We start from the raw sequence: 72089 nt of genomic DNA, 5'->3' as shown, positions 1-72089 counted from the left end.
AGATAAAATCTTACTCGATTCAGGAAAAAACTTCCAGCTCGCTGAAATATGTTCATTTGCTGAAAACCATCAAAACCACGAAAAGTTCTTGTATTTGAAGATAAAATCTTTTTGCTTTGAAGAAGAAAGATCTAGCTGACTGAAATAAGTTCATTGGATGAAAACCAACAAAAATTGACAAGAACCACGAAAAGTTCTTGTATTTTAAGATAAAATCTTACTCTATTAAGGAAAAAACTTCCAGCTCGCTGAAATATGTTCATTTGCTGAAAACCAACAAAACCACGAAAAGTTCTTGTATTTGAAGATAAAATCTTTTTGCTTTGAAGAAGAAAGATCCAGCTGACTGAAATGAGTTCATTAGATGAAAACCAACAAAAATTGACAAGAACCACGAAAAGTTCTTGTATTTTAAGATAAAATCTTACTCTATTAAGGAAAAAACTTCCAGCTCGCTGAAATCTGTTCATTTGCTGAAAACCAACATAACCACCAAAAGTTCTTGTATTTGAAGATAAAATCTTTTTGCTTTGAAGAAGAAAGATCTAGCTGACTGAAATAAGTTCATTGGATGAAAACAACAAATATTGACAAGAACCACGAAAAGTTCTTGTATTTTAAGATAAAATCTTACGCTATTAAAGAAAAAACTCCCAGCTCGCTGAAATATGTTCATTTGCTGAAAACCAACAAAACCACGAAAAGTTCTTGTATTTGAAGATAAAATCTTTTTTCTTTGAAGAAGAAAGATCTAGCTGACTGAAATAAGTTCATTCGATGAAAACCAACAAAAATTGACAAGAACCACGAAAAGTTCTTGTATTTTAAGATAAAATCTTACTCTATTGAGGAAAAAACTTCCAACTCTCTGAAATATGTTCATTTGCTGAAAACCATCAAAACCACGAAAAGTTCTTGTATTTGAAGATAAAATCTTTTTGCTTTGAAGAAGAAAGATCTAGCTGACTGAAATAAGTTCATTGGATGAAAACCAACAAAAATTGACAAGAACCACGAAAAGTTCTTGTATTTTAAGATAAAATCTTACTCTATTAAGGAAAAAACTTCCAGCTCGCTGAAATCTGTTCATTTGCTGAAAACCATCAAAACCACGAAAAGTTCTTGTATTTGAAGATAAAATCTTTTTGCTTTGAAGAAGAAAGATCCAGCTGACTGAAATAAGTTCATTAGATGAAAACCAACAAAAATTGACAAGCACCACGAAAAGTTCTTGTATTTTAAGATAAAATCTTACTCTATTAAGGAAAAAACTTCCAGTTCGCTGAATCATGTTCATTTGCTGAAAACCATCAAAACCACGAAAATTTCTTGTATTTGAAGATAAAATCTTTTTGCTTTGAAGAAGAAAGATCTCGCTGACTGAAATAAGTTCATTAGATGAAAACCAACAAAAATTGACAAGAACCACGAAAAGTTCTTGTATTTTAAGATAAAATCTTACTCTATTAAGGAAAAAACTTCCAGCTCGCTGAAATATGTTCATTTGCTGAAAACCAACAAAACCACCAAAAGTTCTTGTATTTGAAGATAAAATCTTTTTGCTTTGACGGAGAAAGATCCAGCTGACTGAAATAAGTTCATTCGATGAAAACCAACAAAAATTGACAATAACCACGAAAAGTTCTTGTATTTTAAGATAAAATCTTAGGCTATTAAAGAAAAAACTTCCAGCTCGCTGAAATATGTTCATTTGCTGAAAACCATCAAAACCTCGAAAAGTTCTTGTATTTGAAGATAAAATCTTTTTGCTTTGAAGAAGAAAGATCTAGCTGACTGAAATAAGTTCATTAGATGAAAACCAACAAAAATTGACAAGAACCACGAAAAGTTCTTGTATTTTAAGATAAAATCTTACGCTATTAAAGAAAAAACTCCCAGCTCGCTGAAATATGTTCATTTGCTGAAAACCAACAAAACCACGAAAGGTTCTTGTATTTGAAGATAAAATCTTTTTTCTTTGAAGAAGAAAGTTCTAGCTGACTGAAATAAGTTCATTAGATGAAAACCAACAAAAATTGACAAGAACCACGAAAAGTTCTTGTATTTTAAGATAAAATCTTACTCTATTAAGGAAAAAACTTCCAACTCTCTGAAATATATTCATTTGCTGAAAACCATCAAAACCACGAAAAGTTCTTGCATTTGAAGATAAAGTCTTTTTGCTTTGAAGAAGAAAGATCTAGCTGACTGAAATAAGTTCATTGGATGAAAACCAACAAAAATTGACAAGAACCACGAAAAGTTCTTGTATTTTAAGATAAAATCTTACTCTGTTGAAGAAAAAACTCCCAGCACGCTGAAATATGTTCATTTGCTGAAAAACAACAAAACCGCGAAAAGTTCTTGTATTTGAAGATAAAATCTTTTTGCTTTGAAGAAGAAAGATCTAGCTGACTGAAATAAGTTCATTAGATGAAAACCAACAAAAATTGACAAGAACCACGAAAGGTTCTTGTATTTTAAGATAAAATCTTAGGCTATTAAAGAAAAAACTTCCAGCTCGCTGAAATATGTTCATTTGCTGAAAACCAACAAAACCACGAAAAGTTCTTGTATTTGAAGATAAAATCTTTTTGCTTTGAAGAAGAAAGATCTAGCTGACTGAAATAAGTTCATGAGATGAAAACCAACAAAAATTGACAAGAACCACGAAAAGTTCTTGTATTTTAAGATAAAATCTTACGCTATTAAAGAAAAAACTCCCAGCTCGCTGAAATATGTTCATTTGCTGAAAACCAACAAAACCACGAAAGGTTCTTGTATTTGAAGATAAAATCTTTTTTCTTTGAAGAAGAAAGATCTAGCTGACTGAAATAAGTTCATTAGATGAAAACCAACAAAAATTGACAAGAACCACGAAAAGTTCTTGTATTTTAAGATAAAATCTTACTCTATTAAGGAAAAAACTTCCAACTCTCTGAAATATGTTCATTTGCTGAAAACCATCAAAACCACGAAAAGTTCTTGCATTTGAAGATAAAGTCTTTTTGCTTTGAAGAAGAAAGATCTAGCTGACTGAAATAAGTTCATTAGATGAAAACCAACAAAAATTGACAAGAACCACGAAAAGTTCTTGTATTTTAAGATAATATCTTACTCTGTTGAAGAAAAAACTCCCAGCACGCTGAAATATGTTCATTTGCTGAAAAACAACAAAACCGCGAAAAGTTCTTGTATTTGAAGATAAAATCTTTTTGCTTTGAAGAAGAAAGATCTAGCTGACTGAAATAAGTTCATTGGATGAAAACCAACAAAAATTGACAAGAACCACGAAAAGTTCTTGTATTTTAAGATAAAATCTTACGCTATTAAAGAAAAAACTCCCAGCTCGCTGAAATATGTTCATTTGCTGAAAACCAACAAAACCACGAAAGGTTCTTGTATTTGAAGATAAAATCTTTTTTCTTTGAAGAAGAAAGATCTAGCTGACTGAAATAAGTTCATTAGATGAAAACCAACAAAAATTGACAAGAACCACGAAAAGTTCTTGTATTTTAAGATAAAATCTTACTCTATGAAGGAAAAAACTTCCAACTCTCTGAAATATGTTCATTTGCTGAAAACCATCAAAACCACGAAAAGTTCTTGCATTTGAAGATAAAGTCTTTTTGCTTTGAAGAAGAAAGATCTAGCTGACTGAAATAAGTTCATTAGATGAAAACCAACAAAAATTGACAAGAACCACGAAAAGTTCTTGTATTTTAAGATAAAATCTTACTCTGTTGAAGAAAAAACTCCCAGCACGCTGAAATATGTTCATTTGCTGAAAAACAACAAAACCGCGAAAAGTTCTTGTATTTGAAGATAAAATCTTTTTGCTTTGAAGAAGAAAGATCTAGCTGACTGAAATAAGTTCATTAGATGAAAACCAACAAAAATTGACAAGAACCACGAAAAGTTCTTGTATTTTAAGATAAAATCTTAGGCTATTAAAGAAAAAACTTCCAGCTCGCTGAAATATGTTCATTTGCTGAAAACCATCAAAACCACGAAAAGTTCTTGTATTTGAAGATAAAATCTTTTTGCTTTGAAGAAGAAAGATCGAGCTGACTGAAATAAGTTCATTAGATGAAAACCAACAAAAATTGACAAGAACCACGAAAAGTTCTTGTATTTTAAGATAAAATCTTACGCTATTAAAGAAAAAACTCCCAGCTCGCTGAAATATGTTCATTTGCTGAAAACCAACAAAACCACGAAAAGTTCTTGCATTTGAAGATAAAATCTTTTTTCTTTGAAGAAGAAAGATCTAGCTGACTGAAATAAGTTCATCAGATGAAAACCAACAAAAATTGACAAGAACCACGAAAAGTTCTTGTATTTTAAGATAAAATCTTTTTGCTTTGAAGAAGAAAGATCTAGCTGACTGAAATAAGTTCATTGGATGAAAACCAACAAAAATTGACAAGAACCACGAAAAGTTCTTGTATTTTAAGATAAAATCTTACTCTATTAAGGAAAAAACTTCCAGCTCGCTGAAATCTGTTCATTTGCTGAAAACCATGAAAACCACGAAAAGTTCTTGTATTTGAAGATAAAATCTTTTTGCTTTGAAGAAGAAAGATCCAGCTGACTGAAATAAGTTCATTAGATGAAAACCAACAAAAATTGACAAGAACCACGAAAAGTTCTTGTATTTTAAGATAAAATCTTACTCTATTAAGGAAAAAACTTCCAGTTCGCTGAATTATGTTCATTTGCTGAAAACCATCAAAACCACGAAAATTTCTTGTATTTGAAGATAAAATCTTTTTGCTTTAAAGAAGAAAGATCTAGCTGACTGAAATAAGTTCATGAGATGAAAACCAACAAAAATTGACAAGAACCACGAAAAGTTCTTGTATTTTAAGATAAAATCTTACTCTATTAAGGAAAAAACTTCCAGCTCGCTGAAATATGTTCATTTGCTGAAAACCAACAAAACCACCAAAAGTTCTTGTATTTGAAGATAAAATCTTTTTGCTTTGACGGAGAAAGATCCAGCTGACTGAAATAAGTTCATTCGATGAAAACCAACAAAAATTGACAATAACCACGAAAAGTTCTTGTATTTTAAGATAAAATCTTAGGCTATTAAAGAAAAAACTTCCAGCTCGCTGAAATATGTTCATTTGCTGAAAACCATCAAAACCTCGAAAAGTTCTTGTATTTGAAGATAAAATCTTTTTGCTTTGAAGAAGAAAGATCTAGCTGACTGAAATAAGTTCATGAGATGAAAACCAACAAAAATTGACAAGAACCACGAAAAGTTCTTGTATTTTAAGATAAAATCTTACTCTATTAAGGAAAAAACTTCCAGCTCGCTGAAATATGTTCATTTGCTGAAAACCAACAAAACCACCAAAAGTTCTTGTATTTGAAGATAAAATCTTTTTGCTTTGACGGAGAAAGATCCAGCTGACTGAAATAAGTTCATTCGATGAAAACCAACAAAAATTGACAATAACCACGAAAAGTTCTTGTATTTTAAGATAAAATCTTAGGCTATTAAAGAAAAAACTTCCAGCTCGCTGAAATATGTTCATTTGCTGAAAACCATCAAAACCTCGAAAAGTTCTTGTATTTGAAGATAAAATCTTTTTGCTTTGAAGAAGAAAGATCTAGCTGACTGAAATAAGTTCATTAGATGAAAACCAACAAAAATTGACAAGAACCACGAAAAGTTCTTGTATTTTAAGATAAAATCTTACGCTATTAAAGAAAAAACTCCCAGCTCGCTGAAATATGTTCATTTGCTGAAAACCAACAAAACCACGAAAGGTTCTTGTATTTGAAGATAAAATCTTTTTTCTTTGAAGAAGAAAGATCTAGCTGACTGAAATAAGTTCATTAGATGAAAACCAACAAAAATTGACAAGAACCACGAAAAGTTCTTGTATTTTAAGATAAAATCTTACTCTATTAAGGAAAAAACTTCCAACTCTCTGAAATATGTTCATTTGCTGAAAACCATCAAAACCACGAAAAGTTCTTGCATTTGAAGATAAAGTCTTTTTGCTTTGAAGAAGAAAGATCTAGCTGACTGAAATAAGTTCATTAGATGAAAACCAACAAAAATTGACAAGAACCACGAAAAGTTCTTGTATTTTAAGATAATATCTTACTCTGTTGAAGAAAAAACTCCCAGCACGCTGAAATATGTTCATTTGCTGAAAAACAACAAAACCGCGAAAAGTTCTTGTATTTGAAGATAAAATCTTTTTGCTTTGAAGAAGAAAGATCTAGCTGACTGAAATAAGTTCATTAGATGAAAACCAACAAAAATTGACAAGAACCACGAAAAGTTCTTGTATTTTAAGATAAAATCTTACGCTATTAAAGAAAAAACTCCCAGCTCGCTGAAATATGTTCATTTGCTGAAAACCAACAAAACCACGAAAGGTTCTTGTATTTGAAGATAAAATCTTTTTTCTTTGAAGAAGAAAGATCTAGCTGACTGAAATAAGTTCATTAGATGAAAACCAACAAAAATTGACAAGAACCACGAAAAGTTCTTGTATTTTAAGATAAAATCTTACTCTATTAAGGAAAAAACTTCCAACTCTCTGAAATATGTTCATTTGCTGAAAACCATCAAAACCACGAAAAGTTCTTGCATTTGAAGATAAAGTCTTTTTGCTTTGAAGAAGAAAGATCTAGCTGACTGAAATAAGTTCATTAGATGAAAACCAACAAAAATTGACAAGAACCACGAAAAGTTCTTGTATTTTAAGATAAAATCTTCCTCTGTTGAAGAAAAAACTCCCAGCACGCTGAAATATGTTCATTTGCTGAAAAACAACAAAACCGCGAAAAGTTCTTGTATTTGAAGATAAAATCTTTTTGCTTTGAAGAAGAAAGATCTAGCTGACTGAAATAAGTTCATTAGATGAAAACCAACAAAAATTGACAAGAACCACGAAAAGTTCTTGTATTTTAAGATAAAATCTTAGGCTATTAAAGAAAAAACTTCCAGCTCGCTGAAATATGTTCATTTGCTGAAAACCATCAAAACCACGAAAAGTTCTTGTATTTGAAGATAAAATCTTTTTGCTTTGAAGAAGAAAGATCGAGCTGACTGAAATAAGTTCATGAGATGAAAACCAACAAAAATTGACAAGAACCACGAAAAGTTCTTGTATTTTAAGATAAAATCTTACGCTATTAAAGAAAAAACTCCCAGCTCGCTGAAATATGTTCATTTGCTGAAAACCAACAAAACCACGAAAAGTTCTTGCATTTGAAGATAAAATCTTTTTTCTTTGAAGAAGAAAGATCTAGCTGACTGAAATAAGTTCATCAGATGAAAACCAACAAAAATTGACAAGAACCACGAAAAGTTCTTGTATTTTAAGATAAAATCTTTTTGCTTTGAAGAAGAAAGATCTAGCTGACTGAAATAAGTTCATTGGATGAAAACCAACAAAAATTGACAAGAACCACGAAAAGTTCTTGTATTTTAAGATAAAATCTTACTCTATTAAGGAAAAAACTTCCAGCTCGCTGAAATCTGTTCATTTGCTGAAAACCATGAAAACCACGAAAAGTTCTTGTATTTGAAGATAAAATCTTTTTGCTTTGAAGAAGAAAGATCCAGCTGACTGAAATAAGTTCATTAGATGAAAACCAACAAAAATTGACAAGAACCACGAAAAGTTCTTGTATTTTAAGATAAAATCTTACTCTATTAAGGAAAAAACTTCCAGCTCGCTGAAATCTGTTCATTTGCTGAAAACCAACAAAACCACCAAAAGTTCTTTTATTTGAAGATAAAATGTTTTTGCTTTGACGAAGAAAGATCTAGCTGACTGAAATAAGTTCATTCGATGAAAACCAACAAAAATTGACAATAACCACGAAAAGTTCTTGTATTTTAAGATAAAATCTTAGGCTATTAAAGAAAAAACTTCCAGCTCGCTGAAATATGTTCATTTGCTGAAAACCATGAAAACCTCGAAAAGTTCTTGTATTTGAAGATAAAATCTTTTTGCTTTGAAGAAGAAAGATCTAGCTGACTGAAATAAGTTCATTAGATGAAAACCAACAAAAATTGACAAGAACCACGAAAAGTTCTTGTATTTTAAGATAAAATCTTACGCTATTAAAGAAAAAACTCCCAGCTCGCTGAAATATGTTCATTTGCTGAAAACCAACAAAACCACGAAAGGTTCTTGTATTTGAAGATAAAATCTTTTTTCTTTGAAGAAGAAAGATCTAGCTGACTGAAATAAGTTCATTAGATGAAAACCAACAAAAATTGACAAGAACCACGAAAAGTTCTTGTATTTTAAGATAAAATCTTACTCTATTAAGGAAAAAACTTCCAACTCTCTGAAATATGTTCATTTGCTGAAAACCATCAAAACCACGAAAAGTTCTTGCATTTGAAGATAAAGTCTTTTTGCTTTGAAGAAGAAAGATCTAGCTGACTGAAATAAGTTCATTAGATGAAAACCAACAAAAATTGACAAGAACCACGAAAAGTTCTTGTATTTTAAGATAAAATCTTCCTCTGTTGAAGAAAAAACTCCCAGCACGCTGAAATATGTTCATTTGCTGAAAAACAACAAAACCGCGAAAAGTTCTTGTATTTGAAGATAAAATCTTTTTGCTTTGAAGAAGAAAGATCTAGCTGACTGAAATAAGTTCATTAGATGAAAACCAACAAAAATTGACAAGAACCACGAAAAGTTCTTGTATTTTAAGATAAAATCTTAGGCTATTAAAGAAAAAACTTCCAGCTCGCTGAAATATGTTCATTTGCTGAAAACCATCAAAACCACGAAAAGTTCTTGTATTTGAAGATAAAATCTTTTTGCTTTGAAGAAGAAAGATCGAGCTGACTGAAATAAGTTCATTAGATGAAAACCAACAAAAATTGACAAGAACCACGAAAAGTTCTTGTATTTTAAGATAAAATCTTACGCTATTAAAGAAAAAACTCCCAGCTCGCTGAAATATGTTCATTTGCTGAAAACCAACAAAACCACGAAAAGTTCTTGCATTTGAAGATAAAATCTTTTTTCATTGAAGAAGAAAGATCTAGCTGACTGAAATAAGTTCATCAGATGAAAACCAACAAAAATTGACAATAACCACGAAAAGTTCTTGTATTTTAAGATAAAATCTTTTTGCTTTGAAGAAGAAAGATCTAGCTGACTGAAATAAGTTCATTGGATGAAAACCAACAAAAATTGACAAGAACCACGAAAAGTTCTTGTATTTTAAGATAAAATCTTACTCTATTAAGGAAAAAACTTCCAGCTCGCTGAAATCTGTTCATTTGCTGAAAACCATGAAAACCACGAAAAGTTCTTGTATTTGAAGATAAAATCTTTTTGCTTTGAAGAAGAAAGATCCAGCTGACTGAAATAAGTTCATTAGATGAAAACCAACAAAAATTGACAAGAACCACGAAAAGTTCTTGTATTTTAAGATAAAATCTTACTCTATTAAGGAAAAAACTTCCAGTTCGCTGAATTATGTTCATTTGCTGAAAACCATCAAAACCACGAAAATTTCTTGTATTTGAAGATAAAATCTTTTTGCTTTAAAGAAGAAAGATCTCGCTGACTGAAATAAGTTCATGAGATGAAAACCAACAAAATTTGACAAGAACCACGAAAAGTTCTTGTATTTTAAGATAAAATCTTACTCTATTAAGGAAAAAACTTCCAGCTCGCTGAAATATGTTCATTTGCTGAAAACCAACAAAACCACCAAAAGTTCTTGTATTTGAAGATAAAATCTTTTTGCTTTGACGGAGAAAGATCCAGCTGACTGAAATAAGTTCATTCGATGAAAACCAACAAAAATTGACAATAACCACGAAAAGTTCTTGTATTTTAAGATAAAATCTTAGGCTATTAAAGAAAAAACTTCCAGCTCGCTGAAATATGTTCATTTGCTGAAAACCATCAAAACCTCGAAAAGTTCTTGTATTTGAAGATAAAATCTTTTTGCTTTGAAGAAGAAAGATCTAGCTGACTGAAATAAGTTCATTAGATGAAAACCAACAAAAATTGACAAGAACCACGAAAAGTTCTTGTATTTTAAGATAAAATCTTACGCTATTAAAGAAAAAACTCCCAGCTCGCTGAAATATGTTCATTTGCTGAAAACCAACAAAACCACGAAAGGTTCTTGTATTTGAAGATAAAATCTTTTTTCTTTGAAGAAGAAAGATCTAGCTGACTGAAATAAGTTCATTAGATGAAAACCAACAAAAATTGACAAGAACCACGAAAAGTTCTTGTATTTTAAGATAAAATCTTACTCTATTAAGGAAAAAACTTCCAACTCTCTGAAATATGTTCATTTGCTGAAAACCATCAAAACCACGAAAAGTTCTTGCATTTGAAGATAAAGTCTTTTTGCTTTGAAGAAGAAAGATCTAGCTGACTGAAATAAGTTCATTAGATGAAAACCAACAAAAATTGACAAGAACCACGAAAAGTTCTTGTATTTTAAGATAAAATCTTACTCTGTTGAAGAAAAAACTCCCAGCACGCTGAAATATGTTCATTTGCTGAAAAACAACAAAACCGCGAAAAGTTCTTGTATTTGAAGATAAAATCTTTTTGCTTTGAAGAAGAAAGATCTAGCTGACTGAAATAAGTTCATTAGATGAAAACCAACAAAAATTGACAAGAACCACGAAAAGTTCTTGTATTTTAAGATAAAATCTTAGGCTATTAAAGAAAAAACTTCCAGCTCGCTGAAATATGTTCATTTGCTGAAAACCATCAAAACCACGAAAAGTTCTTGTATTTGAAGATAAAATCTTTTTGCTTTGAAGAAGAAAGATCGAGCTGACTGAAATAAGTTCATTCGATGAAAACCAACAAAAATTGACAAGAACCACGAAAAGTTCTTGTATTTTAAGATAAAATCTTACGCTATTAAAGAAAAAACTCCCAGCTCGCTGAAATATGTTCATTTGCTGAAAACCAACAAAACCACGAAAAGTTCTTGAATTTGAAGATAAAATCTTTTTTCTTTGAAGAAGAAAGATCTAGCTGACTGAAATAAGTTCATTAGATGAAAACCAACAAAAATTGACAAGAACCACGCAAAGTTCTTGTATTTTAAGATAAAATCTTGCTCGATTCAGGAAAAAACTTCCAGCTCGCTGAAATATGTTCATTTGCTGAAAACCATCAAAACCACGAAAAGTTCTTGTATTTGAAGATAAAATCTTTTTGCTTTGAAGAAGAAAGATCGAGCTGACTGAAATAAGTTCATTGGATGAAAACCAACAAAAATTGACAAGAACCACGAAAAGTTCTTGTATTTTAAGATAAAATCTTACTCTATTAAGGAAAAAACTTCCAGCTCGCTGAAATATGTTCATTTGCTGAAAACCATCAAAACCACGAAAAGTTCTTGTATTTGAAGATAAAATCTTTTTGCTTTGAAGAAGAAAGATCCAGCTGACTGAAATAAGTTCATGAGATGAAAACCAACAAAAATTGACAAGAACCACGAAAAGTTCTTGTATTTTAAGATAAAATCTTACTCTATTAAGGAAAAAACTTCCAGTTCGCTGAATTATGTTCATTTGCTGAAAACCATCAAAACCACGAAAATTTCTTGTATTTGAAGATAAAATCTTTTTGCTTTGAAGAAGAAAGATCTAGCTGACTGAAATAAGTTCATTAGATGAAAACCAACAAAAATTGACAAGAACCACGAAAAGTTCTTGTATTTTAAGATAAAATCTTACTCTATTAAGGAAAAAACTTCCAGCTCGCTGAAATCTGTTCATTTGCTGAAAACCAACAAAACCACCAAAAGTTCTTGTATTTGAAGATAAAATCTTTTTGCTTTGACGGAGAAAGATCCAGCTGACTGAAATAAGTTCATTCGATGAAAACCAACAAAAATTGACAATAACCACGAAAAGTTCTTGTATTTTAAGATAAAATCTTCCGCTGTTCAAGAAAAAACTCCCAGCTCGCTGAAATATGTTCATTTGCTGAAAACCAACAAAACCACGAAAAGTTCTTGTATTTGAAGATAAAATCTTTTTGCTTTGAAGAAGAAAGATCTAGCTGACTGAAATAAGTTCATTGGATGAAAACAACAAATATTGACAAGAACCACGAAAAGTTCTTGTATTTTAAGATAAAATCTTACTCCATTGAGGAAAAAACTTCCAACTCTCTGAAATATGTTCATTTGCTGAAAACCATCAAAACCACGAAAAGTTCTTGTATTTGAAGATAAAATCTTTTTGCTTTGAAGAAGAAAGATCTAGCTGACTGAAATAAGTTCATTGGATGAAAACCAACAAAAATTGACAAGAACCACGAAAAGTTCTTGTATTTTAAGATAAAATCTTACTCTATTAAGGAAAAAACTTCCAGCTCGCTGAAATATGTTCATTTGCTGAAAACCATCAAAACCACGAAAAGTTCTTGTATTTGAAGATAAAATCTTTTTGCTTTGAAGAAGAAAGATCCAGCTGACTGAAATAAGTTCATTAGATGAAAACCAACAAAAATTGACAAGAACCACGAAAAGTTCTTGTATTTTAAGATAAAATCTTACTCTATTAAGGAAAAAACTTCCAGTTCGCTGAATTATGTTCATTTGCTGAAAACCATCAAAACCACGAAAATTTCTTGTATTTGAAGATAAAATCTTTTTGCTTTAAAGAAGAAAGATCTAGCTGACTGAAATAAGTTCATGAGATGAAAACCAACAAAAATTGACAAGAACCATGAAAAGTTCTTGTATTTTAAGATAAAATCTTACTCTATTCAGGAAAAAACTTCCAGCTCGCTGAAATATGTTCATTTGCTGAAAACCATCAAAACCACGAAAAGTTCTTGTATTTGAAGTTAAAATCTTTTTGCTTTGAAGAAGAAAGATCTAGCTGACTGAAATAAGTTCATTAGATGAAAACCAACAAAAATTGACAAGAACCACGAAAAGTTCTTGTATTTTAAGATAAAATCTTACGCTGTTAAAGAAAAAACTCCCAGCTCGCTGAAATATGTTCATTTGCTGAAAACCAACAAAACCACGAAAAGTTCTTGTATTTGAAGATAAAATCTTTTTGCTTTGAAGAAGAAAGATCTAGCTGACTGAAATAAGTTCATTAGATGAAAACCAACAAAAATTGACAAGAACCACGAAAAGTTCTTGTATTTTAAGATAAAATCTTACGCTATTAAAGAAAAAACTCCCAGCTCGCTGAAATATGTTCATTTGCTGAAAACCAACAAAACCACGAAAAGTTCTTGTATTTGAAGATAAAATCTTTTTTCTTTGAAGAAGAAAGATCTAGCTGACTGAAATAAGTTCATTGGATGAAAACCAACAAAAATTGACAAGAACCACGAACAGTTCTTGTATTTTAAGATAAAATCTTACTCTATTAAGGAAAAAACTTCCAACTCTCTGAAATATGTTCATTTGCTGAAAACCATCAAAACCACGAAAAGTTCTTGTATTTGAAGATAAAGCCTTTTTGCTTTGAAGAAGAAAGATCTAGCTGACTGAAATAAGTTCATTAGATGAAAACCAACAAAAATTGACAAGAACCACGAAAAGTTCTTGTATTTTAAGATAAAATCTTACTCTGTTAAAGAAAAAACTCCCAGCTCGCTGAAATATGTTCATTTGCTGAAAAACAACAAAACCACGAAAAGTTCTTGTATTTGAAGATAAAATCTTTTTGCTTTGAAGAAGAAAGATCTAGCTGACTGAAATAAGTTCATTAGATGAAAACCAACAAAAATTGACAAGAACCACGAAAAGTTCTTGTATTTTAAGATAAAATCTTAGGCTATTAAAGAAAAAACTTCCAGCTCGCTGAAATCTGTTCATTTGCTGAAAACCATCAAAACCACGAAACGTTCTTGTATTTGAAGATAAAATCTTTTTGCTTTGAAGAAGAAAGATCTAGCTGACTGAAATAAGTTCATTAGATGAAAACCAACAATAATTGACAAGAACCACGAAAAGTTCTTGTATTTTAAGATGAAATCTTACGCTATTAAAGAAAAAACTCCCAGCTCGCTGAAATATGTTCATTTGCTTAAAACCAACAAAACCACGAAAAGTTCTTGTATTTGAAGATAAAATCTTTTTTCTTTGAAGAAGAAAGATCGAGCTGACTGAAATAAGTTAATTCGATGAAAACCAACAAAAATTGACAAGAACCACGAAAAGTTCTTGTATTTTAAGATAAAATCTTACTCTGTTAAAGAGAAAACTCCCAGCTCGCTGAAATATGTTCATTTGCTGAAAACCAACAAAACCACGAAAAGTTCTTGTATTTGAAGATAAAATCTTTTTTCTTTGAAGAAGAAAGATCTAGCTGACTGAAATAAGTTCATTGGATGAAAACCAACAAAAATTCACAAGAACCACGAAAAGTTCTTGTATTTTAAGATAAAATCTTACTCTATTGAGGAAAAAACTTCCAGCTCGCTGAAATATGTTCATTTCTTGAAAACCATCAAAACCACGAAAAGTTCTTGAATTTGAAGATAAAATCTTTTTGCTTTGAAGAAGAAAGATCTAGCTGACTGAAATAAGTTCATTAGATGAAAACCAAAAAAAATTGACAAAAACCACGAAAAGTTCTTGTATTGTAAGATAAAATCTTACTCTATTAAGGAAAAAACTTCCAGCTCGCTGAAATCTGTTCATTTGCTGAAAACCATCAAAACCACGAAACGTTCTTGTATTTGAAGATAAAATCTTTTTGCTTTGAAGAAGAAAGATCTAGCTGACTGAAATAAGTTCATTAGATGAAAACCAACAATAATTGACAAGAACCACGAAAAGTTCTTGTATTTTAAGATGAAATCTTACGCTATTAAAGAAAAAACTCCCAGCTCGCTGAAATATGTTCATTTGCTTAAAACCAACAAAACCACGAAAAGTTCTTGCATTTGAAGATAAAATCTTTTTTCTTTGAAGAAGAAAGATCTAGCTGACTGAAATAAGTTCATTAGATGAAAACCAACAATAATTGACAAGAACCACGAAAAGTTCTTGTATTTTAAGATGAAATCTTACGCTATTAAAGAAAAAACTCCCAGCTCGCTGAAATATGTTCATTTGCTGAAAACCAACAAAACCACGAAAAGTTCTTGTATTTGAAGATAAAATCTTTTTTCTTTGAAGAAGAAAGATCTAGCTGACTGAAATAAGTTCATTAGATGAAAACCAACAAAAATTCACAAGAACCACGAAAAGTTCTTGTATTTTAAGATAAAATCTTACTCTATTGAGGAAAAAACTTCCAGCTCGCTGAAATATGTTCATTTCTTGAAAACCATCAAAACCACGAAAAGTTCTTGAATTTGAAGATAAAATCTTTTTGCTTTGAAGAAGAAAGATCTAGCTGACTGAAATAAGTTCATTAGATGAAAACCAAAAAAAATTGACAAAAACCACGAAAAGTTCTTGTATTTTAAGATAAAATCTTACTCTATTAAGGAAAAAACTTCCAGCTCGCTGCAATCTGTTCATTTGCTGAAAACCATCAAAACCACGAAACGTTCTTGTATTTGAAGATAAAATCTTTTTGCTTTGAAGAAGAAAGATCCAGCTGACTGAAATAAGTTCATTAGATGAAAACTAACAAAAATTGACAAGAACCACGAAAAGTTCTTGTATTTTAAGATAAAATCTTACTCTATTAAGGAAAAAACTTCCAGCTCGCTGAAATCTGTTCATTTGCTGAAAACCAACAAAACCACCAAAAGTTCTTGTATTTGAAGATAAAATGTTTTTGCTTTGACGAAGAAAGATCTAGCTGACTGAAATAAGTTCATCAGATGAAAACCAACAAAAATTGACAAGAACCACGAAAAGTTCTTGTATATTAAGATAAAATCTTAGGCTATTAAAGAAAAAACTTCCAGCTCGCTGAAATCTGTTCATTTGCTGAAAACCAACAAAACCACCAAAACTTCTTGTATTTGAAGATAAAATGTTTTTGCTTTGACGAAGAAAGATCTAGCTGACTGAAATAAGTTCATTAGATGAAAACCAACAAAAATTGACAATAACCACGAAAAGTTCTTGTATTTTAAGATAAAATCTTAGGCTATTAAAGAAAAAACTTCCAGCTCGCTGAAATATGTTCATTTGCTGAAAACCATCAAAACCACGAAAAGTTCTTGTATTTGAAGATAAAATCTTTTTGCTTTGAAGAAGAAAGATCTAGCTGACTGAAATAAGTTCATTAGATGAAAACCAACAAAAATTGACAAGAACCACGAAAAGTTCTTGTATTTTAAGATAAAATCTTACTCTATTAAGGAAAAAACTTCCAGCTCGCTGAAATATGTTCATTTGCTGAAAACCATCAAAACCACGAAAAGTTCATGTATTTGAAGATAAAATCTTTTTTCTTTGAAGAAGAAAGATCTAGCTGACTGAAATAAGTTCATGAGATGAAAACCAACAAAAATTGACAAGAACCACGAAAAGTTCTTGTATTTTAAGATAAAATCTTACTCTATTAAGGAAAAAACTTCCAGCTCGCTGAAATATGTTCATTTGCTGAAAACCATCAAAACCACGAAAAGTTCTTGTATTTGAAGATAAAATCTTTTTGCTTTGAAGAAGAAAGATCTCGCTGACTGAAATAAGTTCATTAGATGAAAACCAAAAAAAATTGACAAAAACCACGAAAAGTTCTTGTATTTTAAGATAAAATCTTACTCTATTAAGGAAAAAACTTCCAGCTCGCTGAAATCTGTTCATTTGCTGAAAACCATCAAAACCACGAAAAGTTCTTGTATTTGAAGATAAAATCTTTTTGCTTTGAAGAAGAAAGATCCAGCTGACTGAAGTAAGTTCATTGGATGAAAACCAACAAAAATTGACAAGAACCACGAAAAGTTCTTGTATTTTAAGATAAAATCTTACTCTATTAAAGAAAAAACTTCCAGCTCGCTGAAATCTGTTCATTTGCTGAAAACCATCAAAACCACGAAACGTTCTTGTATTTGAAGATAAAATCTTTTTGCTTTGAAGAAGAAAGATCTAGCTGACTGAAATAAGTTCATTCGATGAAAACTAACAAAAATTGACAAGAACCACGAAAAGTTCTTGTATTTTAAGATAAAATCTTACGCTATTAAGGAAAAAACTTCCAGCTCGCTGAAATCTGTTCATTTGCTGAAAACCAACAAAACCACCAAAAGTTCTTGTATTTGAAGATAAAATGTTTTTGCTTTGACGAAGAAAGATCTAGCTGACTGAAATAAGTTCATTAGATGAATAAGTTCATTAGATGAAAAGTTCTTGTATTTTAAGATAAAATCTTACGCTATTAAGGAAAAAACTTCCAGCTCGCTGAAATCTGTTCATTTGCTGAAAACCAACAAAACCACCAAAAGTTCTTGTATTTGAAGATAAAATGTTTTTGCTTTGAAGAAGAAAGATCTAGCTGACTGAAATAAGTTCATTAGATGAAAACCAACAAAAATTGACAAGAACCACGAAAAGTTCTTGTATTTTAAGATAAAATCTTAGGCTATTAAAGAAAAAACTTCCAGCTCGCTGAAATCTGTTCATTTGCTGAAAACCATCAAAACCACGAAAAGTTCTTGTATTTGAAGATAAAATCTTTTTTCTTTGAAGAAGAAAGATCTAGCTGACTGAAATAAGTTCATGAGATGAAAACCAACAAAAATTGACAAGAACCACGAAAAGTTCTTGTATTTTAAGATAAAATCTTACTCTATTAAGGAAAAAACTTCCAGCTCGCTGAAATATGTTCATTTGCTGAAAACCATCAAAACCACGAAAAGTTCTTGTATTTGAAGATAAAATCTTTTTGCTTTGAAGAAGAAAGATCTAGCTGACTGAAATAAGTTCATTAGATGAAAACCAACAAAAATTGACAAGAACCACGAAAAGTTCTTGTATTTTAAGATAAAATCTTGCTCTGTTGAAGAAAAAACTCCCAGCTCGCTGAAATATGTTCATTTGCTGAAAAACAACAAAACCGCGAAAAGTTCTTGTATTTGAAGATAAAATCTTTTTGCTTTGAAGAAGAAAGATCTAACTGACTGAAATAAATTCATTGGATGAAAACCAACAAAAATTGACAAGAACCACGAAAAGTTCTTGTATTTTAAGATAAAATCTTACGCTATTAAAGAAAAAACTCCCAGCTCGCTGAAATATGTTCATTTGCTGAAAACCAACAAAACCACGAAAAGTTCTTGTATTTGAAGATAAAATCTTTTTTCTTTGAAGAAGAAAGATCCAGCTGACTGAAATCAGTTCATTAGATGAAAACCAACAAAAATTGACAAGAACCACGAAAAGTTCTTGTATTTTAAGATAAAATCTTACTCTATTAAGGAAAAACTTCCAGCTCGCTGAAATATGTTCATTTGCTGAAAACCATCAAAACCACGAAAAGTTCTTGTATTTGAAGATAAAGCCTTTTTGCTTTCAAGAAGAAAGATCTAGCTGACTGAAATAAGTTCATTAGATGAAAACCAACAAAAATTGACAAGAACCACAGAAAGTTCTTGTATTTTAAGATAAAATCTTACTTTATTAAGGAAAAAACTTCCAGCTCGCTGAAATATGTTCATTTGCTGAAAACCATCAAAACCACGAAAAGTTCTTGTATTTGAAGATAAAATCTTTTTGCTTTGAAGAAGAAAGATCTAGCTGACTGAATTTAGTTCATTGGATGAAAACCAACAAAAATTGACAAGAACCACGAAAAGTTCTTGTATTTTAAGATAAAATCTTACTCTATTAAGGAAAAAACTTCCAGCTCGCTGAAATATGTTCATTTGCTGAAAACCATCAAAACCACGAAAAGTTCTTGTATTTGAAGATAAAATCTTTTTGCTTTGAAGAAGAAAGATCCAGCTGACTGAAATAAGTTCATTAGATGAAAACCAACAAAAATTGACAAGAACCACGAAAACTTCTTGTATTTTAAGATAAAATCTTACTCTATTAAGGAAAAAACTTCCAGCTCGCTGAAATCTGTTCATTTGCTGAAAACCAACAAAACCACCAAAAGTTCTTGTATTTGAAGATAAAATCTTTTTGCTTTGACGGAGAAAGATCTAGCTGACTGAAATAAGTTCATTCGATGAAAACCAACAAAAATTGACAATAACCACGAAAAGTTCTTGTATTTTAAGATAAAATCTTAGGCTATTAAAGAAAAAACTTCCAGCTCGCTGAAATATGTTCATTTGCTGAAAACCATCAAAACCTCGAAAAGTTCTTGTATTTGAAGATAAAATCTTTTTGCTTTGAAGAAGAAAGATCTAGCTGACTGAAATAAGTTCATTGGATGAAAACCAACAAAAATTGACAAGAACCATGAAAAGTTCTTGTATTTTAAGATAAAATCTTACTCTATTCAGGAAAAAACTTCCAGCTCGCTGAAATATGTTCATTTGCTGAAAACCATCAAAACCACGAAAAGTTCTTGTATTTGAAGATAAAATCTTTTTGCTTTGAAGAAGAAAGATCTAGCTGACTGAAATAAGTTCATTAGATGAAAACCAACAAAAATTGACAAGAACCACGAAAAGTTCTTGTATTTTAAGATAAAATCTTACGCTGTTAAAGAAAAAACTCCCAGCTCGCTGAAATATGTTCATTTGCTGAAAACCAACAAAACCACGAAAAGTTCTTGTATTTGAAGATAAAATCTTTTTGCTTTGAAGAAGAAAGATCTAGCTGACTGAAATAAGTTCATTGGATGAAAACCAACAAAAATTGACAAGAACCACGAAAAGTTCTTGTATTTTAAGATAAAATCTTAGGCTATTAAAGAAAAAACTTCCAGCTCGCTGAAATCTGTTCATTTGCTGAAAACCATCAAAACCACGAAAAGTTCTTGTATTTGAAGATAAAATCTTTTTTCTTTGAAGAAGAAAGATCTAGCTGACTGAAATAAGTTCATGAGATGAAAACCAACAAAAATTGACAAGAACCACGAAAAGTTCTTGTATTTTAAGATAAAATCTTACTCTATTAAGGAAAAAACTTCCAGCTCGCTGAAATATGTTCATTTGCTGAAAACCATCAAAACCACGAAAAGTTCTTGTATTTGAAGATAAAATCTTTTTGCTTTGAAGAAGAAAGATCTAGCTGACTGAAATAAGTTCATTAGATGAAAACCAACAAAAATTGACAAGAACCACGAAAAGTTCTTGTATTTTAAGATAAAATCTTGCTCTGTTGAAGAAAAAACTCCCAGCTCGCTGAAATATGTTCATTTGCTGAAAAACAACAAAACCGCGAAAAGTTCTTGTATTTGAAGATAAAATCTTTTTGCTTTGAAGAAGAAAGATCTAGCTGACTGAAATAAATTCATTGGATGAAAACCAACAAAAATTGACAAGAACCACGAAAAGTTCTTGTATTTTAAGATAAAATCTTACGCAATTAAAGAAAAAACTCCCAGCTCGCTGAAATATGTTCATTTGCTGAAAACCAACAAAACCACGAAAAGTTCTTGTATTTGAAGATAAAATCTTTTTTCTTTGAAGAAGAAAGATCCAGCTGACTGAAATCAGTTCATTAGATGAAAACCAACAAAAATTGACAAGAACCACGAAAAGTTCTTGTATTTTAAGATAAAATCTTACTCTATTAAGGAAAAACTTCCAGCTCGCTGAAATATGTTCATTTGCTGAAAACCATCAAAACCACGAAAAGTTCTTGTATTTGAAGATAAAGCCTTTTTGCTTTCAAGAAGAAAGATCTAGCTGACTGAAATAAGTTCATTAGATGAAAACCAACAAAAATTGACAAGAACCACAAAAAGTTCTTGTATTTTAAGATAAAATCTTACTTTATTAAGGAAAAAACTTCCAGCTCGCTGAAATATGTTCATTTGCTGAAAACCATCAAAACCACGAAAAGTTCTTGTATTTGAAGATAAAATCTTTTTGCTTTGAAGAAGAAAGATCTAGCTGACTGAATTTAGTTCATTGGATGAAAACCAACAAAAATTGACAAGAACCACGAAAAGTTCTTGTATTTTAAGATAAAATCTTACTCTATTAAGGAAAAAACTTCCAGCTCGCTGAAATATGTTCATTTGCTGAAAACCATCAAAACCACGAAAAGTTCTTGTATTTGAAGATAAAATCTTTTTGCTTTGAAGAAGAAAGATCCAGCTGACTGAAATAAGTTCATTAGATGAAAACCAACAAAAATTGACAAGAACCACGAAAACTTCTTGTATTTTAAGATAAAATCTTACTCTATTAATGAAAAAACTTCCAGCTCGCTGAAATCTGTTCATTTGCTGAAAACCAACAAAACCACCAAAAGTTCTTGTATTTGAAGATAAAATCTTTTTGCTTTGACGGAGAAAGATCTAGCTGACTGAAATAAGTTCATTCGATGAAAACCAACAAAAATTGACAATAACCACGAAAAGTTCTTGTATTTTAAGATAAAATCTTAGGCTATTAAAGAAAAAACTTCCAGCTCGCTGAAATATGTTCATTTGCTGAAAACCATCAAAACCTCGAAAAGTTCTTGTATTTGAAGATAAAATCTTTTTGCTTTGAAGAAGAAAGATCTAGCTGACTGAAATAAGTTCATTGGATGAAAACCAACAAAAATTGACAAGAACCATGAAAAGTTCTTGTATTTTAAGATAAAATCTTACTCTATTCAGGAAAAAACTTCCAGCTCGCTGAAATATGTTCATTTGCTGAAAACCATCAAAACCACGAAAAGTTCTTGTATTTGAAGATAAAATCTTTTTGCTTTGAAGAAGAAAGATCTAGCTGACTGAAATAAGTTCATTAGATGAAAACCAACAAAAATTGACAAGAACCACGAAAAGTTCTTGTATTTTAAGATAAAATCTTACGCTGTTAAAGAAAAAACTCCCAGCTCGCTGAAATATGTTCATTTGCTGAAAACCAACAAAACCACGAAAAGTTCTTGTATTTGAAGATAAAATCTTTTCTCTTTGAAGAAGAAAGATCTAGCTGACTGAAATAAGTTCATGAGATGAAAACCAACAAAAATTGACAAGAACCACGAAAAGTTCTTGTATTTTAAGATAAAATCTTACTCTATTAAGGAAAAAACTTCCAGCTCGCTGAAATATGTTCATTTGCTGAAAACCATCAAAACCACGAAAAGTTCTTGTATTTGAAGATAAAATCTTTTTGCTTTGAAGAAGAAAGATCTAGCTGACTGAAATAAGTTCATTAGATGAAAACCAACAAAAATTGACAAGAACCACGAAAAGTTCTTGTATTTTAAGATAAAATCTTACGCTGTTAAAGAAAAAACTCCCAGCTCGCTGAAATATGTTCATTTGCTGAAAACCAACAAAACCACGAAAAGTTCTTGTATTTGAAGATAAAATCTTTTCTCTTTGAAGAAGAAAGATCTAGCTGACTGAAATAAGTTCATGAGATGAAAACCAACAAAAATTGACAAGAACCACGAAAAGTTCTTGTATTTTAAGATAAAATCTTACTCTATTAAGGAAAAAACTTCCAGCTCGCTGAAATATGTTCATTTGCTGAAAACCATCAAAACCACGAAAAGTTCTTGTATTTGAAGATAAAATCTTTTTGCTTTGAAGAAGAAAGATCTAGCTGACTGAAATAAGTTCATTCGATGAAAACCAACAAAAATTGACAAGAACCACGAAAAGTTCTTGTATTTTAAGATAAAATCTTAGGCTATTAAAGAAAAAACTTCCAGCTGGCTGAAATATGTTCATTTGCTGAAAACCATCAAAACCACGAAAAGTTCTTGTATTTGAAGATAAAATCTTTTTGCTTTGACGAAGAAAGATCTAGCTGACTGAAATAAGTTCATTAGATGAAAACCAACAAAAATTGACAAGAACCACGAAAAGTTCTTGTATTTTAAGATAAAATCTTAGGCTGTTAAAGAAAAAACTTCCAGCTCGCTGAAATCTGTTCATTTGCTGAAAACCATCAAAACCACGAAAAGTTCTTGTATTTGAAGATAAAATCTTTTTGCTTTGACGAAGAAAGATCTAGCTGACTGAAATAAGTTCATTAGATGAAAACCAACAAAAATTGACAAGAACCACGAAAAGTTCTTGTATTTTAAGATAAAATCTTAGGCTGTTAAAGAAAAAACTTCCAGCTCGCTGAAATCTGTTCATTTGCTGAAAACCATCAAAACCACGAAAAGTTCTTGTATTTGAAGATAAAATCTTTTTTCTTTGAAGAAGAAAGATCCAGCTGACTGAAATAAGTTCATCAGATGAAAACCATCAAAAATTGACAAGAACCACGAAAAGTTCTTGTATTTTAAGATAAAATCTTACTCTATTAAGGAAAAAACTTCCAGCTCGCTGAAATATGTTCATTTGCTGAAAACCATCAAAACCACGAAAAGTTCTTGTATTTGAAGATAAAATCTTTTTGCTTTGAAGAAGAAAGATCGAGCTGACTGAAATAAGTTCATCAGATGAAAACCAACAAAAATTGACAAGAACCACGAAAAGTTCTTGTATTTTAAGATAAAATCTTACTCTGTTAAAGAAAAAACTCCCAGCTCGCTGAAATATGTTAATTTGCTGAAAAACAACAAAACCGCGAAAAGTTCTTGTATTTGAAGATAAAATCTTTTTGCTTTGAAGAAGAAAGATCTAGCTGACTGAAATAAGTTCATTGGATGAAAACCAACAAAAATTGACAAGAACCACGAAAAGTTCTTGTATTTTAAGATAAAATCTTACGCTATTAAAGAAAAAACTCCCAGCTCGCTGAAATATGTTCATTTGCTGAAAACCAACAAAACCACGAAAAGTTCTTGTATTTGAAGATAAAATCTTTTTTCTTTGAAGAAGAAAGATCTAGCTGACTGAAATAAGTTCATCAGATGAAAACCAACAAAAATTGACAAGAACCACGAAAAGTTCTTGTATTTTAAGATAAAATCTTACTCTATTAAGGAAAAACTTCCAGCTCGCTGAAATATGTTCATTTGCTGAAAACCATCAAAACCACGAAAAGTTCTTGAATTTGAAGATAAAATCTTTTTGCTTTGAAGAAGAAAGATCTAGCTGACTGAAATAAGTTCATTCGATGAAAACCAACAAAAATTGACAAGAACCACAAAAAGTTCTTGTATTTTAAGATAAAATCTTACTCGATTAAGGAAAAAACTTCCAGCTCGCTGAAATATGTTCATTTGCTGAAAACCATCAAAACCACGAAAAGTTCTTGTATTTGAAGATAAAATCTTTTTGCTTTGAAGAAGAAAGATCTAGCTGACTGAAATAAGTTCATTGGATGAAAACCAACAAAAATTGACAAGAACCACGAAAAGTTCTTGTATTTTAAGATAAAATCTTACTCTATTAAGGAAAAAACTTCCAGCTCGCTGAAATATGTTCATTTGCTGAAAACCATCAAAACCACGAAAAGTTCTTGTATTTGAAGATAAAATCTTTTTGCTTTGAAGAAGAAAGATCTAGCTGACTGAAATAAGTTCATTAGATGAAAACCAACAAAAATTGACAAGAACCACGAAAAGTTCTTGTATTTTAAGATAAAATCTTACTCTGTTAAAGAAAAAACTCCCAGCTCGCTGAAATATGTTAATTTGCTGAAAAACAACAAAACCGCGAAAAGTTCTTGTATTTGAAGATAAAATCTTTTTGCTTTGAAGAAGAAAGATCTAGCTGACTGAAATAAGTTCATTGGATGAAAACCAACAAAAATTGACAAGAACCACGAAAGGTTCTTGTATTTTAAGATAAAATCTTACGCTATTAAAGAAAAAACTCCCAGCTCGCTGAAATATGTTCATTTGCTGAAAACCAACAAAACCACGAAAAGTTCTTGTATTTGAAGATAAAATCTTTTTTCTTTGAAGAAGAAAGATCTAGCTGACTGAAATAAGTTCATCAGATGAAAACCAACAAAAATTGACAAGAACCACGAAAAGTTCTTGTATTTTAAGATAAAATCTTACTCTATTAAGGAAAAACTTCCAGCTCGCTGAAATATGTTCATTTGCTGAAAACCATCAAAACCACGAAAAGTTCTTGAATTTGAAGATAAAATCTTTTTGCTTTGAAGAAGAAAGATCTAGCTGACTGAAATAAGTTCATTAGATGAAAACCAACAAAAATTGACAAGAACCACGAAAAGTTCTTGTGTTTTAAGATAAAATCTTACTCGATTAAGGAAAAAACTTCCAGCTCGCTGAAATATGTTCATTTGCTGAAAACCATCAAAACCACGAAAAGTTCTTGTATTTGAAGATAAAATCTTTTTGCTTTGAAGAAGAAAGATCTAGCTGACTGAAATAAGTTCATTGGATGAAAACCAACAAAAATTGACAAGAACCACGAAAAGTTCTTGTATTTTAAGATAAAATCTTACTCTATTAAGGAAAAAACTTCCAGCTCGCTGAAATATGTTCATTTGCTGAAAACCATCAAAACCACGAAAAGTTCTTGTATTTGAAGATAAAATCTTTTTGCTTTGAAGAAGAAAGATCCAGCTGACTGAAATAAGTTCATTTGATGAAAACCAACAAAAATTGACAAGAACCACGAAAAGTTCTTGTATTTTAAGATAAAATCTTACTCTATTAAGGAAAAAACTTCCAGTTCGCTGAATTATGTTCATTTGCTGAAAACCATCAAAACCACGAAAATTTCTTGTATTTGAAGATAAAATCTTTTTGCTTTGAAGAAGAAAGATCTAGCTGACTGAAATAAGTTCATTAGATGAAAACCAACAAAAATTGACAAGAACCACGAAAAGTTCTTGTATTTTAAGATAAAATCTTACTCTATTAAGGAAAAAACTTCCAGCTCGCTGAAATATGTTCATTTGCTGAAAACCAACAAAACCACCAAAAGTTCTTGTATTTGAAGATAAAATCTTTTTGCTTTGACGGAGAAAGATCCAGCTGACTGAAATTAGTTCATTCGATGAAAACCAACAAAAATTGACAATAACCACGAAAAGTTCTTGTATTTTAAGATAAAATCTTAGGCTATTGAAGAAAAAACTTCCAGCTCGCTGAAATATGTTCATTTGCTGAAAACCATCAAAACCACGAAAAGTTCTTGAATTTGAAGATAAAATCTTTTTGCTTTGAAGAAGAAAGATCTAGCTGACTGAAATAAGTTCATTCGATGAAAACCAACAAAAATTGACAAGAACCACAAAAAGTTCTTGTATTTTAAGATAAAATCTTACTCTATTAAGGAAAAAACTTCCAGCTCGCTGAAATATGTTCATTTGCTGAAAACCATCAAAACCACGAAAAGTTCTTGTATTTGAAGATAAAATCTTTTTGCTTTGAAGAAGAAAGATCTAGCTGACTGAAATAAGTTCATTAGATGAAAACCAACAAAAATTGACAAGAACCACGAAAAGTTCTTGTATTTTAAGATAAAATCTTACTCGATTAAGGAAAAAACTTCCAGCTCGCTGAAATATGTTCATTTGCTGAAAACCATCAAAACCACGAAAAGTTCTTGTATTTGAAGATAAAATCTTTTTGCTTTGAAGAAGAAAGATCCAGCTGACTGGAATAAGTTCATTCGATGAAAACCAACAAAAATTGACAAGAACCACGAAAAGTTCTTGTATTTTAAGATAAAATCTTACTCTATTAAGGAAAAAACTTCCAGTTCGCTGAATTATGTTCATTTGCTGAAAACCATCAAAACCACGAAAATTTCTTGTATTTGAAGATAAAATGTTTTTGCTTTGAAGAAGAAAGATCTAGCTGACTGAAATAAGTTCATTAGATGAAAACCAACAAAAATTGACAAGAACCACGAAAAGTTCTTGTATTTTAAGATAAAATCTTACTCTATTAAGGAAAAAACTTCCAGCTCGCTGAAATCTGTTCATTTGCTGAAAACCAACAAAACCACCAAAAGTTCTTGTATTTGAAGATAAAATCTTTTTGCTTTGACGGAGAAAGATCTAGCTGACTGAAATAAGTTCATTAGATGAAAACCAACAAAAATTGACAAGAACCACAAAAAGTTCTTGTATTTTAAGATAAAATCTTACTCTATTAAGGAAAAAACTGCCAGCTCGCTGAAATATGTTCATTTGCTGAAAACCATCAAAACCACGAAAAGTTCTTGTATTTGAAGATAAAATCTTTTTGCTTTGAAGAAGAAAGATCCAGCTGACTGGAATAAGTTCATTAGATGAAAACCAAAAAAATTGACAAGAACCACGAAAGTTCTTGTATTTTAAGATAAAATCTTACTCTATTAAGGAAAAAACGTCCAGTTCGCTGAATTATGTTCATTTGCTGAAAACCATCAAAACCACGAAAATTTATTGTATTTGAAGATAAAATCTTTTTGCTTTGAAGAAGAAAGATCTAGCTGACTGAAATAAGTTCATTAGATGAAAACCAACAAAAATTGACAAGAACCACGAAAATTTCTTGTATTTTAAGATAAAATCTTACTCTATTAAGGAAAAAACTTGCAGCTCGCTGAAATCTGTTCATTTGCTGAAAACCAACAAAACCACCAAAAGTTCTTGTATTTGAAGATAAAATCTTTTTGCTTTGACGGAGAAAGATCTAGCTGACTGAAATAAGTTCATTCGATGAAAACCAACAAAAATTGACAATAACCACGAAAAGTTCTTGTATTTTAAGATAAAATCTTAGGCTATTAAAGAAAAAACTTCCAGCTCGCTGAAATATGTTCATTTGCTGAAAACCATCAAAACCTCGAAAAGTTCTTGTATTTGAAGATAAAATCTTTTTGCTTTGAAGAAGAAAGATCTAGCTGACTGAAATAAGTTCATCAGATCAAAACCAACAAAAATTGACAAGAACCATGAAAAGTTCTTGTATTTTAAGATAAAATCTTACGCTGTTAAAGAAAAAACTCCCAGCTCGCTGAAATATGTTCATTTGCTGAAAACCAACAAAACCACGAAAAGTTCTTGTATTTGAAGATAAAATCTTTTTTCTTTGAAGAAGAAAGATCTAGCTGACTGAAATAAGTTCATTGGATGAAAACCAACAAAAATTGACAAGAACCACGAAAGGTTCTTGTATTTTAAGATAAAATCTTACTCTATTAAGGAAAAACCTTCCAGCTCGCTGAAATATGTTCATTTGCTGAAAACCATCAAAACCACGAAAAGTTCTTGTATTTGAAGATAAAATCTTTTTGCTTTGAAGAAGAAAGATCTAGCTGACTGAAATAAGTTCATTAGATGAAAACCAACAAAAATTGACAAGAACCACGAAAAGTTCTTGTATTTTAAGATAAAATCTTAGGCTATTAAAGAAAAAACTTCCAGCTCGCTGAAATCTGTTCATTTGCTGAAAACCATCAAAACCACGAAAAGTTCTTGTATTTGAAGATAAAATCTTTTTGCTTTGAAGAAGAAAGATCTAGCTGACTGAAATAAGTTCATCAGATGAAAACCAACAAAAATTGACAAGAACCACGAAAATTTCTTGTATTTTAAGATAAAATCTTAGGCTATTAAAGAAAAAACTTCCAGCTCGCTGAAATCTGTTCATTTGCTGAAAACCATCAAAACCACGAAAAGTTCTTGTATTTGAAGATAAAATCTTTTTTCTTTGAAGAAGAAAGATCTAGCTGACTGAAATAAGTTCATTAGATGAAAACCAACAAAAATTGACAAGAACCACGAAAAGTTCTTGTATTTTAAGATAAAATCTTACTCTGTTAAAGAAAAAACTCCCAGCTCGCTGAAATATGTTCATTTGCTGAAAAACAACAAAACCACGAAAAGTTCTTGTATTTGAAGATAAAATCTTTTTGCTTTGAAGAAGAAAGATCTAGCTGACTGAAATAAATTCATTGGATGAAAACCAACAAAAATTGACAAGAACCACGAAAAGTTCTTGTATTTTAAGATAAAATCTTACGCTATTAAAGAAAAAACTCCCAGCTCGCTGAAATATGTTCATTTGCTGAAAACCAACAAAACCACGAAAAGTTCTTGTATTTGAAGATAAAATCTTTTTTCTTTGAAGAAGAAAGATCCAGCTGACTGAAATAAGTTCATTGGATGAAAACCAACAAAAATTGACAAGAACCACGAAAAGTTCTTGTATTTTAAGATAAAATCTTACTCTATTAAGGAAAAACTTCCAGCTCGCTGAAATATGTTCATTTGCTGAAAACCATCAAAACCACGAAAAGTTCTTGTATTTGAAGATAAAGCCTTTTTGCTTTGAAGAAGAAAGATCTAGCTGACTGAAATAAGTTCATTAGATGAAAACCAACAAAAATTGACAAGAACCACGAAAAGTTCTTGTATTTTAAGATAAAATCTTACTCTATTAAGGAAAAAACTTCCAGCTCGCTGAAATATGTTCATTTGCTGAAAACCATCAAAACCACGAAAAGTTCTTGTATTTGAAGATAAAATCTTTTTGCTTTGAAGAAGAAAGATCCAGCTGACTGAAATAAGTTCATGAGATGAAAACCAACAAAAATTGACAAGAACCACGAAAACTTCTTGTATTTTAAGATAAAATCTTACTCTATTGAGGAAAAAACTTCCAGCTCGCTGAAATCTGTTCATTTGCTGAAAACCAACAAAACCACCAAAAGTTCTTGTATTTGAAGATAAAATCTTTTTGCTTTGACGGAGAAAGATCTAGCTGACTGAAATAAGTTCATTCGATGAAAACCAACAAAAATTGACAATAACCACGAAAAGTTCTTGTATTTTAAGATAAAATCTTAGGCTATTAAAGAAAAAACTTCCAGCTCGCTGAAATATGTTCATTTGCTGAAAACCATCAAAACCTCGAAAAGTTCTTGAATTTGAAGATAAAATCTTTTTGCTTTGAAGAAGAAAGATCTAGCTGACTGAAATAAGTTCATTGGATGAAAACCAACAAAAATTGACAAGAACCATGAAAAGTTCTTGTATTTTTAGATAAAATCTTACTCTATTCAGGAAAAAACTTCCAGCTCGCTGAAATATGTTCATTTGCTGAAAACCATCAAAACCACGAAAAGTTCTTGTATTTGAAGATAAAATCTTTTTGCTTTGAAGAAGAAAGATCTAGCTGACTGAAATAAGTTCATTAGATGAAAACCAACAAAAATTGACAAGAACCACGAAAAGTTCTTGTATTTTAAGATAAAATCTTACGCTGTTAAAGAAAAAACTCCCAGCTCGCTGAAATATGTTCATTTGCTGAAAACCAACAAAGCCACGAAAAGTTCTTGTATTTGAAGATAAAATCTTTTTTCTTTGAAGAAGAAAGATCTAGCTGACTGAAATAAGTTCATGAGATGAAAACCAACAAAAATTGACAAGAACCACGAAAAGTTCTTGTATTTTAAGATAAAATCTTACTCTATTGAAGAAAAAACTTCCAGCTGGCTGAAATATGTTCATTTGCTGAAAACCATCAAAACCACGAAAAGTTCTTGTGTTTGAAGATAAAATCTTTTTGCTTTGACGAAGAAAGATCGAGCTGACTGAAATAAGTTCATTAGATGAAAACCAACAAAAATTGACAAGAACCACGAAAAGTTCTTGTATTTTAAGATAGAATCTTAGGCTGTTAAAGAAAAAACTTCCAGCTCGCTGAAATCTGTTCATTTGCTGAAAACCATCAAAACCACGAAAAGTTCTTGTATTTGAAGATAAAATCTTTTTTCTTTGAAGAAGAAAGATCTAGCTGACTGAAATAAGTTCATCAGATGAAAACCAACAAAAATTGACAAGAACCACGAAAAGTTCTTGTATTTTAAGATAAAATCTTACTCTATTAAGGAAAAAACTTCCAGCTCGCTGAAATATGTTCATTTGCTGAAAACCATCAAAACCACGAAAAGTTCTTGTATTTGAAGATAAAATCTTTTTGCTTTGAAGAAGAAAGATCTAGCTGACTGAAATAAGTTCATCAGATGAAAACCAACAAAAATTGACAAGAACCACGAAAAGTTCTTGTATTTTAAGATAAAATCTTACTCTGTTAAAGAAAAAACTCCCAGCTCGCTAAAAGATGTTAATTTGCTGAAAAACAACAAAACCGCGAAAAGTTCTTGTATTTGAAGATAAAATCTTTTTGCTTTGAAGAAGAAAGATCTCGCTGACTGAAATAAGTTCATTGGATGAAAACCAACAAAAATTGACAAGAACCACGAAAAGTTCTTGTATTTTAAGATAAAATCTTACGCTATTAAAGAAAAAACTCCCAGCTCGCTGAAATATGTTCATTTGCTGAAAACCAACAAAACCACGAAAAGTTCTTGTATTTGAAGATAAAATCTTTTTTCTTTGAAGAAGAAAGATCGAGCTGACTGAAATAAGTTCATCAGATGAAAACCAACAAAAATTGACATGAACCACGAAAAGTTCTTGTATTTTAAGATAAAATCTTACTCGATTAAGGAAAAACTTCCAGCTCGCTGAAATATGTTCATTTGCTGAAAACCATCAAAACCACGAAAAGTTCTTGAATTTGAAGATAAAATCTTTTTGCTTTGAAGAAGAAAGATCTAGCTGACTGAAATAAGTTCATTCGATGAAAACCAACAAAAATTGACAAGAACCACAAAAAGTTCTTGTATTTTAAGATAAAATCTTACTCTATTAAGGAAAAAACTTCCAGCTCGCTGAAATATGTTCATTTGCTGAAAACCATCAAAACCACGAAAAGTTCTTGTATTTGAAGATAAAATCTTTTTGCTTTGAAGAAGAAAGATCTAGCTGACTGAAATAAGTTCATTAGATGAAAACCAACAAAAATTGACAAGAACCACGAAAAGTTCTTGTATTTTAAGATAAAATCTTACTCTATTAAGGAAAAAACTTCCAGCTCGCTGAAATATGTTCATTTGCTGAAAACCATCAAAACCACGAAAAGTTCTTGTATTTGAAGATAAAATCTTTTTGCTTTGAAGAAGAAAGATCTAGCTGACTGAAATAAGTTCATTAGATGAAAACCAACAAAAATTGACAAGAACCACGAACAGTTCTTGTATTTTAAGATAAAATCTTACTCTGTTAAAGAAAAAACTCCCAGCTCGCTGAAATATGTTAATTTGCTGAAAAACAACAAAACCGCGAAAAGTTCTTGTATTTGAAGATAAAATCTTTTTGCTTTGAAGAAGAAAGATCCAGCTGACTGAAATAAGTTCATTGGATGAAAACCAACAAAAATTGACAAGAACCACGAAAAGTTCTTGTATTTTAAGATAAAATCTTACGCTATTAAAGAAAAAACTCCCAGCTCGCTGAAATATGTTCATTTGCTGAAAACCAACAAAACCACGAAAAGTTCTTGTATTTGAAGATAAAATCTTTTTTCTTTGAAGAAGAAAGATCTAGCTGACTGAAATAAGTTCATCAGATGAAAACCAACAAAAATTGACAAGAACCACGAAAAGTTCTTGTATTTTCAGATAAAATCTTACTCTATTAAGGAAAAACTTCCAGCTCGCTGAAATATGTTCATTTGCTGAAAACCATCAAAACCACGAAAAGTTCTTGAATTTGAAGATAAAATCTTTTTGCTTTGAAGAAGAAAGATCTAGCTGACTGAAATAAGTTCATTAGATGAAAACCAACAAAAATTGACAAGAACCACGAAAAGTTCTTGTATTTTAAGATAAAATCTTACTCGATTAAGGAAAAAACTTCCAGCTCGCTGAAATATGTTCATTTGCTGAAAACCATCAAAACCACGAAAAGTTCTTGTATTTGAAGATAAAATCTTTTTGCTTTGAAGAAGAAAGATCTAGCTGACTGAAATAAGTTCATTGGATGAAAACCAACAAAAATTGACAAGAACCACGAAAAGTTCTTGTATTTTAAGATAAAATCTTACTCTATTAAGGAAAAAACTTCCAGCTCGCTGAAATCTGTTCATTTGCTGAAAACCATCAAAACCACGAAAAGTTCTTGTATTTGAAGATAAAATCTTTTTGCTTTGAAGAAGAAAGATCCAGCTGACTGAAATAAGTTCATTTGATGAAAACCAACAAAAATTGACAAGAACCACGAAAAGTTCTTGTATTTTAAGATAAAATCTTACTCTATTAAGGAAAAAACTTCCAGTTCGCTGAATTATGTTCATTTGCTGAAAACCATCAAAACCACGAAAATTTCTTGTATTTGAAGATAAAATCTTTTTGCTTTGAAGAAGAAAGATCCAGCTGACTGAAATAAGTTCATTAGATGAAAACCAACAAAAATTGACAAGAACCACAAAAAGTTCTTGTATTTTAAGATAAAATCTTACTCTATTAAGGAAAAAACTTCCTGCTCGCTGAAATCTGTTCATTTGCTGAAAACCAACAAAACCACGAAAAGTTCTTGTATTTGAAGATAAAATCTTTTTGCTTTGACGGAGAAAGATCTAGCTGACTGAAATAAGTTCATTGGATGAAAACCAACAAAAATTGACAATAACCATGAAAAGTTCTTGTATTTTAAGATAAAATCTTAGGCTATTAAAGAAAAAACTTCCAGCTCGCTGAAATATGTTCATTTGCTGAAAACCATCAAAACCACGAAAAGTTCTTGTATTTGAAGATAAAATCTTTTTGATTTGAAGAAGAAAGATCCAGCTGACTGAAATAAGTTCATTAGATGAAAACCAACAAAAATTGACAAGAACCATGAAAAGTTCTTGTATTTTAAGATAAAATCTTACTCTATTCAGGAAAAAACTTCCAGCTCGCTGAAATATGTTCATTTGCTGAAAACCATCAAAACCACGAAAAGTTCTTGTATTTGAAGATAAAATCTTTTTGCTTTGAAGAAGAAAGATCTAGCTGACTGAAATAAGTTCATTAGATGAAAACCAACAAAAATTGACAAGAACCACGAAAAGTTCTTGTATTTTAAGATAAAATCTTACGCTGTTAAAGAAAAAACTCCCAGCTCGCTGAAATATGTTCATTTGCTGAAAACCATCAAAACCACGAAAAGTTCTTGTATTTGAAGATAAAATCTTTTTGCTTTGAAGAAGAAAGATGCAGCTGACTGAAATAAGTTCATTAGATGAAAACCAACAAAAATTGACAAGAACCACGAAAAGTTCTTGTATTTTAAGATAAAATCTTACTCTATTAAGGAAAAAACTTCCAGTTCGCTGAATTATGTTCATTTGCTGAAAACCATCAAAACCACGAAAAGTTCTTGTATTTGAAGATAAAATCTTTTTGCTTTGAAGAAGAAAGATCTAGCTGACTGAAATAAGTTCATTAGATGAAAACCAACAAAAATTGACAAGAACCACGAACAGTTCTTGTATTTTAATATAAAATCTTACTCTGTTAAAGAAAAAACTCCCAGCTCGCTGAAATATGTTAATTTGCTGAAAAACAACAAAACCGCGAAAAGTTCTTGTATTTGAAGATAAAATCTTTTTGCTTTGAAGAAGAAAGATCCAGCTGACTGAAATAAGTTCATTGGATGAAAACCAACAAAAATTGACAAGAACCACGAAAAGTTCTTGTATTTTAAGATAAAATCTTACGCTATTAAAGAAAAAACTCCCAGCTCGCTGAAATATGTTCATTTGCTGAAAACCAACAAAACCACGAAAATTTCTTGTATTTGAAGATAAAATCTTTTTTCTTTGAAGAAGAAAGATCTAGCTGACTGAAATAAGTTCATCAGATGAAAACCAACAAAAATTGACAAGAACCACGAAAAGTTCTTGTATTTTAAGATAAAATCTTACTCTATTAAGGAAAAACTTCCAGCTCGCTGAAATATGTTCATTTGCTGAAAACCATCAAAACCACAAAAAGTTCTTGAATTTGAAGATAAAATCTTTTTGCTTTGAAGAAGAAAGATCTAGCTGACTGAAATAAGTTCATTAGATGAAAACCAACAAAAATTGACAAGAACCACGAAAAGTTCTTGTATTTTAAGATAAAATCTTACTCGATTCAGGAAAAAACTTCCAGCTCGCTGAAATATGTTCATTTGCTGAAAACCATCAAAACCACGAAAAGTTCTTGTATTTGAAGATAAAATCTTTTTGCTTTGAAGAAGAAAGATCCAGCTGACTGAAATAAGTTCATTTGATGAAAACCAACAAAAATTGACAAGAACCACGAAAAGTTCTTGTATTTTAAGATAAAATCTTACTCTATTAAGGAAAAAACTTCCAGTTCGCTGAATTATGTTCATTTGCTGAAAACCATCAAAACCACGAAAATTTCTTGTATTTGAAGATAAAATCTTTTTGCTTTGAAGAAGAAAGATCCAGCTGACTGAAATAAGTTCATTAGATGAAAACCAACAAAAATTGACAAGAACCACAAAAAGTTCTTGTATTTTAAGATAAAATCTTACTCTATTAAGGAAAAAACTTCCTGCTCGCTGAAATCTGTTCATTTGCTGAAAACCAACAAAACCACCAAAAGTTCTTGTATTTGAAGATAAAATCTTTTTGCTTTGACGGAGAAAGATCTAGCTGACTGAAATAAGTTCATTCGATGAAAACCAACAAAAATTGACAATAACCATGAAAAGTTCTTGTATTTTAAGATAAAATCTTAGGCTATTAAAGAAAAAACTTCCAGCTCGCTGAAATATGTTCATTTGCTGAAAACCATCAAAACCTCGAAAAGTTCTTGTATTTGAAGATAAAATCTTTTTGATTTGAAGAAGAAAGATCCAGCTGACTGAAATAAGTTCATTAGATGAAAACCAACAAAAATTGACAAGAACCATGAAAAGTTCTTGTATTTTAAGATAAAATCTTACTCTATTCAGGAAAAAACTTCCAGCTCGCTGAAATATGTTCATTTGCTGAAAACCATCAAAACCACGAAAAGTTCTTGTATTTGAAGATAAAATCTTTTTGCTTTGAAGAAGAAAGATCTAGCTGACTGAAATAAGTTCATTAGATGAAAACCAACAAAAATTGACAAGAACCACGAAAAGTTCTTGTATTTTAAGATAAAATCTTACGCTGTTAAAGAAAAAACTCCCAGCTCGCTGAAATATGTTCATTTGCTGAAAACCATCAAAACCACGAAAAGTTCTTGTATTTGAAGATAAAATCTTTTTGCTTTGAAGAAGAAAGATGTAGCTGACTGAAATAAGTTCATTAGATGAAAACCAACAAAAATTGACAAGAACCATGAAAAGTTCTTGTATTTTAAGATAAAATCTTCCTCTATTCAGGAAAAAACTTCCAGCTCGCTGAAATATGTTCATTTGCTGAAAACCATCAAAACCACGAAAAGTTCTTGTATTTGAAGATAAAATATATTTGCTTTGAAGAAGAAAGATCTAGCTGACTGAAATAAGTTCATTAGATGAAAACCAACAAAAATTGACAAGAACCACGAAAAGTTCTTGTATTTTAAGATAAAATCTTACTCTGTTGAAGAAAAAACTCCCAGCTCGCTGAAATATGTTCATTTGCTGAAAACCAACAAAACCACGAAACGTTCTTGTATTTGAAGATAAAATCTTTTTTCTTTGAAGAAGAAAGATCTAGCTGACTGAAATAAGTTCATTAGATGAAAACCAACAAAAATTGACAAGAACCACAAAAAGTTCTTGTATTTTAAGATAAAATCTTACTCTATTAAGGAAAAAACTTCCAGCTCGCTGAAATCTGTTCATTTGCTGAAAACCAACAAAACCACCAAAAGTTCTTGTATTTGAAGTTAAAATCTTTTTGCTTTGACGGAGAAAGATCTAGCTGACTGAAATAAGTTCATTCGATGAAAACCAACAAAAATTGACAAGAACCACGAAAAGTTCTTGTATTTTAAGATAAAATCTTAGGCTATTAAAGAAAAAACTTCCAGCTCGCTGAAATATGTTCATTTGCTGAAAACCATCAAAACCTCGAAAAGTTCTTGTATTTGAAGATAAAATCTTTTTGCTTTGAAGAAGAAAGATCGAGCTGACTGAAATAAGTTCATTAGATGAAAACCAACAAAAATTGACAAGAACCACAAAAAGTTCTTGTATTTTAAGATAAAATCTTACTCTATTAAGGAAAAAACTGCCAGCTCGCTGAAATATGTTCATTTGCTGAAAACCATCAAAACCACGAAAAGTTCTTGTATTTGAAGATAAAATCTTTTTGCTTTGAAGAAGAAAGATCCAGCTGACTGGAATAAGTTCATTAGATGAAAACCAAAAAAATTGACAAGAACCACGAAAGTTCTTGTATTTTAAGATAAAATCTTACTCTATTAAGGAAAAAACTTCCAGTTCGCTGAATTATGTTCATTTGCTGAAAACCATCAAAACCACGAAAATTTATTGTATTTGAAGATAAAATCTTTTTGCTTTGAAGAAGAAAGATCTAGCTGACTGAAATAAGTTCATTAGATGAAAACCAACAAAAATTGACAAGAACCACGAAAATTTCTTGTATTTTAAGATAAAATCTTACTCTATTAAGGAAAAAACTTCCAGCTCGCTGAAATCTGTTCATTTGCTGAAAACCAACAAAACCACCAAAAGTTCTTGTATTTGAAGATAAAATCTTTTTGCTTTGACGGAGAAAGATCTAGCTGACTGAAATAAGTTCATTCGATGAAAACCAACAAAAATTGACAATAACCACGAAAAGTTCTTGTATTTTAAGATAAAATCTTAGGCTATTAAAGAAAAAACTTCCAGCTCGCTGAAATATGTTCATTTGCTGAAAACCATCAAAACCTCGAAAAGTTCTTGTATTTGAAGATAAAATCTTTTTGCTTCGAAGAAGAAAGATCTAGCTGACTGAAATAAGTTCATTAGATGAAAACCAACAAAAATTGACAAGAACCATGAAAAGTTCTTGTATTTTAAGATAAAATCTTACGCTGTTAAAGAAAAAACTCCCAGCTCGCTGAAATATGTTCATTTGCTGAAAACCAACAAAACCACGAAAAGTTCTTGTATTTGAAGATAAAATCTTTTTTCTTTGAAGAAGAAAGATCCAGCTGACTGAAATAAGTTCATTGGATGAAAACCAACAAAAATTGACCAGAACCACGAAAGGTTCTTGTATTTTAAGATAAAATCTTACTCTATTAAGGAAAAACCTTCCAGCTCGCTGAAATATGTTCATTTGCTGAAAACCATCAAAACCACGAAAAGTTCTTGTATTTGAAGATAAAATCTTTTTGCTTTGAAGAAGAAAGATCTAGCTGACTGAAATAAGTTCATTAGATGAAAACCAACAAAAATTGACAAGAACCACGAAAAGTTCTTGTATTTTAAGATAAAATCTTAGGCTATTAAAGAAAAAACTTCCAGCTCGCTGAAATCTGTTCATTTGCTGAAAACCATCAAAACCACGAAAAGTTCTTGTATTTGAAGATAAAATCTTTTTTCTTTGAAGAAGAAAGATCTAGCTGACTGAAATAAGTTCATTAGATGAAAACCAACAAAAATTGACAAGAACCACGAAAAGTTCTTGTATTTTAAGATAAAATCTTACTCTATTAAGGAAAAAACTTCCAGCTCGCTGAAATATGTTCATTTGCTGAAAACCATCAAAACCACGAAAAGTTCTTGTATTTGAAGATAAAATCTTTTTGCTTTGAAGAAGAAAGATCGAACTGACTGAAATAAGTTCATTAGATGAAAACCAACAAAAATTGACAAGAACCACGAAAAGTTCTTGTATTTTAAGATAAAATCTTACTCTGTTAAAGAAAAAACTCCCAGCTCGCTGAAATATGTTCATTTGCTGAAAAACAACAAAACCGCGAAAAGTTCTTGTATTTGAAGATAAAATCTTTTTGCTTTGAAGAAGAAAGATCTAGCTGACTGAAATAAATTCATTGGATGAAAACCAACAAAAATTGACAAGAACCACGAAAAGTTCTTGTATTTTAAGATAAAATCTTACGCTATTAAAGAAAAAACTCCCAGCTCGCTGAAATATGTTCATTTGCTGAAAACCAACAAAACCACGAAAAGTTCTTGTATTTGAAGATAAAATCTTTTTTCTTTGAAGAAGAAAGATCCAGCTGACTGAAATAAGTTCATTGGATGAAAACCAACAAAAATTGACAAGAACCACGAAAAGTTCTTGTATTTTAAGATAAAATCTTACTCTATTAAGGAAAAACTTCCAGCTCGCTGAAATATGTTCATTTGCTGAAAACCATCAAAACCACGAAAAGTTCTTGTATTTGAAGATAAAGCCTTTTTGCTTTGAAGAAGAAAGATCTAGCTGACTGAAATAAGTTCATTAGATGAAAACCAACAAAAATTGACAAGAACCACAAAAAGTTCTTGTATTTTAAGATAAAATCTTACTTTATTAAGGAAAAAACTTCCAGCTCGCTGAAATATGTTCATTTGCTGAAAACCATCAAAACCACGAAAAGTTCTTGTATTTGAAGATAAAATCTTTTTGCTTTGAAGAAGAAAGATCTAGCTGACTGAATTTAGTTCATTGGATGAAAACCAACAAAAATTGACAAGAACCACGAAAAGTTCTTGTATTTTAAGATAAAATCTTACTCTATTAAGGAAAAAACTTCCAGCTCGCTGAAATATGTTCATTTGCTGAAAACCATCAAAACCACGAAAAGTTCTTGTATTTGAAGATAAAATCTTTTTGCTTTGAAGAAGAAAGATCCAGCTGACTGAAATAAGTTCATGAGATGAAAACCAACAAAAATTGACAAGAACCACGAAAACTTCTTGTATTTTAAGATAAAATCTTACTCTATTGAGGAAAAAACTTCCAGCTCGCTGAAATATGTTCATTTGCTGAAAACCATCAAAACCACGAAAAGTTCTTGTATTTGAAGATAAAATCTTTTTGCTTTGAAGAAGAAAGATCTAGCTGACTGAAATAAGTTCATTAGATGAAAACCAACAAAAATTGACAAGAACCACGAAAAGTTCTTGTATTTTAAGATAAAATCTTACGCTGTTAAAGAAAAAACTCCCAGCTCGCTGAAATATGTTCATTTGCTGAAAACCAACAAAACCACGAAAAGTTCTTGTATTTGAAGATAAAATCTTTTCTCTTTGAAGAAGAAAGATCTAGCTGACTGAAATAAGTTCATTAGATGAAAACCAACAAAAATTGACAAGAACCACGAAAAGTTCTTGTATTTTAAGATAAAATCTTACTCTATTAAGGAAAAAACTTCCAGCTCGCTGAAATATGTTCATTTGCTGAAAACCATCAAAACCACGAAAAGTTCTTGTATTTGAAGATAAAATCTTTTTGCTTTGAAGAAGAAAGATCTAGCTGACTGAAATAAGTTCATTGGATGAAAACCAACAAAAATTGACAAGAACCACGAAAAGTTCTTGTATTTTAAGATAAAATCTTACTCTATTAAAGAAAAAACTTCCAGCTGGCTGAAATATGTTCATTTGCTGAAAACCATCAAAACCACGAAAACTTCTTGTATTTGAAGATAAAATCTCTTTGCTTTGACGAAGAAAGATCTAGCTGACTGAAATAAGTTCATTAGATGAAAACCAACAAAAATTGACAAGAACCACGAAAAGTTCTTGTATTTTAAGATAAAATCTTAGGCTGTTAAAGAAAAAACTTCCAGCTCGCTGAAATCTGTTCATTTGCTGAAAACCATCAAAACCACGAAAAGTTCTTGTATTTGAAGATAAAATCTTTTTTCTTTGAAGAAGAAAGATCTAGCTGACTGAAATAAGTTCATCAGATGAAAACCAACAAAAATTGACAAGAACCACGAAAAGTTCTTGTATTTTAAGATAAAATCTTACTCTATTAAGGAAAAAACTTCCAGCTCGCTGAAATATGTTCATTTGCTGAAAACCATCAAAACCACGAAAAGTTCTTGTATTTGAAGATAAAATCTTTTTGCTTTGAAGAAGAAAGATCTAGCTGACTGAAATAAGTTCATCAGATGAAAACCAACAAAAATTGACAAGAACCACGAAAAGTTCTTGTATTTTAAGATAAAATCTTACTCTGTTAAAGAAAAAACTCCCAGCTCGCTGAAATATGTTAATTTGCTGAAAACCATCAAAACCGCGAAAAGTTCTTGTATTTGAAGATAAAATCTTTTTGCTTTGAAGAAGAAAGATCTCGCTGACTGAAATAAGTTCATTGGATGAAAACCAACAAAAATTGACAAGAACCACGAAAAGTTCTTGTATTTTAAGATAAAATCTTACGCTATTAAAGAAAAAACTCCCAGCTCGCTGAAATATGTTCATTTGCTGAAAACCAACAAAACCACGAAAAGTTCTTGTATTTGAAGATAAAATCTTTTTTCTTTGAAGAAGAAAGATCTAGCTGACTGAAATAAGTTCATTAGATGAAAACCAACAAAAATTGACATGAACCACGAAAAGTTCTTGTATTTTAAGATAAAATCTTACTCTATTAAGGAAAAACTTCCAGCTCGCTGAAATATGTTCATTTGCTGAAAACCATCAAAACCACGAAAAGTTCTTGAATTTGAAGATAAAATCTTTTTGCTTTGAAGAAGAAAGATCTAGCTGACTGAAATAAGTTCATTCGATGAAAACCAACAAAAATTGACAAGAACCACAAAAAGTTCTTGTATTTTAAGATAAAATCTTACTCTATTAAGGAAAAAACTTCCAGCTCGCTGAAATATGTTCATTTGCTGAAAACCATCAAAACCACGAAAAGTTCTTGTATTTGAAGATAAAATCTTTTTGCTTTGAAGAAGAAAGATCTAGCTGACTGAAATAAGTTCATTAGATGAAAACCAACAAAAATTGACAAGAACCACGAACAGTTCTTGTATTTTAAGATAAAATCTTACTCTATTAAGGAAAAAACTTCCAGCTCGCTGAAATATGTTCATTTGCTGAAAACCATCAAAACCACGAAAAGTTCTTGTATTTGAAGATAAAATCTTTTTGCTTTGAAGAAGAAAGATCTAGCTGACTGAAATAAGTTCATTGGATGAAAACCAACAAAAATTGACAAGAACCACGAAAAGTTCTTGTATTTTAAGATAAAATCTTACTCTGTTAAAGAAAAAACTCCCAGCTCGCTGAAATATGTTAATTTGCTGAAAAACAACAAAACCGCGAAAAGTTCTTGTATTTGAAGATAAAATCTTTTTGCTTTGAAGAAGAAAGATCCAGCTGACTGAAATAAGTTCATTAGATGAAAACCAACAAAAATTGACAAGAACCACGAAAAGTTCTTGTATTTTAAGATAAAATCTTACGCTATTGAAGAAAAAACTCCCAGCTCGCTGAAATATGTTCATTTGCTGAAAACCAACAAAACCACGAAAAGTTCTTGTATTTGAAGATAAAATCTTTTTTCTTTGAAGAAGAAAGATCCAGCTGACTGAAATAAGTTCATCAGATGAAAACCAACAAAAATTGACAAGAACCACGAAAAGTTCTTGTATTTTAAGATAAAATCTTACTCTATTAAGGAAAAACTTCCAGCTCGCTGAAATATGTTCATTTGCTGAAAACCATCAAAACCACGAAAAGTTCTTGAATTTGAAGATAAAATCTTTTTGCTTTGAAGAAGAAAGATCTAGCTGACTGAAATAAGTTCATTAGATGAAAACCAACAAAAATTGACAAGAACCACGAAAAGTTCTTGTATTTTAAGATAAAATCTTACTCGATTAAGGAAAAAACTTCCAGCTCGCTGAAATATGTTCATTTGCTGAAAACCATCAAAACCACGAAAAGTTCTTGTATTTGAAGATAAAATCTTTTTGCTTTGAAGAAGAAAGATCTAGCTGACTGAAATAAGTTCATTGGATGAAAACCAACAAAAATTGACAAGAACCACGAAAAGTTCTTGTATTTTAAGATAAAATCTTACTCTATTAAGGAAAAAACTTCCAGCTCGCTGAAATATGTTCATTTGCTGAAAACCATCAAAACCACGAAAAGTTCTTGTATTTGAAGATAAAATCTTTTTGCTTTGAAGAAGAAAGATCCAGCTGACTGAAATAAGTTCATTTGATGAAAACCAACAAAAATTGACAAGAACCACGAAAAGTTCTTGTATTTTAAGATAAAATCTTACTCTATTAAGGAAAAAACATCCAGTTCGCTGAATTATGTTCATTTGCTGAAAACCATCAAAACCACGAAAATTTCTTGTATTTGAAGATAAAATCTTTTTGCTTTGAAGAAGAAAGATCTAGCTGACTGAAATAAGTTCATTAGATGAAAACCAACAAAAATTGACAAGAACCACAAAAAGTTCTTGTATTTTAAGATAAAATCTTACTCTATTAAGGAAAAAACTTCCAGCTCGCTGAAATCTGTTCATTTGCTGAAAACCAACAAAACCACCAAAAGTTCTTGTATTTGAAGTTAAAATCTTTTTGCTTTGACGGAGAAAGATCTAGCTGACTGAAATAAGTTCATTCGATGAAAACCAACAAAAATTGACAAGAACCACGAAAAGTTCTTGTATTTTAAGATAAAATCTTAGGCTATTAAAGAAAAAACTTCCAGCTCGCTGAAATATGTTCATTTGCTGAAAACCATCAAAACCTCGAAAAGTTCTTGTATTTGAAGATAAAATCTTTTTGCTTTGAAGAAGAAAGATCGAGCTGACTGAAATAAGTTCATTAGATGAAAACCAACAAAAATTGACAAGAATCACAAAAAGTTCTTGTATTTTAAGATAAAATCTTACTCTATTAAGGAAAAAACTGCCAGCTCGCTGAAATATGTTCATTTGCTGAAAACCATCAAAACCACGAAAAGTTCTTGTATTTGAAGATAAAATCTTTTTGCTTTGAAGAAGAAAGATCCAGCTGACTGGAATAAGTTCATTAGATGAAAACCAAAAAAATTGACAAGAACCACGAAAGTTCTTGTATTTTAAGATAAAATCTTACTCTATTAAGGAAAAAACTTCCAGTTCGCTGAATTATGTTCATTTGCTGAAAACCATCAAAACCACGAAAAGTTCTTGTATTTGAAGATAAAATCTTTTTGCTTTGAAGAAGAAAGATCTAGCTGACTGAAATAAGTTCATCAGATGAAAACCAACAAAAATTGACAAGAACCACGAAAAGTTCTTGTATTTTAAGATAAAATCTTATGCTATTGAAGAAAAAACTTCCAGCTCGCTGAAATATGTTCATTTGCTGAAAACCATCAAAACCACGAAAAGTTCTTGTATTTGAAGATAAAATCTTTTTGCTTTGAAGAAGAAAGATCTAGCTGACTGAAATAAGTTCATTAGATGAAAACCAACAAAAATTGACAAGAACCACGAAAAGTTCTTGTATTTTAAGATAAAATCTTACTCTGTTAAAGAAAAAACTCCCAGCTCGCTGAAATATGTTCATTTGCTGAAAAACAACAAAACCGCGAAAAGTTCTTGTATTTGAAGATAAAATCTTTTTGCTTTGAAGAAGAAAGATCTCGCTGACTGAAATAAATTCATTGGATGAAAACCAACAAAAATTGACAAGAACCACGAAAAGTTCTTGTATTTTAAGATAAAATCTTACGCTATTAAAGAAAAAACTCCCAGCTCGCTGAAATATGTTCATTTGCTGAAAACCAACAAAACCACGAAAAGTTCTTGTATTTGAAGATAAAATCTTTTTTCTTTGAAGAAGAAAGATCCAGCTGACTGAAATAAGTTCATTGGATGAAAACCAACAAAAATTGACAAGAACCACGAAAAGTTCTTGTATTTTAAGATAAAATCTTACTCTATTAAGGAAAAACTTCCAGCTCGCTGAAATATGTTCATTTGCTGAAAACCATCAAAACCACGAAAAGTTCTTGTATTTGAAGATAAAGCCTTTTTGCTTTGAAGAAGAAAGATCTAGCTGACTGAAATAAGTTCATTAGATGAAAACCAACAAAAATTGACAAGAACCACAAAAAGTTCTTGTATTTTAAGATAAAATCTTACTTTATTAAGGAAAAAACTTCCAGCTCGCTGAAATATGTTCATTTGCTGAAAACCATCAAAACCACGAAAAGTTCTTGTATTTGAAGATAAAATCTTTTTGCTTTGAAGAAGAAAGATCTAGCTGACTGAATTTAGTTCATTGGATGAAAACCAACAAAAATTGACAAGAACCACGAAAAGTTCTTGTATTTTAAGATAAAATCTTACTCTATTAAGGAAAAAACTTCCAGCTCGCTGAAATATGTTCATTTGCTGAAAACCATCAAAACCACGAAAAGTTCTTGTATTTGAAGATAAAATCTTTTTGCTTTGAAGAAGAAAGATCCAGCTGACTGAAATAAGTTCATGAGATGAAAACCAACAAAAATTGACAAGAACCACGAAAACTTCTTGTATTTTAAGATAAAATCTTACTCGATTAAGTAAAAAACTTCCAGCTCGCTGAAATATGTTCATTTGCTGAAAACCAACAAAACCACCAAAAGTTCTTGTATTTGAAGATAAAATCTTTTTGCTTTGACGGAGAAAGATCTAGCTGACTGAAATAAGTTCATTCGATGAAAACCAACAAAAATTGACAATAACCACGAAAAGTTCTTGTATTTTAAGATAAAATCTTAGGCTATTAAAGAAAAAACTTCCAGCTCGCTGAAATATGTTCATTTGCTGAAAACCATCAAAACCTCGAAAAGTTCTTGTATTTGAAGATAAAATCTTTTTGCTTTGAAGAAGAAAGATCTAGCTGACTGAAATAAGTTCATTGGATGAAAACCAACAAAAATTGACAAGAACCATGAAAAGTTCTTGTATTTTAAGATAAAATCTTACTCTATTCAGGAAAAAACTTCCAGCTCGCTGAAATATGTTCATTTGCTGAAAACCATCAAAACCACGAAAAGTTCTTGTATTTGAAGATAAAATCTTTTTGCTTTGAAGAAGAAAGATCTAGCTGACTGAAATAAGTTCATCAGATGAAAACCAACAAAAATTGACAAGAACCACGAAAAGTTCTTGTATTTTAAGATAAAATCTTATGCTGTTAAAGAAAAAACTCCCAGCTCGCTGAAATATGTTCATTTGCTGAAAACCAACAAAACCACGAAAAGTTCTTGTATTTGAAGATAAAATCTTTTCTCTTTGAAGAAGAAAGATCTAGCTGACTGAAATAAGTTCATTAGATGAAAACCAACAAAAATTGACAAGAACCACGAAAAGTTCTTGTATTTTAAGATAAAATCTTACTCTATTAAGGAAAAAACTTCCAGCTCGCTGAAATATGTTCATTTGCTGAAAACCATCAAAACCACGAAAAGTTCTTGTATTTGAAGATAAAATCTTTTTGCTTTGAAGAAGAAAGATCTAGCTGACTGAAATAAGTTCATTGGATGAAAACCAACAAAAATTGACAAGAACCACGAAAAGTTCTTGTATTTTAAGATAAAATCTTACTCTATTAAAGAAAAAACTTCCAGCTGGCTGAAATATGTTCATTTGCTGAAAACCATCAAAACCACGAAAAATTCTTGTATTTGAAGATAAAATCTTTTTGCTTTGACGAAGAAAGATCTAGCTGACTGAAATAAGTTCATTAGATGAAAACCAACAAAAATTGACAAGAACCACGAAAAGTTCTTGTATTTTAAGATAAAATCTTAGGCTGTTAAAGAAAAAACTTCCAGCTCGCTGAAATCTGTTCATTTGCTGAAAACCATCAAAACCACGAAAAGTTCTTGTATTTGAAGATAAAATCTTTTTTCTTTGAAGAAGAAAGATCTAGCTGACTGAAATAAGTTCATCAGATGAAAACCAACAAAAATTGACAAGAACCACGAAAAGTTCTTGTATTTTAAGATAAAATCTTACTCTATTAAGGAAAAAACTTCCAGCTCGCTGAAATATGTTCATTTGCTGAAAACCATCAAAACCACGAAAAGTTCTTGTATTTGAAGATAAAATCTTTTTGCTTTGAAGAAGAAAGATCTAGCTGACTGAAATAAGTTCATCAGATGAAAACCAACAAAAATTGACAAGAACCACGAAAAGTTCTTGTATTTTAAGATAAAATCTTACTCTGTTAAAGAAAAAACTCCCAGCTCGCTGAAATATGTTAATTTGCTGAAAAACAACAAAACCGCGAAAAGTTCTTGTATTTGAAGATAAAATCTTTTTGCTTTGAAGAAGAAAGATCTCGCTGACTGAAATAAGTTCATTGGATGAAAACCAACAAAAATTGACAAGAACCACGAAAAGTTCTTGTATTTTAAGATAAAATCTTACGCTATTAAAGAAAAAACTCCCAGCTCGCTGAAATATGTTCATTTGCTGAAAACCAACAAAACCACGAAAAGTTCTTGTATTTGAAGATAAAATCTTTTTTCTTTGAAGAAGAAAGATCTAGCTGACTGAAATAAGTTCATCAGATGAAAACCAACAAAAATTGACATGAACCACGAAAAGTTCTTGTATTTTAAGATAAAATCTTACTCTATTAAGGAAAAACTTCCAGCTCGCTGAAATATGTTCATTTGCTGAAAACCATCAAAACCACGAAAAGTTCTTGAATTTGAAGATAAAATCTTTTTGCTTTGAAGAAGAAAGATCTAGCTGACTGAAATAAGTTCATTCGATGAAAACCAACAAAAATTGACAAGAACCACAAAAAGTTCTTGTATTTTAAGATAAAATCTTACTCTATTAAGGAAAAAACTTCCAGCTCGCTGAAATATGTTCATTTGCTGAAAACCATCAAAACCACGAAAAGTTCTTGTATTTGAAGATAAAATCTTTTTGCTTTGAAGAAGAAAGATCTAGCTGACTGAAATAAGTTCATTAGATGAAAACCAACAAAAATTGACAAGAACCACGAACAGTTCTTGTATTTTAAGATAAAATCTTACTCTGTTAAAGAAAAAACTCCCAGCTCGCTGAAATATGTTAATTTGCTGAAAAACAACAAAACCGCGAAAAGTTCTTGTATTTGAAGATAAAATCTTTTTGCTTTGAAGAAGAAAGATCCAGCTGACTGAAATAAGTTCATTGGATGAAAACCAACAAAAATTGACAAGAACCACGAAAAGTTCTTGTATTTTAAGATAAAATCTTACGCTATTGAAGAAAAAACTCCCAGCTCGCTGAAATATGTTCATTTGCTGAAAACCAACAAAACCACGAAAAGTTCTTGTATTTGAAGATAAAATCTTTTTTCTTTGAAGAAGAAAGATCTAGCTGACTGAAATAAGTTCATCAGATGAAAACCAACAAAAATTGACAAGAACCACGAAAAGTTCTTGTATTTTAAGATAAAATCTTGCTCTATTAAGGAAAAACTTCCAGCTCGCTGAAATATGTTCATTTGCTGAAAACCATCAAAACCACGAAAAGTTCTTGAATTTGAAGATAAAATCTTTTTGCTTTGAAGAAGAAAGATCTAGCTGACTGAAATAAGTTCATTAGATGAAAACCAACAAAAATTGACAAGAACCACGAAAAGTTCTTGTATTTTAAGATAAAATCTTACTCGATTAAGGAAAAAACTTCCAGCTCGCTGAAATATGTTCATTTGCTGAAAACCATCAAAACCACGAAAAGTTCTTGTATTTGAAGATAAAATCTTTTTGCTTTGAAGAAGAAAGATCTAGCTGACTGAAATAAGTTCATTGGATGAAAACCAACAAAAATTGACAAGAACCACGAAAAGTTCTTGTATTTTAAGATAAAATCTTACTCTATTAAGGAAAAAACTTCCAGCTCGCTGAAATATGTTCATTTGCTGAAAACCATCAAAACCACGAAAAGTTCTTGTATTTGAAGATAAAATCTTTTTGCTTTGAAGAAGAAAGATCCAGCTGACTGAAATAAGTTCATTTGATGAAAACCAACAAAAATTGACAAGAACCACGAAAAGTTCTTGTATTTTAAGATAAAATCTTACTCTATTAAGGAAAAAACTTCCAGTTCGCTGAATTATGTTCATTTGCTGAAAACCATCAAAACCACGAAAATTTCTTGTATTTGAAGATAAAATCTTTTTGCTTTGAAGAAGAAAGATCTCGCTGACTGAAATAAGTTCATTAGATGAAAACCAACAAAAATTGACAAGAACCACAAAAAGTTCTTGTATTTTAAGATAAAATCTTACTCTATTAAGGAAAAAACTTCCTGCTCGCTGAAATCTGTTCATTTGCTGAAAACCAACAAAACCACCAAAAGTTCTTGTATTTGAAGATAAAATCTTTTTGCTTTGACGGAGAAAGATCTAGCTGACTGAAATAAGTTCATTCGATGAAAACCAACAAAAATTGACAATAACCATGAAAAGTTCTTGTATTTTAAGATAAAATCTTAGGCTATTAAAGAAAAAACTTCCAGCTCGCTGAAATATGTTCATTTGCTGAAAACCATCAAAACCTCGAAAAGTTCTTGTATTTGAAGATAAAATCTTTTTGATTTGAAGAAGAAAGATCCAGCTGACTGAAATAAGTTCATTAGATGAAAACCAACAAAAATTGACAAGAACCATGAAAAGTTCTTGTATTTTAAGATAAAATCTTACTCTATTCAGGAAAAAACTTCCAGCTCGCTGAAATATGTTCATTTGCTGAAAACCATCAAAACCACGAAAAGTTCTTCTATTTGAAGATAAAATCTTTTTGCTTTGAAGAAGAAAGATCTAGCTGACTGAAATAAGTTCATTAGATGAAAACCAACAAAAATTGACAAGAACCACGAAAAGTTCTTGTATTTTAAGATAAAATCTTACGCTGTTGAAGAAAAAACTCCCAGCTCGCTGAAATATGTTCATTTGCTGAAAACCATCAAAACCACGAAAAGTTCTTGTATTTGAAGATAAAATCTTTTTGCTTTGAAGAAGAAAGATGTAGCTGACTGAAATAAGTTCATTAGATGAAAACCAACAAAAATTGACAAGAACCATGAAAAGTTCTTGTATTTTAAGATAAAATCTTCCTCTATTAAGGAAAAAACTTCCAGCTCGCTGAAATATGTTCATTTGCTGAAAACCATCAAAACCACGAAAAGTTCTTGTATTTGAAGATAAAATATTTTTGCTTTGAAGAAGAAAGATCTAGCTGACTGAAATAAGTTCATTAGATGAAAACCAACAAAAATTAACAAGAACCACGAAAAGTTCTTGTATTTTAAGATAAAATCTTACGCTGTTAAAGAAAAAACTCCCAGCTCGCTGAAATATGTTCATTTGCTGAAAACCAACAAAACCACGAAAAGTTCTTGTATTTGAAGATAAAATCTTTTTTCTTTGAAGAAGAAAGATCTAGCTGACTGAAATAAGTTCATTAGATGAAAACCAACAAAAATTGACAAGAACCACAAAAAGTTCTTGTATTTTAAGATAAAATCTTACTCTATGAAGGAAAAAACTTCCAGCTCGCTGAAATCTGTTCATTTGCTGAAAACCAACAAAACCACCAAAAGTTCTTGTATTTGAAGTTAAAATCTTTTTGCTTTGACGGAGAAAGATCTAGCTGACTGAAATAAGTTCATTCGATGAAAACCAACAAAAATTGACAAGAACCACGAAAAGTTCTTGTATTTTAAGATAAAATCTTAGGCTATTAAAGAAAAAACTTCCAGCTCGCTGAAATATGTTCATTTGCTGAAAACCATCAAAACCTCGAAAAGTTCTTGTATTTGAAGATAAAATCTTTTTGCTTTGAAGAAGAAAGATCGAGCTGACTGAAATAAGTTCATTAGATGAAAACCAACAAAAATTGACAGGAACCATGAAAAGTTCTTGTATTTTAAGATAAAATCTTACTCTATTCAGGAAAAAACTTCCAGCTCGCTGAAATCTGTTCATTTGCTGAAAACCATCAAAACCACGAAAAGTTCTTGTATTTGAAGATAAAATCTTTTTGCTTTGAAGAAGAAAGATCTAGCTGACTGAAATAAGTTCATCAGATGAAAACCAACAAAAATTGACAAGAACCACGAAAAGTTCTTGTATTTTAAGATAAAATCTTGCGCTGTGAAAGAAAAAACTCCCAGCTCGCTGAAATATGTTCATTTGCTGAAAACCATCAAAACCACGAAAAGTTCTTGTATTTGAAGATAAAATCTTTTTGCTTTGAAGAAGAAAGATCTAGCTGACTGAAATAAGTTCATTGGATGAAAACCAACAAAAATTGACAAGAACCATGAAAAGTTCTTGTATTTTAAGATAAAATCTTACTCTATTGAGGAAAAAACTTCCAGCTCGCTGAAATATGTTCATTTGCTGAAAACCATCAAAACCACGAAAAGTTCTTGTATTTGAAGATAAAATCTTTTTTCTTTGAAGAAGAAAGATCTAGCTGACTGAAATAAGTTCATTAGATGAAAACCAACAAAAATTGACAAGAACCACGAAAAGTTCTTGTATTTTAAGATAAAATCTTACTCTATTAAGGAAAAAACTTCGAGCTCGCTGAAATATGTTCATTTGCTGAAAACCATCAAAACCACGAAAAGTTCTTGTATTTGAAGATAAAATCTTTTTGCTTTGAAGAAGAAAGATCTAGCTGACTGAAATAAGTTCATTAGATGAAAACCAACAAAAATTGACAAGAACCACGAAAAGTTCTTGTATTTTAAGATAAAATCTTACTCTATTAAGGAAAAAACTTCCAGCTCGCTGAAAAATGTTCATTTGCTGAAAACCATCAAAACCACGAAAAGTTCTTGTATTTGAAGATAAAATCTTTTTGCTTTGAAGAAGAAAGATCTAGCTGACTGAAATAAGTTCATTGGGTGAAAACCAACAAAATTTGACAAGAACCACGAAAACTTCTTGTATTTTAAGGTAATATCTTACGCTACTAAAGAAAAAACTTCTGGCTCGCTGAAATATGTTCATTTGCTGAAAACCAACAAAACCACGAAAAGTTCTTGTATTTGAAGATAAAATCTTTTTGCTTTGAAGAAGAAAGATCCAGCTGACTGAAGTAAGTTCATTGGATGAAAACCAACAAAAATTGACAAGAACCACGAAAAGTTCTTGTATTTTAAGATAAAATCTTACTCTATTAAGGAAAAAACTTCCAGCTCGCTGAAATATGTTCATTTGCTGAAAACCATCAAAACCACGAAAAGTTCTTGTATTTGAAGATAAAATCTATTTGCTTTGAAGAAGAAAGATCTAGCTGACTGAAATAAGTTCATCAGATGACAACCAACAAAAATTGACAAGAACCACGAAAAGTTCTTGTATTTTAAGATAAAATCTTACTCTATTAAGGAAAAAACTTCCAGCTCGCTGAAAAATGTTCATTTGCTGAAAACCATCAAAACCACGAAAAGTTCTTGTATTTGAAGATAAAATCTTTTTGCTTTGAAGAAGAAAGATCTAGCTGACTGAAATAAGTTCATTGGGTGAAAACCAACAAAATTTGACAAGAACCACGAAAACTTCTTGTATTTTAAGGTAATATCTTACGCTACTAAAGAAAAAACTTCTGGCTCGCTGAAATATGTTCATTTGCTGAAAACCAACAAAACCACGAAAAGTTCTTGTATTTGAAGATAAAATCTTTTTGCTTTGAAGAAGAAAGATCCAGCTGACTGAAGTAAGTTCATTGGATGAAAACCAACAAAAATTGACAAGAACCACGAAAAGTTCTTGTATTTTAAGATAAAATCTTACTCTATTAAGGAAAAAACTTCCAGCTCGCTGAAATATGTTCATTTGCTGAAAACCATCAAAACCACGAAAAGTTCTTGTATTTGAAGATAAAATCTATTTGCTTTGAAGAAGAAAGATCTAGCTGACTGAAATAAGTTCATCAGATGACAACCAACAAAAATTGACAAGAACCACGAAAAGTTCTTGTATTTTAAGATAAAATCTTACTCTATTAAGGAAAAAACTTCCAGCTCGCTGAAAAATGTTCATTTGCTGAAAACCATCAAAACCACGAAAAGTTCTTGTATTTGAAGATAAAATCTTTTTGCTTTGAAGAAGAAAGATCTAGCTGACTGAAATAAGTTCATTGGGTGAAAACCAACAAAATTTGACAAGAACCACGAAAACTTCTTGTATTTTAAGGTAATATCTTACGCTACTAAAGAAAAAACTTCTGGCTCGCTGAAATATGTTCATTTGCTGAAAACCAACAAAACCACGAAAAGTTCTTGTATTTGAAGATAAAATCTTTTTGCTTTGAAGAAGAAAGATCCAGCTGACTGAAGTAAGTTCATTGGATGAAAACCAACAAAAATTGACAAGAACCACGAAAAGTTCTTGTATTTTAAGATAAAATCTTACTCTATTAAGGAAAAAACTTCCAGCTCGCTGAAATATGTTCATTTGCTGAAAACTATCAAAACCACGAAAAGTTCTTCTATTTGAAGATAAAATCTTTTTGCTTTGAAGAAGAAAGATCTAGCTGACTGAAATAAGTTCATCAGATGAAAACCAACAAAAATTGACAAGAACCACGAAAAGTTCTTGTATTTTAAGATAAAATCTTATGCTATTAAAGAAAAAACTTCCAGCTCGCTGAAATATGTTCATTTGCTGAAAACCATCAAAACCACGAAAAGTTCTTGTATTTGAAGATAAAATCTATTTGCTTTGAAGAAGAAAGATCTAGCTGACTGAAATAAGTTCATCAGATGACAACCAACAAAAATTGACAAGAACCACGAAAAGTTCTTGTATTTTAAGATAAAATCTTACTCTATTAAGGAAAAAACTTCCAGCTCGCTGAAATCTGTTCATTTGCTGAAAACCAACAAAACCACGAAAAGTTCTTGTATTTGAAGATAAAATCTTTTTGCTTTGACGAAGAAAGATCTAGCTGACTGAAATAAGTTCATTCGATGAAAACCAACAAAAATTGACAAGAACCACGAAAAGTTCTTGTATTTTAAGATAAAATCTTAGGCTATTCAAGAAAAATCTTCCAGCTCGCTGAAATCTGTTCATTTGCTGAAAACCATCAAAACCACGAAAAGTTCTTGTATTTGAAGATAAAATCTTTTTGCTTTGAAGAAGAAAGATCTAGTTGACTGAAATAAGTTCATTAGATGAAAACCAACAAAAATTGACAAGAACCACGAAAAGTTCTTGTATTTTAAGATAATATCTTACGCTATTAAAGAAAAAACTTCTGGCGCGCTGAAATATGTTCATTTACTCAAAACCAACAAAACCACGAAAAGTTCTTGTATTTGAAGATAAAATCTTTTTGCTTTGAAGAAGAAAGATCCAGCTGACTGAAATAAGTTCATTGGATGAAAACCAACAAAAATTGACAAGAGCCACGAAAAGTTCTTGTATTTTAAGATAAAATCTTACTCTATTAAGGAAAAAACTTCCAGCTCGCTGAAATATGTTCATTTGCTGAAAACCATCAAAACCACGAAAAGTTCTTGTATTTGAAGATAAAATCTTTTTGCTTTGAAGAAGAAAGATCTAGCTGACTGAAATAAGTTCATTCGATGAAAACCAACAAAAATTGACAAGAACCACGAAAACTTCTTGTATTTTAAGATAAAATCTTAGGCTATGAAAGAAAAAACTTCCAGCTCGCTGAAATCTGTTCATTTGCTGAAAACCAACAAAACCACGAAAAGTTCTTGTATTTGAAGATAAAATCTTTTTGCTTTGAAGAAGAAAGATCTAGCTGACTGAAATAAGTTCATTAGATGAAAACCAACAAAAATTGACAAGAACCACGAAAAGTTCTTGTATTTTAAGATAAAATCTTAGGCTATTAAAGAAAAAACTTCCAGCTCGCTGAAATCTGTTCATTTGCTGAAAACCATCAAAACCACGAAAAGTTCTTGTATTTGAAGATAAAATCTTTTTGCTTTGAAGAAGAAAGATCCAGCTGACTGAAATAAGTTCATCAGATGAAAACCAACAAAAATTGACAAGAACCACGAAAAGTTCTTGTATTTTAAGATAATATCTTACGCTATTAAAGAAAAAACTTTTGGCGCGCTGAAATATGTTCATTTACTCAAAACCAACAAAACCACGAAAAGTTCTTGTATTTGAAGATAAAATCTTTTTGATTTGAAGAACAAAGATCCAGCTGACTGAAATAAGTTCATTAGATGAAAACCAACAAAAATTGACAAGAGCCACGAAAAGTTCTTGTATTTTAAGATAAAATCTTACTCTATTAAGGAAAAAACTTCCAGCTCGCTGAAATATGTTCATTTGCTGAAAACCATCAAAACCACGAAAAGTTCTTGTATTTGAAGATAAAATCTTTTTGCTTTGAAGAAGAAAGATCCAGCTGACTGAAATAAGTTCATTGGATGAAAACCAACAAAAATTGACAAGAACCACGAAAAGTTCTTGTATTTTAAGATAAAATCTGAGGCTATTAAAGAAAAAACTTCCAGCTCGCTGAAATATGTTCATTTGCTGAAAACCATCAAAACCAAGAAAAGCTCTTGTATTTGAAGATAAAATCTTTTTGCTTTGAAGAAGAAAGATCTAGCTGACTGAAATAAGTTCATTAGATGAAAACCAACAAAAATTGACAAGAACCACGAACAGTTCTTGTATTTTAAGATAAAATCTTACTCTATGAAGGAAAAAACTTCCAGCTCGCTGAAATATGTTCATTTGCTGAAAAACAACAAAACCGCGAAAAGTTCTTGTATTTGAAGATAAAATCTTTTTGCTTTGAAGAAGAAAGATCTAGCTGACTGAAATAAGTTCATTGGATGAAAACCAACAAAAATTGACAAGAACCACGAAAAGTTCTTGTATTTTAAGATAAAATCTTACGCTATTGAAGAAAAAACTCCCAGCTCGCTGAAATATGTTCATTTGTTGAAAACCAACAAAACCACGAAAAGTTCTTGTATTTGAAGATAAAATCTTTTTTCTTTGAAGAAGAAAGATCTAGCTGACTGAAATAAGTTCATGAGATGAAAACCAACAAAAATTGACAAGAACCACGAAAAGTTCTTGTATTTTAAGATAAAATCTTACTCTATTAAGGAAAAACTTCCAGCTCGCTGAAATATGTTCATTTGCTGAAAACCATCAAAACCACGAAAAGTTCTTGAATTTGAAGATAAAATCTTTTTGCTTTGAAGAAGAAAGATCTAGCTGACTGAAATAAGTTCATTAGATGAAAACCAACAAAAATTGACAAGAACCACAAAAAGTTCTTGTATTTTAAGATAAAATCTTACTCTATTAAGGAAAAAACTTCCAGCTCGCTGAAATATGTTCATTTGCTGAAAACCATCAAAACCACGAAAAGTTCTTGTATTTGAAGATAAAATCTTTTTGCTTTGAAGAAGAAAGATCCAGCTGACTGAAATAAGTTCAATAGATGAAAACCAACAAAAATTGACAAGAACCACGAAAAGTTCTTGTATTTTAAGATAAAATCTTACTCTATTGAGGAAAAAACTTCCAGCTCGCTGAAATATGTTCATTTGCTGAAAACCATCAAAACCACGAAAAGTTCTTGTATTTGAAGATAAAATCTTTTTGCTTTGAAGAAGAAAGATCGAGCTGACTGAAATAAGTTCATTGGATGAAAACCAACAAAAATTGACAAGAACCACGAAAAGTTCTTGTATTTTAAGATAAAATCTTACTCTATTAAGGAAAAAACTTCCAGCTCGCTGAAATATGTTCATTTGCTGAAAACCATCAAAACCACGAAAAGTTCTTGTATTTGAAGATAAAATCTTTTTGCTTTGAAGAAGAAAGATCCAGCTGACTGAAATAAGTTCATTAGATGAAAACCAACAAAAATTGACAAGAACCACGAAAAGTTCTTGTATTTTAAGATAAAATCTTACTCTATTAAGGAAAAAACTTCCAGTTCGCTGAATTATGTTCATTTGCTGAAAACCATCAAAACCACGAAAATTTCTTGTATTTGAAGATAAAATCTTTTTGCTTTGAAGAAGAAAGATCTAGCTGACTGAAATAAGTTCATTAGATGAAAACCAACAAAAATTGACAAGAACCACGAAAAGTTCTTGTATTTTAAGATAAAATCTTACTCTATTAAGGAAAAAACTTCCAGCTCGCTGAAATCTGTTCATTTGCTGAAAACCAACAAAACCACCAAAAGTTCTTGTATTTGAAGATAAAATCTTTTTGCTTTGACGGAGAAAGATCTAGCTGACTGAAATAAGTTCATTCGATGAAAACCAACAAAAATTGACAATAACCACGAAAAGTTCTTGTATTTTAAGATAAAATCTTAGGCTATTAAAGAAAAAACTTCCAGCTCGCTGAAATATGTTCATTTGCTGAAAACCATCAAAACCTCGAAAAGTTCTTGTATTTGAAGATAAAATCTTTTTGCTTTGAAGAAGAAAGATCTAGCTGACTGAAATAAGTTCATTAGATGAAAACCAACAAAAATTGACAAGAACCATGAAAAGTTCTTGTATTTTAAGATAAAATCTTACTCCATTCAGGAAAAAACTTCCAGCTCGCTGAAATATGTTCATTTGCTGAAAACCATCAAAACCACGAAAAGTTCTTGTATTTGAAGATAAAATCTTTTTGCTTTGAAGAAGAAAGATCTAGCTGACTGAAATAAGTTCATGAGATGAAAACCAACAAAAATTGACAAGAACCACGAAAAGTTCTTGTATTTTAAGATAAAATCTTACGCTGTTAAAGAAAAAACTCCCAGCTCGCTGAAATATGTTCATTTGCTGAAAACCAACAAAACCACGAAAAGTTCTTGTATTTGAAGATAAAATCTTTTTTCTTTGAAGAAGAAAGATCTGGCTGACTGAAATAAGTTCATTAGATGAATACCAACAAAAATTGACAAGAACCACGAAAAGTTCTTGTATTTTAAGATAAAATCTTAGGCTATTAAAGAAAAAACTTCCAGCTTGCTGAAATATGTTCATTTGCTGAAAACCATCAAAACCTCGAAAAGTTCTTGTATTTGAAGATAAAATCTTTTTGCTTTGAAGAAGAAAGATCTAGCTGACTGAAATAAGTTCATTAGATGAAAACCAAGAAAAATTGACAAGAACCACGAAAAGTTCTTGTATTTTAAGATAAAATCTTACTCTATTAAGGAAAAAACTTCCAGCTCGCTGAAATATGTTCATTTGCTGAAAACCATCAAAACCACGAAAAGTTCTTGTATTTGAAGATAAAATCTTTTTGCTTTGAAGAAGAAAGATCTAGCTGACTGAAATAAGTTCATTGGATGAAAACCAACAAAAATTGACAAGAACCACGAAAAGTTCTTGTATTTTAAGATAAAATCTTACTCTATTAAAGAAAAAACTTCCAGCTGGCTGAAATATGTTCATTTGCTGAAAACCATCAAAACCACGAAAAGTTCTTGTATTTGAAGATAAAATCTTTTTGCTTTGACGAAGAAAGATCTAGCTGACTGAAATAAGTTCATTAGATGAAAACCAACAAAAATTGACAAGAACCACGAAAAGTTCTTGTATTTTAAGATAAAATCTTAGGCTGTTAAAGAAAAAACTTCCAGCTCGCTGAAATCTGTTCATTTGCTGAAAACCATCAAAACCACGAAAAGTTCTTGTATTTGAAGATAAAATCTTTTTTCTTTGAAGAAGAAAGATCTAGCTGACTGAAATAAGTTCATCAGATGAAAACCAACAAAAATTGACAAGAACCACGAAAAGTTCTTGTATTTTAAGATAAAATCTTACTCTATTGAGGAAAAAACTTCCAGCTCGCTGAAATATGTTCATTTGCTGAAAACCATCAAAACCACGAAAAGTTCTTGTATTTGAAGATAAAATCTTTTTGCTTTGAAGAAGAAAGATCTAGCTGACTGAAATAAGTTCATCAGATGAAAACCAACAAAAATTGACAAGAACCACGAAAAGTTCTTGTATTTTCAGATAAAATCTTACTCTGTTGAAGAAAAAACTCCCAGCTCGCTGAAATATGTTAATTTGCTGAAAAACAACAAAACCGCGAAAAGTTCTTGTATTTGAAGATAAAATCTTTTTGCTTTGAAGAAGAAAGATCTCGCTGACTGAAATAAGTTCATTGGATGAAAACCAACAAAAATTGACAAGAACCACGAAAAGTTCTTGTATTTTAAGATAAAATCTTACGCTATTAAAGAAAAAACTCCCAGCTCGCTGAAATATGTTCATTTGCTGAAAACCAACAAAACCACGAAAAGTTCTTGTATTTGAAGATAAAATCTTTTTTCTTTGAAGAAGAAAGATCTAGCTGACTGAAATAAGTTCATCAGATGAAAACCAACAAAAATTGACATGAACCACGAAAAGTTCTTGTATTTTAAGATAAAATCTTACTCTATTAAGGAAAAACTTCCAGCTCGCTGAAATATGTTCATTTGCTGAAAACCATCAAAACCACGAAAAGTTCTTGAATTTGAAGATAAAATCTTTTTGCTTTGAAGAAGAAAGATCTAGCTGACTGAAATAAGTTCATTCGATGAAAACCAACAAAAATTGACAAGAACCACAAAAAGTTCTTGTATTTTAAGATAAAATCTTACTCTATTAAGGAAAAAACTTCCAGCTCGCTGAAATATGTTCATTTGCTGAAAACCATCAAAACCACGAAAAGTTCTTGTATTTGAAGATAAAATCTTTTTGCTTTGAAGAAGAAAGATCTAGCTGACTGAAATAAGTTCATTAGATGAAAACCAACAAAAATTGACAAGAACCACGAAAAGTTCTTGTATTTTAAGATAAAATCTTACTCTATTAAGGAAAAAACTTCCAGCTCGCTGAAATATGTTCATTTGCTGAAAACCATCAAAACCACGAAAAGTTCTTGTATTTGAAGATAAAATCTTTTTGCTTTGAAGAAGAAAGATCTAGCTGACTGAAATAAGTTCATTAGATGAAAACCAACAAAAATTGACAAGAACCACGAACAGTTCTTGTATTTTAAGATAAAATCTTACTCTGTTAAAGAAAAAACTCCCAGCTCGCTGAAATATGTTAATTTGCTGAAAAACAACAAAACCGCGAAAAGTTCTTGCATTTGAAGATAAAATCTTTTTGCTTTGAAGAAGAAAGATCCAGCTGACTGAAATAAGTTCATTGGATGAAAACCAACAAAAATTGACAAGAACCACGAAAAGTTCTTGTATTTTAAGATAAAATCTTACGCTATTGAAGAAAAAACTCCCAGCTCGCTGAAATATGTTCATTTGCTGAAAACCATCAAAACCACGAAAAGTTCTTGTATTTGAAGATAAAATCTTTTTTCTTTGAAGAAGAAAGATCTAGCTGACTGAAATAAGTTCATCAGATGAAAACCAACAAAAATTGACAAGAACCACGAAAAGTTCTTGTATTTTAAGATAAAATCTTACTCTATTGAGGAAAAAACTTCCAGCTCGCTGAAATATGTTCATTTGCTGAAAACCATCAAAACCACGAAAAGTTCTTGTATTTGAAGATAAAATCTTTTTGCTTTGAAGAAGAAAGATCTAGCTGACTGAAATAAGTTCATCAGATGAAAACCAACAAAAATTGACAAGAACCACGAAAAGTTCTTGTATTTTAAGATAAAATCTTACTCTATTGAGGAAAAAACTTCCAGCTCGCTGAAATATGTTCATTTGCTGAAAACCATCAAAACCACAAAAAGTTCTTGTATTTGAAGATAAAATCTTTTTGCTTTGAAGAAGAAAGATCTAGCTGACTGAAATAAGTTCATCAGATGAAAACCAACAAAAATTGACAAGAACCACGAAAAGTTCTTGTATTTTCAGATAAAATCTTACTCTGTTAAAGAAAAAACTCCCAGCTCGCTGAAATATGCTAATTTGCTGAAAAACAACAAAACCGCGAAAAGTTCTTGTATTTGAAGATAAAATCTTTTTGCTTTGAAGAAGAAAGATCTCGCTGACTGAAATAAGTTCATTGGATGAAAACCAACAAAAATTGACAAGAACCACGAAAAGTTCTTGTATTTTAAGATAAAATCTTACGCTATTAAAGAAAAAACTCCCAGCTCGCTGAAATATGTTCATTTGCTGAAAACCAACAAAACCACGAAAAGTTCTTGTATTTGAAGATAAAATCTTTTTTCTTTGAAGAAGAAAGATCTAGCTGACTGAAATAAGTTCATCAGATGAAAACCAACAAAAATTGACATGAACCACGAAAAGTTCTTGTATTTTAAGATAAAATCTTACTCTATTAAGGAAAAACTTCCAGCTCGCTGAAATATGTTCATTTGCTGAAAACCATCAAAACCACGAAAAGTTCTTGAATTTGAAGATAAAATCTTTTAGCTTTGAAGAAGAAAGATCTAGCTGACTGAAATAAGTTCATTCGATGAAAACCAACAAAAATTGACAAGAACCACAAAAAGTTCTTGTATTTTAAGATAAAATCTTACTCTATTAAGGAAAAAACTTCCAGCTCGCTGAAATATGTTCATTTGCTGAAAACCATCAAAACCACGAAAAGTTCTTGTATTTGAAGATAAAATCTTTTTGCTTTGAAGAAGAAAGATCTAGCTGACTGAAATAAGTTCATTAGATGAAAACCAACAAAAATTGACAAGAACCACGAAAAGTTCTTGTATTTTAAGATAAAATCTTACTCTATTAAGGAAAAAACTTCCAGCTCGCTGAAATATGTTCATTTGCTGAAAACCATCAAAACCACGAAAAGTTCTTGTATTTGAAGATAAAATCTTTTTGCTTTGAAGAAGAAAGATCTAGCTGACTGAAATAAGTTCATTCGATGAAAACCAACAAAAATTGACAAGAACCACAAAAAGTTCTTGTATTTTAAGATAAAATCTTACTCTATTAAGGAAAAAACTTCCAGCTCGCTGAAATATGTTCATTTGCTGAAAACCATCAAAACCACGAAAAGTTCTTGTATTTGAAGATAAAATCTTTTTGCTTTGAAGAAGAAAGATCTAGCTGACTGAAATAAGTTCATTAGATGAAAACCAACAAAAATTGACAAGAACCACGAAAAGTTCTTGTATTTTAAGATAAAATCTTACTCTATTAAGGAAAAAACTTCCAGCTCGCTGAAATATGTTCATTTGCTGAAAACCATCAAAACCACGAAAAGTTCTTGTATTTGAAGATAAAATCTTTTTGCTTTGAAGAAGAAAGATCTAGCTGACTGAAATAAGTTCATTGGATGAAAACCAACAAAAATTGACAAGAACCACGAACAGTTCTTGTATTTTAAGATAAAATCTTACTCTGTTAAAGAAAAAACTCCCAGCTCGCTGAAATATGTTAATTTGCTGAAAAACAACAAAACCGCGAAAAGTTCTTGCATTTGAAGATAAAATCTTTTTGCTTTGAAGAAGAAAGATCCAGCTGACTGAAATAAGTTCATTGGATGAAAACCAACAAAAATTGACAAGAACCACGAAAAGTTCTTGTATTTTAAGATAAAATCTTACGCTATTGAAGAAAAAACTCCCAGCTCGCTGAAATATGTTCATTTGCTGAAAACCAACAAAACCACGAAAAGTTCTTGTATTTGAAGATAAAATCTTTTTTCTTTGAAGAAGAAAGATCTAGCTGACTGAAATAAGTTCATCAGATGAAAACCAACAAAAATTGACAAGAACCACGAAAAGTTCTTGTATTTTAAGATAAAATCTTACTCTATTAAGGAAAAACTTCCAGCTCGCTGAAATATGTTCATTTGCTGAAAACCATCAAAACCACGAAAAGTTCTTGAATTTGAAGATAAAATCTTTTTGCTTTGAAGAAGAAAGATCTAGCTGACTGAAATAAGTTCATTAGATGAAAACCAACAAAAATTGACAAGAACCACGAAAAGTTCTTGTATTTTAAGATAAAATCTTACTCGATTAAGGAAAAAACTTCCAGCTCGCTGAAATATGTTCATTTGCTGAAAACCATCAAAACCACGAAAAGTTCTTGTATTTGAAGATAAAATCTTTTTGCTTTGAAGAAGAAAGATCTAGCTGACTGAAATAAGTTCATTGGATGAAAACCAACAAAAATTGACAAGAACCACGAAAAGTTCTTGTATTTTAAGATAAAATCTTACTCTATTAAGGAAAAAACTTCCAGCTCGCTGAAATATGTTCATTTGCTGAAAACCATCAAAACCACGAAAAGTTCTTGTATTTGAAGATAAAATCTTTTTGCTTTGAAGAAGAAAGATCCAGCTGACTGAAATAAGTTCATTTGATGAAAACCAACAAAAATTGACAAGAACCACGAAAAGTTCTTGTATTTTAAGATAAAATCTTACTCTATTAAGGAAAAAACTTCCAGTTCGCTGAATTATGTTCATTTGCTGAAAACCATCAAAACCACGAAAATTTCTTGTATTTGAAGATAAAATCTTTTTGCTTTGAAGAAGAAAGATCTAGCTGACTGAAATAAGTTCATTAGATGAAAACCAACAAAAATTGACAAGAACCACAAAAAGTTCTTGTATTTTAAGATAAAATCTTACTCTATTAAGGAAAAAACTTCCTGCTCGCTGAAATCTGTTCATTTGCTGAAAACCAACAAAACCACCAAAAGTTCTTGTATTTGAAGATAAAATCTTTTTGCTTTGACGGAGAAAGATCTAGCTGACTGAAATAAGTTCATTCGATGAAAACCAACAAAAATTGACAATAACCATGAAAAGTTCTTGTATTTTAAGATAAAATCTTAGGCTATTAAAGAAAAAACTTCCAGCTCGCTGAAATATGTTCATTTGCTGAAAACCATCAAAACCTCGAAAAGTTCTTGTATTTGAAGATAAAATCTTTTTGATTTGAAGAAGAAAGATCCAGCTGACTGAAATAAGTTCATTCGATGAAAACCAACAAAAATTGACAAGAACCATGAAAAGTTCTTGTATTTTAAGATAAAATCTTACTCTATTCAGGAAAAAACTTCCAGCTCGCTGAAATATGTTCATTTGCTGAAAACCATCAAAACCACGAAAAGTTCTTGTATTTGAAGATAAAATCTTTTTGCTTTGAAGAAGAAAGATCTAGCTGACTGAAATAAGTTCATTAGATGAAAACCAACAAAAATTGACAAGAACCACGAAAAGTTCTTGTATTTTAAGATAAAATCTTACGCTGTTAAAGAAAAAACTCCCAGCTCGCTGAAATATGTTCATTTGCTGAAAACCATCAAAACCACGAAAAGTTCTTGTATTTGAAGATAAAATCTTTTTGCTTTGAAGAAGAAAGATGTAGCTGACTGAAATAAGTTCATTAGATGAAAACCAACAAAAATTGACAAGAACCATGAAAAGTTCTTGTATTTTAAGATAAAATCTTCCTCTATTCAGGAAAAAACTTCCAGCTCGCTGAAATATGTTCATTTGCTGAAAACCATCAAAACCACGAAAAGTTCTTGTATTTGAAGATAAAATATTTTTGCTTTGAAGAAGAAAGATCTAGCTGACTGAAATAAGTTCATTAGATGAAAACCAACAAAAATTGACAAGAACCACGAAAAGTTCTTGTATTTTAAGATAAAATCTTACGCTGTTAAAGAAAAAACTCCCAGCTCGCTGAAATATGTTCATTTGCTGAAAACCAACAAAACCACGAAAAGTTCTTGTATTTAAAGATAAAATCTTTTTTCTTTGAAGAAGAAAGATCTAGCTGACTGAAATAAGTTCATTAGATGAAAACCAACAAAAATTGACAAGAACCACAAAAAGTTCTTGTATTTTAAGATAAAATCTTACTCTATTAAGGAAAAAACTTCCAGCTCGCTGAAATCTGTTCATTTGCTGAAAACCAACAAAACCACCAAAAGTTCTTGTATTTGAAGTTAAAATCTTTTTGCTTTGACGGAGAAAGATCTAGCTGACTGAAATAAGTTTATTCGATGAAAACCAACAAAAATTGACAAGAACCACGAAAAGTTCTTGTATTTTAAGATAAAATCTTAGGCTATTAAAGAAAAAACTTCCAGCTCGCTGAAATATGTTCATTTGCTGAAAACCATCAAAACCTCGAAAAGTTCTTGTATTTGAAGATAAAATCTTTTTGCTTTGAAGAAGAAAGATCGAGCTGACTGAAATAAGTTCATTAGATGAAAACCAACAAAAATTGACAAGAACCATGAAAAGTTCTTGTATTTTAAGATAAAATCTTACTCTATTCAGGAAAAAACTTCCAGCTCGCTGAAATCTGTTCATTTGCTGAAAACCATCAAAACCACGAAAAGTTCTTGTATTTGAAGATAAAATCTTTTTGCTTTGAAGAAGAAAGATCTAGCTGACTGAAATAAGTTCGTCAGATGAAAACCAACAAAAATTGACAAGAACCACGAAAAGTTCTTGTATTTTAAGATAAAATCTTGCGCTGTGAAAGAAAAAACTCCCAGCTCGCTGAAATATGTTCATTTGCTGAAAACCATCAAAACCACGAAAAGTTCTTGTATTTGAAGATAAAATCTTTTTGCTTTGAAGAAGAAAGATCTAGCTGACTGAAATAAGTTCATTGGATGAAAACCAACAAAAATTGACAAGAACCATGAAAAGTTCTTGTATTTTAAGATAAAATCTTACTCTATTGAGGAAAAAACTTCCAGCTCGCTGAAATATGTTCATTTGCTGAAAACCATCAAAACCACGAAAAGTTCTTGTATTTGAAGATAAAATATTTTTGCTTTGAAGAAGAAAGATCTAGCTGACTGAAATAAGTTCATTAGATGAAAACCAACAAAAATTGACAAGAACCACGAAAAGTTCTTGTATTTTAAGATAAAATCTTACGCTGTTAAAGAAAAAACTCCCAGCTCGCTGAAATATGTTCATTTGCTGAAAACCAACAAAGCCACGAAAAGTTCTTGTATTTGAAGATAAAATCTTTTTTCTTTGAAGAAGAAAGATCTAGCTGACTGAAATAAGTTCATTAGATGAAAACCAACAAAAATTGACAAGAACCACGAAAAGTTCTTGTATTTTAAGATAAAATCTTACTCTATTAAGGAAAAAACTTCGAGCTCGCTGAAATATGTTCATTTGCTGAAAACCATCAAAACCACGAAAAGTTCTTGTATTTGAAGATAAAATCTTTTTGCTTTGAAGAAGAAAGATCTAGCTGACTGAAATAAGTTCATGAGATGAAAACCAACAAAAATTGACAAGAACCACGAAAAGTTCTTGTATTTTAAGATAAAATCTTACTCTATTAAGGAAAAAACTTCCAGCTCGCTGAAAAATGTTCATTTGCTGAAAACCATCAAAACCACGAAAAGTTCTTGTATTTGAAGATAAAATCTTTTTGCTTTGAAGAAGAAAGATCTAGCTGACTGAAATAAGTTCATTGGGTGAAAACCAACAAAATTTGACAAGAACCACGAAAACTTCTTGTATTTTAAGGTAATATCTTACGCTACTAAAGAAAAAACTTCTGGCTCGCTGAAATATGTTCATTTGCTAAAAACCAACAAAACCACGAAAAGTTCTTGTATTTGAAGATAAAATCTTTTTGCTTTGAAGAAGAAAGATGTAGCTGACTGAAATAAGTTCATTAGATGAAAACCAACAAAAATTGACAAGAACCATGAAAAGTTCTTGTATTTTAAGATAAAATCTTCCTCTATTCAGGAAAAAACTTCCAGCTCGCTGAAATATGTTCATTTGCTGAAAACCATCAAAACCACGAAAAGTTCTTGTATTTGAAGATAAAATATTTTTGCTTTGAAGAAGAAAGATCTAGCTGACTGAAATAAGTTCATTAGATGAAAACCAACAAAAATTGACAAGAACCACGAAAAGTTCTTGTATTTTAAGATAAAATCTTACGCTGTTAAAGAAAAAACTCCCAGCTCGCTGAAATATGTTCATTTGCTGAAAACCAACAAAACCACGAAAAGTTCTTGTATTTGAAGATAAAATCTTTTTTCTTTCAAGAAGAAAGATCTAGCTGACTGAAATAAGTTCATCAGATGAAAACCAACAAAAATTGACAAGAACCACAAAAAGTTCTTGTATTTTAAGATAAAATCTTACTCTATTAAGGAAAAAACTTCCAGCTCGCTGAAATCTGTTCATTTGCTGAAAACCAACAAAACCACCAAAAGTTCTTGTATTTGAAGTTAAAATGTTTTTGCTTTGACGGAGAAAGATCTAGCTGACTGAAATAAGTTCATTCGATGAAAACCAACAAAAATTGACAAGAACCACGAAAAGTTCTTGTATTTTAAGATAAAATCTTAGGCTATTAAAGAAAAAACTTCCAGCTCGCTGAAATATGTTCATTTGCTGAAAACCATCAAAACCTCGAAAAGTTCTTGTATTTGAAGATAAAATCTTTTTGCTTTGAAGAAGAAAGATCGAGCTGACTGAAATAAGTTCATGAGATGAAAACCAACAAAAATTGACAAGAACCATGAAAAGTTCTTGTATTTTAAGATAAAATCTTACTCTATTCAGGAAAAAACTTCCAGCTCGCTGAAATCTGTTCATTTGCTGAAAACCATCAAAACCACGAAAAGTTCTTGTATTTGAAGATAAAATCTTTTTGCTTTGAAGAAGAAAGATCCAGCTGACTGAAATAAGTTCGTCAGATGAAAACCAACAAAAATTGACAAGAACCACGAAAAGTTCTTGTATTTTAAGATAAAATCTTGCGCTGTGAAAGAAAAAACTCCCAGCTCGCTGAAATATGTTCATTTGCTGAAAACCATCAAAACCACGAAAAGTTCTTGTATTTGAAGATAAAATCTTTTTGCTTTGAAGAAGAAAGATCTAGCTGACTGAAATAAGTTCATTGGATGAAAACCAACAAAAATTGACAAGAACCATGAAAAGTTCTTGTATTTTAAGATAAAATCTTACTCTATTGAGGAAAAAACTTCCAGCTCGCTGAAATATGTTCATTTGCTGAAAACCATCAAAACCACGAAAAGTTCTTGTATTTGAAGATAAAATCTTTTTGCTTTGAAGAAGAAAGATCTAGCTGACTGAAATAAGTTCATTAGATGAAAACCAACAAAAATTGACAAGAACCACGAAAAGTTCTTGTATTTTAAGATAAAATCTTACGCTGTTAAAGAAAAAACTCCCAGCTCGCTGAAATATGTTCATTTGCTGAAAACCAACAAAGCCACGAAAAGTTCTTGTATTTGAAGATAAAATCTTTTTTCTTTGAAGAAGAAAGATCTAGCTGACTGAAATAAGTTCATTAGATGAAAACCAACAAAAATTGACAAGAACCACGAAAAGTTCTTGTATTTTAAGATAAAATCTTACTCGATTAAGGAAAAAACTTCGAGCTCGCTGAAATATGTTCATTTGCTGAAAACCATCAAAACCACGAAAAGTTCTTGTATTTGAAGATAAAATCTTTTTGCTTTGAAGAAGAAAGATCTAGCTGACTGAAATAAGTTCATTAGATGAAAACCAACAAAAATTGACAAGAACCACGAAAAGTTCTTGTATTTTAAGATAAAATCTTACTCTATTAAGGAAAAAACTTCCAGCTCGCTGAAAAATGTTCATTTGCTGAAAACCATCAAAACCACGAAAAGTTCTTGTATTTGAAGATAAAATCTTTTTGCTTTGAAGAAGAAAGATCTAGCTGACTGAAATAAGTTCATTGGGTGAAAACCAACAAAATTTGACAAGAACCACGAAAACTTCTTGTATTTTAAGGTAATATCTTACGCTACTAAAGAAAAAACTTCTGGCTCGCTGAAATATGTTCATTTGCTGAAAACCAACAAAACCACGAAAAGTTCTTGTATTTGAAGATAAAATCTTTTTGCTTTGAAGAAGAAAGATCCAGCTGACTGAAGTAAGTTCATTGGATGAAAACCAACAAAAATTGACAAGAACCACGAAAAGTTCTTGTATTTTAAGATAAAATCTTACTCTATTAAGGAAAAAACTTCCAGCTCGCTGAAATATGTTCATTTGCTGAAAACTATCAAAACCACGAAAAGTTCTTCTATTTGAAGATAAAATCTTTTTTTCTTTGAAGAAGAAAGATCTAGCTGACTGAAATAAGTTCATCAGATGAAAACCAACAAAAATTGACAAGAACCACGAAAAGTTCTTGTATTTTAAGATAAAATCTTATGCTATTGAAGAAAAAACTTCCAGCTCGCTGAAATATGTTCATTTGCTGAAAACCATCAAAACCACGAAAAGTTCTTGTATTTGAAGATAAAATCTATTTGCTTTGAAGAAGAAAGATCTAGCTGACTGAAATAAGTTCATTGGGTGAAAACCAACAAAATTTGACAAGAACCACGAAAACTTCTTGTATTTTAAGGTAATATCTTACGCTACTAAAGAAAAAACTTCTGGCTCGCTGAAATATGTTCATTTGCTGAAAACCAACAAAACCACGAAAAGTTCTTGTATTTGAAGATAAAATCTTTTTGCTTTGAAGAAGAAAGATCCAGCTGACTGAAGTAAGTTCATTGGATGAAAACCAACAAAAATTGACAAGAACCACGAAAAGTTCTTGTATTTTAAGATAAAATCTTACTCTATTAAGGAAAAAACTTCCAGCTCGCTGAAATATGTTCATTTGCTGAAAACTATCAAAACCACGAAAAGTTCTTCTATTTGAAGATAAAATCTTTTTGCTTTGAAGAAGAAAGATCTAGCTGACTGAAATAAGTTCATCAGATGAAAACCAACAAAAATTGACAAGAACCACGAAAAGTTCTTGTATTTTAAGATAAAATCTTATGCTATTGAAGAAAAAACTTCCAGCTCGCTGAAATATGTTCATTTGCTGAAAACCATCAAAACCACGAAAAGTTCTTGTATTTGAAGATAAAATCTATTTGCTTTGAAGAAGAAAGATCTGGCTGACTGAAATAAGTTCATCAGATGACAACCAACAAAAATTGACAAGAACCACGAAAAGTTCTTGTATTTTAAGATAAAATCTTACTCTATTAAGGAAAAAACTTCCAGCTCGCTGAAATCTGTTCATTTGCTGAAAACCAACAAAACCACGAAAAGTTCTTGTATTTGAAGATAAAATCTTTTTGCTTTGACGAAGAAAGATCTAGCTGACTGAAATAAGTTCATTCGATGAAAACCAACAAAAATTGACAAGAACCACGAAAAGTTCTTGTATTTTAAGATAAAATCTTAGGCTATTCAAGAAAAATCTTCCAGCTCGCTGAAATCTGTTCATTTGCTGAAAACCATCAAAACCACGAAAAGTTCTTGTATTTGAAGATAAAATCTTTTTGCTTTGAAGAAGAAAGATCTAGTTGACTGAAATAAGTTCATTTGATGAAAACCAACAAAAATTGACAAGAACCACGAAAAGTTCTTGTATTTTAAGATAATATCTTACGCTATTAAAGAAAAAACTTCTGGCACGCTGAAATATGTTCATTTACTCAAAACCAACAAAACCACGAAAAGTTCTTGTATTTGAAGATAAAATCTTTTTGCTTTGAAGAAGAAAGATCCAGCTGACTGAAATAAGTTCATTAGATGAAAACCAACAAAAATTGACAAGAGCCACGAAAAGTTCTTGTATTTTAAGATAAAATCTTACTCTATTAAGGAAAAAACTTCCAGCTCGCTGAAATATGTTCATTTGCTGAAAACCATCAAAACCACGAAAAGTTCTTGTATTTGAAGATAAAATCTTTTTGCTTTGAAGAAGAAAGATCTAGCTGACTGAAATAAGTTCATTAGATGAAAACCAACAAAAATTGACAAGAACCACGAAAACTTCTTGTATTTTAAGATAAAATCTTAGGCTATGAAAGAAAAAACTTCCAGCTCGCTGAAATCTGTTCATTTGCTGAAAACCAACAAAACCACGAAAAGTTCTTGTATTTGAAGATAAAATCTTTTTGCTTTGAAGAAGAAAGATCTAGCTGACTGAAATAAGTTCATTAGATGAAAACCAACAAAAATTGACAAGAACCACGAAAAGTTCTTGTATTTTAAGATAAAATCTTAGGCTATTAAAGAAAAAACTTCCAGCTCGCTGAAATCTGTTCATTTGCTGAAAACCATCAAAACCACGAAAAGTTCTTGTATTTGAAGATAAAATCTTTTTGCTTTGAAGAAGAAAGATCCAGCTGACTGAAATAAGTTCATTAGATGAAAACCAACAAAAATTGACAAGAACCACGAAAAGTTCTTGTATTTTAAGATAATATCTTACGCTATTAAAGAAAAAACTTTTGGCGCGCTGAAATATGTTCATTTACTCAAAACCAACAAAACCACGAAAAGTTCTTGTATTTGAAGATAAAATCTTTTTGATTTGAAGAACAAAGATCCAGCTGACTGAAATAAGTTCATTAGATGAAAACCAACAAAAATTGACAAGAGCCACGAAAAGTTCTTGTATTTTAAGATAAAATCTTACTCTATTAAGGAAAAAACTTCCAGCTCGCTGAAATATGTTCATTTGCTGAAAACCATCAAAACCACGAAAAGTTCTTGTATTTGAAGATAAAATCTTTTTGCTTTGAAGAAGAAAGATCCAGCTGACTGAAATAAGTTCATTGGATGAAAACCAACAAAAATTGACAAGAACCACGAAAAGTTCTTGTATTTTAAAATAAAATCTTCGGCTATTAAAGAAAAAACTTCCAGCTCGCTGAAATATGTTCATTTGCTGAAAACCATCAAAACCAAGAAAAGCTCTTGTATTTGAAGATAAAATCTTTTTGCTTTGAAGAAGAAAGATCTAGCTGACTGAAATAAGTTCATTAGATGAAAACCAACAAAAATTGACAAGAACCACGAACAGTTCTTGTATTTTAAGATAAAATCTTACTCTATGAAGGAAAAAACTTCCAGCTCGCTGAAATATGTTCATTTGCTGAAAAACAACAAAACCGCGAAAAGTTCTTGTATTTGAAGATAAAATCTTTTTGCTTTGAAGAAGAAAGATCTAGCTGACTGAAATAAGTTCATTGGATGAAAACCAACAAAAATTGACAAGAACCACGAAAAGTTCTTGTATTTTAAGATAAAATCTTACGCTATTGAAGAAAAAACTCCCAGCTCGCTGAAATATGTTCATTTGTTGAAAACCAACAAAACCACGAAAAGTTCTTGTATTTGAAGATAAAATCTTTTTTCTTTGAAGAAGAAAGATCTAGCTGACTGAAATAAGTTCATGAGATGAAAACCAACAAAAATTGACAAGAACCACGAAAAGTTCTTGTATTTTAAGATAAAATCTTACTCTATTAAGGAAAAACTGCCAGCTCGCTGAAATATGTTCATTTGCTGAAAACCATCAAAACCACGAAAAGTTCTTGAATTTGAAGATAAAATCTTTTTGCTTTGAAGAAGAAAGATCTAGCTGACTGAAATAAGTTCATTAGATGAAAACCAACAAAAATTGA

The sequence above is a fragment of the Heptranchias perlo genome, unplaced genomic scaffold, assembly GCF_035084215.1.
Source record: "Heptranchias perlo isolate sHepPer1 unplaced genomic scaffold, sHepPer1.hap1 HAP1_SCAFFOLD_85, whole genome shotgun sequence".
Classification (NCBI taxonomy): domain Eukaryota; kingdom Metazoa; phylum Chordata; class Chondrichthyes; order Hexanchiformes; family Hexanchidae; genus Heptranchias; species Heptranchias perlo.
Note: the sequence above shows the minus strand (reverse complement) of the source record.